Genomic DNA, 72,089 nt, shown 5'->3' with positions numbered 1-72,089 from the left:
TGACATTCAAACAGTTGGTGCATTTTCTTCCCGAACAAGTCAACCAATCACAGAATAGCAACTCCATTTATACAAATGTCAAAATTAGTATGGGGTTGATATCTACGTTCTAGAACCGTTATTGTATTCATTACTAAAAAATTTAAAATCAACCATAATTACATATAAAGTGATAAATCCACAAAAATTGGTGTTTCAAAACATATTTAACCTTGATTTATATTGATTGGAAATAAATGGAAAAATGGCAACCATAAACAGCCAGCACATGAAAAATTATGCAAAAAACCTTCATGGCTAAAACGGAAAGGATAAAAGGAGTAACAAAAGGAAAGGGAAAACAAATTTCCAGACAATTGCAGACATGACAATGATAATAAAGCAAAGTTAATCACCTGAACAACATCCTCTCCCTTGACGACTTGTCCAAACACAATAAGCTTCTCATTTAGATCTGGAATCGGTGCAGTTGTGATGAAAAGATCAAATCCTTTGTTGGTGTGTTTGCCCTTGGATGTTCCAAGCATGAATGCTTCATGTTTCATACTGGCGAATCATCATGATATCTTATATTAGAAAATTATACAACTCACTGGATCATCACCAGGATTGACTGTAAAAAACCAAAAGAATAAGAAAACCTTGCAGGTTGCTTTCCTCTTAAGTTCCAATCAGCTGCTCCTGTTCCTTGACCATCCCCTGCCTGAATCACATAGTGCTTAATAACACGCTGAAAAAGCATCCCTTTGAAGTGTCCTTTTTGACTGCAGACAAATCATAGGTTAGGTTGGAAACATCAGCGACTAGATTAAACAAATTTCATGTACCCATTTATAATGAACAGACTACTAAATAAACTGATGCCAAAAAACGTGGCAGAAACATCAGACCACCCAAAAAGCTGTATTACCAAACACAGAAGTTGTTATTCGTATCAAGCGGTTGTTGGCCCCACAAACAGTTGCGCTTGCGGACACCAGAGGGTGTGTTTATTTCAGGATGCTATAACACTAATATTATACTGAGAAGTATAGCAACTCTAAAAGTTGTAGCACTCAACTCAAATGTTCACACTAACATAGCAATTCTACTGGCATAAGCTGTAAGTGCAGTAAACAAAAGTAACCTCCAGATCAAAAAGTACAAATTTGTGATTTCTTTTTAGCAAGATGTATAAAACATGTTACACGGTTCATGTTGAAATTTTAGCGATTTGATAGAGAAAAGAGAGAACACATTTCTGATTTCGCTTATAGGATTTTGAATGATTGTGATGTTGTGAATGTGTGCTATATATAAGATTGGCCTAGTATTCTTACTTATACTAATAATCTCAATCAAGTATAGATGTGGTACAGCGGTACAAGTCCACACTAATAATCCTAGTACTCTAACCGAATTCGACACCTTATATGACAAAGGAAATTTTCTGTTTTTCTGCTAGTTAATGCAGCAATTTTCAAGGACTAGACATGTTTCAATGAAGATATAATAATCTGCTAGTGTTTGTGTGGAGTAGCCTATATCATGTCCAGTTAACCATGCACTATTCCAGAGAAACTAAAGCATCGAGCTAATATCTATGGGCCAAGCTCTACATATATCTGATAATAATTTCATTGATCATCATTTTATTTAAAGAGAAACTAATGTTGAAAAATAGCACAACATACACCAACCTAACAAAGAAACAAGATATGATGTGAAATGTTGTTATGGATATGGAATATGGAGAGGACTTTCAATTTTATCACCAAAAAAAAAAAAAAAAGAGGACTTTCAATTTCAAATTGCAATCACCAAAATATATTTCAGCTAAGATTATGGAAAAAGGAAGAAAAGTGCTGTAAATATTACTTGGGTATTCTAATCACCTAGCAAATATTGAACTTCTACCTATTGTCTATCACAAAATAACAATATCTTAAGTTAACAATTTCTTCTACTCCAACATCAAGTCTAACCAAACCCAAACCATTAAGCAGCTTCCATATTAAAAACTTTGTTGGAAAATCAAGTACTCACCATAAGTCAATAAATTCGTCAACAGCTTCAGGAGCACTTTCCTTGTACAGTTCTACTATTATAGACCCTTTAGATGTATTTAAGACCTATAATAATGAAGAAATAGGCCAGGTAATAAGATAAAATTCCATATAATAATTTCAATTAACTGGCATTCTAAACTTCATTGAAGAAGAATTTCACTAAAGAATGATTAGAAAATGAATTATAGCAGTGTGGAAAATGAAACTTACAGCATATCCAGGTAGCTCAGATTTCTTCGAGTCCCCAAAACTATTTTCAACCTACAAAAGTAAATTGTCTGAGATAATAACTCAATTCACAAGCGAAAAAACTATTGACCTTGCAGAAAGTCCTCGTCTCAATGGGAAAACTCAAACACACACATAAAAGAAGTCCTTTAGATAAAAGGGAGTATACATTAGGCAGGTATGTCAGATAACATGAAACTACAGAAGGGCTGAGGAGTAAAAAAAAAAAAAGGCTTTACAGTGCATTTAAAGATGTACCTCTTCAGAGACTGACAAGTTATTTTCTGATTGCAATCTTGACCTGAAAACAGTTAAAGTAAGAAATGAATGGTTAGGTAAGGTAATAGATAATGCTCTTCTGATGTTCCTATTTATATGAGAAAAATAGAAATAATCCTGTTACAAACCAATAACAGCCTTCTTTAAAATCATATAACTGATGGTTGTTCTATTCAAACTCATCTTTAAAAAAAATGCTAAAAAATTCAATGGAAAATTAGACAAACTTTATGTGCAACATGTATGCTTTACAAAACAAAACCAAAATCTGCCAGAACTAGAGCATAAACCAAAGTGACATCAGAACAAAGCTAAGGATGCTTTTGTTTTGCTAAAAAACAGAGGACTGTACTGGACAACTTTTTTTGTACCGTGTTTTATTTATAAATTGGCCATGGAACTAGACAAAACAGGTGGCAAGGGATCGGACAAAAACCGAAATTCTTGTCCCTCACTAAACCATGATGAGACAAGTTTTTGTCCAGAATACAGAAAATCGAATATATCAAAATACCCTTTTTATTTTCCAACATAAAAAATATTTTCTCTCTTGTCTGTTTTGCTAATCAAACACACCCTATATTATCTCTCTATCACTCTCTAGTACAGTTATGTCTTGTTCTATATTGTTCTATCTAGTACTTACTGTTTTGTGAATCAAACACTCTCTAATGGTTCTACCACCAAAAAAGACAGGAGTACTTACTGTTTTGTGAATCAAACGCTCCCTAAAGGTTCTACCACCTCAAAAGACTGAGAGAGATCAATTGATATAGGAGTAAAATAAAGCCTTTAGCCAACAAAATACGATTTCAGACATTCCTCTATCCTATAGCAATAGCATCCCAAAAATTATCAAGCATTTCAGAGCAACAAAACTTGATGAAACCAAAGCAATAAAGCTCAATTTAGTATTAGTTCACAAGATATCTTTCAATATTTTTCTGTCTAAATACACCGCATATCATTTCTCACACTAAGAAATCACTTTCACTGCTAAAAGAAAAAAGAAAAAACTGTGACTAACCTGTTAGACCAATGTCTGTATGTAGCCAAAAGGAAAAATCCAACCAAGACAAGAATCAAAGCGTAGAATATAATACTAGCCGCGCTAATCCGAGAAGGTCCCTTCTTCCTTTTGCTTTGTTGTAACAGAGCCTGAGGTTTGATCCTAGCCATTTAACCTAATCCTATCATAAATTCCCAGTTAGTTAATAAACCAAAATCAAGAGTCACAAACCAAAAATTCTACTGAATCAAAACAAAAGCATCATGATGATTATAATGACAATTAATTCAACACCAATATCATCCAAATCTTTATTTTTTTGATCAAATCAAAACCCATTAACATAAAGTTTGAAATTTTCGAATCTAGAAACTCATGGTATGATCTAATAACAGTTAAGTTAAGATCCAACAAATTGGGGACAGTTGTATCCAGTAAGATTAGGGCATAAAGAGAAAGTTAATTAAGAACGAAAAAGGAAAGAAAAATGAAGAATAGACATTAATTAATAGAATCCAAAAATGGAATAAAGGTTTTGCTGAGAGAGAGAGAGAGAGAGAGAACCTGCGAGATGTTGAAAGAGAGGAGTGAAGTAGAAGGTGGTGCAGTGAATGGATCGTACGGCGGAGAAGTACAGAGAAACGAAGTTGAGATTTTTACAAAGAGGAAAATCGAAGCGCGTTTTTGCTTCGTTTCAACGATGATGAAATGAGAAATTTCGTGTAGTTGGAGGCTTTGGACCAGTTTTCCAACATTGTCGTCACACTTTAATATGTTTTAATGTTTTAATAATTGAAATTCATAAAATATTTAGTGTATATTAACAACTAATCATAATCTCTTTCAAAAACAAAACTAATCATAATCTCTCAAAAAAAAAAAACTAATCATAAGAAATTACACTCTTATTATTGAATTTGGTAATTGCTTTTTTTTAAATGTTAACAACCGTCACGCAATCGGAAGCGTAGGCTAACAAACGATAAACCTAGATTGAATGAGAAAACTCTCTAAAATATTATTTAACGAATAAAAGTTGCCTCTTAGGCTACAACTGTCAAGCTTAAATAGGGAAATAACAAAACCTGATGGGCAGAAAATAACAAATTGAAATAAAAAATAGAGAATTACTTTTTTTTTTGTCAGGTAACCTAGTAGCTAGAATTCACCTTATAAGGTGAATCCTTATAAGGTGAATAAGTGGGGTGTCCGGGGTTCGAACCCCGGCCCCTGCATATAGTAATGCATTGTCCTACCAACTGAGTTATGCTCACGGGACAAAAACAGAGAATTACTAAAATGGGCTAAAATAATAAAATATTATGTTACGTTGTAACACTACCAAAATAAAACATTATAAAAATATTATGGATACCCTCCTACATCAATCTCCTCCACCTCTGAAGAATTCGACCTTAAGTTCTTATTTTGATAAAAGAGCTTCCATGCATGTTGACTCTTCTAATGAACAGGAAAACACCCACCCGGATCCATTGAGTGAAATACAAAGAAGAAATTAAGGATACCAACTGTGTGGAGCATTCTATTGCAAGTTTGAAGTCTTTATGCCGGAAAACAACATCCCTTTTTTTCTTACGACTTAGTGAGTCCTACATTTGATTCGTCCACATTTGAAAAGATAGCCCATTTGCCACCCCATCATCATCTTTATAGCCAATATTTTCCAGAACTTCATGTATGGCAGTCAAGTCCTTTCTTGAACATGCATCGCTAAGTGGGGACAAAGAAACAACAATAGTAGCACTATGTTGGATACTCATCAATGAGTGGGAAGGAACCCATGTTTCTTTTTGAAGAGGAGGCAAAGCAGCCACTAAAGACTTTGTATTAGGTTGTTCTCTAGGTTCATACTACAAACAACGAGATGCCAACCGCACCAACTCAGTCCCACCGTCATCAGAAAATTGTCCTTCCACACAAGAATCTGTGAGCATTTAATGATTACTGTCGCGAATCAAATCAAGGGCATCAATCTTCTCCATACTAACAATAGGTTTGGTGACTGAATGTTTTTTGACCGGTTCCACAGACGTTAGAAACGCTTCGGTCATCCAAGCAACGTCGATCTCCTCTTGCAATTGCGTAAGAATTCTGGCACACGACTCATTAATTCGATTGTTTCCAACTACAAATTCATCGTTTATTTCAGTTGTGTCATTATTGATGATGTCAAATGTTTCATCGACTTTAACATTAAGATACCTTTGAATATACGTTATCAAAAGAGAATGTTTTACAATATCCTTAATCATCTTACGCGAGTTACATGCCATTCTAGAAGCATGTCTCAAAAGGTCGGTCAATGAGTAATCTTTGTTGTAACAAAACAGAAAACTATAAATTATAAACTTGTTATGATCATCCTTCAACTTGTTGTAATATCTACGCTCAGAGTATTCCAAATCAGATTCACGGGTATGTTCTAATTTTTTGTACGTAACAATAGTATGGTTGTTATTACCAACCCTAATAACTGGAATTGGTCCTCCTCCCCTGTTCAGATCGTTTATGTTGTTGTTGTTGTTGATGATGTTGTTGTTGTTGTTGGCGTTGTTGTTGTTGTTGTTGATGTCGTCAACCTTAGCTGTCAACGCCGCCATCTGATCTGACAGAGCTTTGATAGCCGCAATTAAAGTCGTGATTTTTGTCACTAGTTGATCTCCCATGGCTGATCACGTTAGAAAAAGAACAGGAGAAACCTGCTTTGATACCAACTGATGCAGTCAGAAGCGTGGGCTAGCAAGCGTTAAACCTAGATTGAAAAGGAACAAGTTTGCAAGCGACAAACTTGTGAAAATAGGGTTTGGAATCCGCCATAAATTGAGAAAACTCTCTAAAATATTTTTTTTTGAAGGACTCTAAAATATTATTTAATGAATAAAAGTTGTCTCGTAGGTTACAACTGTTAAGTTTAAATAGGAAAATAACAAAACCCTGATGAGTCGAAAATAACAAACTGAAACAAAAACAAAAAAAATACTAAAATTGGGCTAAAATATTAAAATATTATAAAAATACTATGGAAACACTCCTACGTACATCGTTAAGGCATTGTTTAAGCATTCAAAAGTAATGATTTTTACATTAGAAATTGTGTAGTTGAGACATTTAAATGTGTTTGACTTATATTTTCAAAACAAAATTTCTTTTTGTGGGTTTCTTAAACAATGTTATTATGATCAAGGATCGTGTGTGGCAAAAAATGAATTCGTGGAGGTAGTAAATGCTTATCTAAAGCGGGACGTGAAGTCATGATTAAATCCGTTTTGTGAGCCATTCTGTCGTACATGATGAGTATTTTTCAACTTCCTGCAACACTTATTAACACGATTGAAAAAATGGTAAATTCTTTTTGGTGGGGTCACAGACGCACAAATCAACGAGGAATAAATTGGTTAAGTTGGGAGAAATTATCTATGCACAAAACCAATGGAGGAATGGGGTTCAAAGACCTTACGGCTTTTAACCTTGCCATGTTAGGAAAACAAGGTTGGAAATTCCTAACGGAACCAGACTCCCTCGTTTCCCGGCTATTCAAGGCACGATATTTTCCAAACAACACCTATCTCACAGCTAATATTGGTCATAATCCTAGCTACATTTGGCGTAGTATTCTGCGTGCTCGTTTCATTGTTCGTGGTGGTGCTCGTTGGAGTATAGGTACTAGCAGATCTATCCCTATCTTGGGAGAACCTTGGGTCTTGAATGGAGAGAGTATTGCTACTGATATTATAGGCTCACATTATGTTCATCATGCTACTGTTGATAATTTGATGTTTCCAAATGAAAAGAGATGGAATGAGGTGGTTGTCAGACAGGTCCTTAGTGCAGATTTAGCAGATAAAATCATGAGTACGCCACTAGTTGCTCATGTATAGGCAGATCGTTTAATTTGGAAGACTGAAAAGAATGGAAGATATTCCGTGAAGAGCGCCTATCGTTTATGTGTCGAGGAGCTAATTGACTCTTCTCATCTTCGCCGTCATGGTAATTGGTCAAGTATTTGGAAGCTTAAAGTTCCTTCAAAGATTCGAAACTTAATTTGGAGGATGTGTCAGGGTTGTTTACCTACGAGGATGAGGCTTCAAGATAAAGGTGTGTAATGTCCTATGCATTGTGTGAGTTGTGACTCCGGTCAAGAAGATATGACACACTTATTTTTTCACTATTCTTGTGCGGTCCAAGTTTGGCGTTTTGCAGGTTTATGGTCTCACATTCAGAACGTAATTGCAACTGTTGTACCGGTAACAGACATGATTTTCAACCTGCTGGAAACTCTCCCAACCGAACAGAAACAGACCCTTGCAGCCATGGTATGGAACATTTGGAAACATCAAAACTTGAAGGTGTAGGAAGACGAGACAGAAATTGCTGCTACTGTTGTCGAACGTGCCCGCGTTATGATTTCTGACTGGCAGCTAGCAAACCTCAGCATCCCAATTGCGACTTCTGCTGTAACAGCAGGTTCAGCTGCTCATTTGTCTCCCAGCGCTGCAACATCCAGCTCACCTGCAACTGCTATGGTTCGGTGGAAGAAGCCAAGTGTGGGGCGATACAAATGCAATGTTGACGCGACATTTTAGTCAAGTTTCAACCGTACGTGGATTGGTATATGTATCCGGGATGAGGAGGGCACTTTTGTTTTAGCAAAAATGGTGAGTTTCCCTTGTCTACATCAGGTTGCGGTTGGTGAAGCAATTGGTTTATTTGAAGCCCTCCAGTGGCTTAGCGACATGTCTTTCGACAATGTTGATTTCGAGCTAGATTCAAAGGTTACATGTGATGCTTTGCTTTCTCGTAGAGATGATATTTCCAAGTTTGGGCATGTTGTCGCATCTTGCAAAGCTCTCTTTTCCGCTTTCTTTACAAATTCCAGGATAGAGTTCACTAGGCGACAAACAAATGCAGCCGCTCATGTTCTAGCAGGAGAGGCTATATTTCTAGTTAGTCCCATTATTTATTATCATATCCCATCTTGTATTAACAATATTATTATTAATGTCTAATGAAATGCACTGAGCATGTTTTTCTTTAAAAAAAAAAGATCAGAACTTGGATTAAGAAATCAAAAGAGGGACTAATATTAGAATACTGAAGATTAAGAGAAAATGAGATAAAAGAGTTTTGATCGCTCAAATGAGAGTAAAACTTATAGGAAGTTATATTGATAAAAGACAGTAATTTGTGTATGATAAACTTTTAGCAAGAGTTTTGTCAAAAAAAAAAACTTTTAGCATGTTTATTAAAATTTATCAGTAATAAAATAAATTTGTCTTCATAAAAGAAATTTCAATCTCAACTCATCAATTTAATAATAATTAGGACATAAAATTGGGGGATGCATTGGACATATAATTTAGTTTCACAATCATTGACTGAAACGTCAAATGTAAATAACTCGGTAAAGATTTCTAAAGGAAAGATGGTCATGTCCACTGAATCCTCTATTTTCGTTGTAAATTGCACTTATTCTCTACAATTATTCTCTCAGTTTCACAATAAATTAACAAAATAGTTATAATAAATCTCTTGACTCGTAACTCTCTTCTTCTATTACAACCCTTTAATCTCTTCTTCATGTAAACTTTGGTGAATTCATTCATCGAGAGTGGACTAACCTCATAGCTAAGATGATTTGGGGTGAACCACTATAAATCATGGTGTCATATCTTATCTCCTTTGTATCTTTTACATTGGTTTGTATAATTTGAATCCTATTGAAACTGTTATGTTTAGAATTGTGTTAGATTGATTGATCATTGCTTTATTCAATATTTGTTTCGAATAAGTTGTTTAACTAAACTTCCATGGATGAACCATTTTAGAAATTAGAATTACCTTAGTTGCAATTTTAATATCTTGATTCATATTTTTGCTTCTCATTAGCAGAGATTTCTTGTGTAAACTATAGGTTTCATTTGAGATTGTTAAGTGTTTGAATTTAAAAATATTAATTTTGATGGTATTGATTAAAGTGTTGTTTGATAGTGAGTTTCTAGTTCAAGATTAAACTATTCGTTTAATCATCCTTGCCTTGTTTAATTGGATTCATCTTTCATTCATTGTAATTGGCAAATAATTATATTTATTATTATGATCATTTTGGCAAATAATATAGAATCTTTTGTTTTGGTCTTTAGTATTTAGTCCCTATAAATCTATTCATATTGAAATTGATTTCTAAAATATTTAGTTTTGTCCTTATTTTGAGGGACTAAAATAGAATATTTTATATATTATAAGGACCAAATTCAATATAAATCAATTTTACAAAACAAGGACCAAAAGTAAAAAAAAATTATTTAATTTGCAAGGACTAAAAAAAAAAAATTTACATGAAGTAAAACCAAAACGTTCAATATTTTTCGGGATCATTTGTATATTTAAGCCTACAATATAATGTCATTAGATTTGGGATGTAGGTATGAAGCGCCAGACCATATTAAATTTGTGAGATTATCGACGTGTGCATGAAGTTATGACTACATTAAACATGAGAGTTGTCTTTCATTTCTTTTTGCTTTTTGTGTGGGTGTACTTTCTCGCCTCACTTGTGTGAAGATTTCTTTTTATTGCTTCCCAACATATCTATGGAAAAATAATTCTGTCAATAGAGAACCTTTTGACTTATATGAAGATGAACATTAAATTATTATTCCATAAAGATAAACATTTCATTCTTTCATCACTAGAAGCATAAGTTGGAATCCACAAGTCCTAGCTCGACTGATAAAAATGCCGAAATTGTTAGGTCAGATGCTATGATCGGGGTTCGAATCCCGGTACCTCCACTTGTGTGTGTGAGTTTATAATGTCTTTACCATTTCGTCTATCTACCAAAAAAACAAAAAAGAAGCCTAAGTTGGACAATCTAGATCAACTTAGTAATATTTAGCGGTCTTTATGAGTACATATTAACGCGGGAACCTGAACACTCAAATAAACCTAACCCACATTTTTAAATTTAATCAAATTGAATCAAGTTTAGATCCAAATGAATTAACCCATTCAAATTTAATGGTGTTTTGTTCGGTAGCAGGTTTGATGTTTTGAACCCTCAAACTCCAACTGGCTGACATGTAATATTATTTTTATTTTATTTTTTGACTAATTAACGATGTTTGCATGTTATATATAAACCATTATTAATTGAAATACGTATTTGCTTTTGTGGGATAATTTTAAACATTCGATGATGTGTTTTATTCAAATTAAATATTGAAATTTTACAATTTTTTAAATGTTCCAGCACAATGTATTAATTGAATTACATTTTTTATTTAAAATTTAAAAAATATTGCATGAGGCTAAACCTAACCCAACTCATTAATAATTCGGTTTTAGTGTTTAAACCACAATTAAGCACCCCTACTAATATTAACATGAATCATCATTATATGCATTTTACTTTGTAAACTATGAAAATGTCAACATTGTTAATGTTACGAAACTTAAAAGACCTATTGAAAAAAGAAAAGAAACTATTTTCTTACAATAAAATTATAAGAATTTTGTTACAAGAAAATAAGATAAAGAACCATATGAGAGTTGGTTGCTTGTAGAGTTTTTCTTTTTTTAATGCATTTTGCTTGTAGAGCTTCTTGTTTTTATTTTTGAGTGGATCTTGCTTGTATAGTTCATAGTTGCTTTTCTCTCTTCTTCCACCAAAAATATGGATTCCAAACATATGGTGGGTTCAACTAAATTTGAAATGAGATATAATCGATTGATAGCTACAAAAATTAAAGAAATATAATTTTTAACCGGATAGAATCAAAGAGTGTGGATCTTCTTCTCTTCTTTTATACGTGTGAAAGAAATTAGTTAGAGTGTTAGGTTTTAGATACCTGTTTCTGTTTGGTAACCTCCTTCTGATCTTTGACTTCTCAAGATGTACTATTGTATACGTAAATAAACAATGTACTAATATTTTACATCCAAGACTTTGTTTAACTAATTGCGTTGGTTTGAAAGGGTAGATGAAAAATGCTCCAATAGATCATATATCCAATCTATCTATTTCTAATAACTAGAACGCCGACCCGTGCGCCGCACGGGTCTTATGAGCCGGAATAATTTGATACACAATAAAACGAAATATATTGGACTGGAATTTAAAAATCAGGATACATAAATAAAATTTATCAGAGTCCATTGTTTCTTTTAATTAAAGATTATCACATAACTAATGGATATAAAGTGATTTATTTGTTTGTGCAATCAAAGTGATTGATACTGTTATACTCAAACTTCAGAACATCAAAACTGTACTTAGAACACCAGAATCTCTGATATTACGTTGCTTTAGCTTGTTGTCCAACTTAAAGCTCTTTTATAGGCTTTTACTTGATCAAAACTCTCCTTTTCATCTCCAACATTAAGTTATCATCTTCATTGCTATCATTTTGCTCCAAGGTATTGAACATTGGTGGAAATTATTTCACAGTAACGTTGTTCTCCAAGCTATTGAACAAAAGAAGCCACCAAAAAGAAAACAAACCAAAACCAAATATCTATCAGGCCAAACCACACACCACCTAAACTGCAAATCCAGCATGACACAAAAATGCAAACAGCCCACTAAAACATAAATTAAAAACTTGTATTCTATAATTTAACTCCAAAACAGGACAACATGATAACACCAGAAAACAACAAAATCAAATCCAACATAATTTAACTCCAAAACCAAAACATGCTAACACCTAAAAACAACACCAGACTGTCGGCTAAAAAACTAATGCCAAAGAAATATGAAGTTGGACCAGAAAACAGCCTCATCAATGATTGATGAAGCAACCTGAACTAATAACCATGCAAAACAAAACGACAGCTGCAGAGACAACCGGAAAACCAACTCAAGCAGAGAAAATTCACAACAGACCTGCAGTGCACAAATGAAACAACACGAATGACAGACAACACCCAAAAAACTCGAAGAGACCTGCAACCAATACAGAATGCAAGGTTATCTTCAAATTGGGGCTGAACATAGACCTCTTTAACGGATGGGGTTGAAACATGTTGTCATTGACTTATGCAACCTGAAATAAAGCAAAATGAGACTATTGGTTTTCTACTTCCTCTCAAATATAAAAAGCAAAAATGAACAAAAACAAATATTAGCAAAATAATAAGAGAAGCTCCAATAAAGAAAAACAAATTATTAATTAAAACTTTTTAGACAGTTGCCAAATATTAGCAAAATAATATAACTCAAATAACATCATAAAAAATGAATAACATCTATAGTAATGATCACATGATTGCAAGAAATTACACTCATATGTACTACCGTCAACAATTTTCAGAGTGCTTTTTTTTTGTCAGCTGGTTTGAGCTATTTCTACTACTCAAAAATTGAAATGAATTTCTGAATAAATTTAAAAAAAAGTGGCACATCAAGAGCAATAATCATGCACAGAGAGTTGTCATAAGAAGTTTCACAAATCATATTTATTTCCCACTAACTTCAATCTTCCTTTAAGTGAAATATGACTTATGAAATGAAGTCTTAGCTTCTAGTTAAAATATGTAACTCAATAGTAGTAGTCATAGCCTCTTTTATCTCATTTTTTAATCGTAAACATATTATAACTCATACCTTTCAAGGTTCTACCCTTATCACTTTTTATTGGCTCCATATTTGAAACTTGTTGAAGATGATAAACAAAGATTAAACTAATGCAACTTAATGTTTACAATAGCATTGTTTAAAAACAATCACAACATGTATAGGTACTTTAATAAAAAAAATTAAGGATCAAAGAACACATTACTATGAGCTGTGACATATCCCAAATCCAATTTGACCAGATGAATTTCACCATTCTTCTCCACACCTGTATGCCTCAATAAATCTACACCAAAGCATGCTCAAGATGCTCAAGTTCCTAAATAAAGAAGTAAACCTGTATATGAACAACAAAAAACAAACAAATCAAGAATGGTTGGAACCCCCAAATTTCCTAAATAAAGAAGTTAACCATTCTTCTCCACACCTGTATGCCTCTGCTTGAACCTCCTTATTAACTTAAGCAGTATGCTATGTTGCAGCAACTCTCTTGCAAAAAAGAAAAAGAAGATTATAAATAAGGAATAAAAATGAAAGAGAATGAGGGATGATGAAACAAAAAGGCACAAATTAGAACTAAATAAACTCACACTAAAGTCTAATTCCTAACTATTGCAGAAATGTACAAATTGCATAAGTTTGCAAAAGTTTCTTTCTTCAAATGATGGTGAATTTTCTTCAATATCCTTAATCGAAAGCACCCCTCTCTAAAATATTGCAATTATTTCTCTCTTTGCTCATTCAAAATTTTTCACAAACACATAGTACCCACAACCATTTCAAATCCACCAAACTCAAATATTTAAAAAATCAAAATTCGACAACCACAACCATGAAAACCGTTACTTTAGTAATAATCACCCACAGCCATAATCCTCAAAATATAAAAAATAAATTTAAAAAAATTCAAAAAAAAAAATATACACTAATAAACTAAAGCATACATTGATTGGATAGTAAAACCTCATCAATCCACCGTGTGGCTCCCTCTCCGTCATCGTATCGACGGCACCGCTTACATATCAAACTCTCTACTCCTAACCTCTGTTGATTTGTCCAATTTTTTGAATCTGACTGAAAGACAAAATAATCACCACTTTAATAACAAAAAATAACCCAAAAAAAATACTCAGATGCAGAACAAAATTGAAACATGTACAGTAATAAATTAATAATTTAATCTGAAAAATAGAAAATAAAAGTAATTATTAAAAAATCAATGATAAATAACAAATAAATTAGATTCAAAAGATTCCCCAGCAAAAAATAAGATTTTTCAATTAGATGAGAAGTGATAACCCAGTTATATATAAATGACATCATTCTTTGCAATAATATTTTAATTAACTACAAAATAGAAAATTTCTGAATAGTTAGATAATAAAAAGAACACTGCTCACTATAGATAGCACCAAATGATCTACAACAGATTGCATCTACTTAAATTACATAATAATAAAGAAAACAGTTCATTTCAACACTATAAACAAAATTAAATTGAGTTTGAAATTGATTTAATGAATGAATAGAAAATGAAGAAATTAGAAGGTACCGATTCAATCAGCTTTGGCCTTCTTTTACCGATTCATCTGAACATTTTCGGTCGGTCAAACCTACTCAATCAGCTACACATTTCACCGATCCTAAAACTTGAGATTTGACGGTGGATTACGGTGACTGAAAAGGAGTGTCCCGGCGATCCCGTGTTGAACGCAAAGGTTGAGTAGACTGTGGAAGAACGGACTGAAAAGAAACCTCCAAATTTAAGAAGAAAAATAAGGGCAAATGTTGAATAGTTTGCTATGGGGAAGAGAAGAGACTAATGACCGATGGAACAATAGAAAAGATAAATTGGCGAAGAGAAGGTTGGAGAATAATGAAAGATACATGGAAAAATGGATAAGAAGGCAAATGTTGAATAGTTTGCTTGGAAAATGAACACAAATCAATTTTGTGGCAGACAAACAGATATTGAGCCATGTGCCTCCATTTATTTATTATTAACCATCTTTTGAAAATTGAAAAACGAAGTAGGTAACCGCTGTAGTGAAACATGTGCATATAGGAGGGAAATTCAAATTTGAAAATTTGAAAAACTCATTGAATGAGGTACCAAAAGCTTGCAACACACACCTAAGTTTAGTGGTTGGGAGGGAAATTAACAAAGCAATTAGGGTTTAGTTATAGCTAAACCTTACAAGCTTTTAAAGTAAGAAGATAATCTTTGTTTTAGCTATTCGATATGCTTCTAAAAAAAGTTTTTCCTAGATTGTTTGAAAAATTGTGGTTATTTATCCAACTATTAGCCACAAAAATAAATTGCTACATACTTCTCGTAGTCTTTAAAGACTATATGCTTATAATAAGTTAGTCTTTTTAAGTTTTTTATATTAATTAATTTTTAAGTTTTTTTTTATTTTTTTATAAATTCATCATTTAAGTCACAAAATATTTATACCGTCATCTATTTTTTCAGTCAACTTCATTAAAAAGTGTTTATAGACATTGGGGTGGTAGGTCTAAGGGTGTGTTTGGTTCGGAAGAGAAGTTGTGAAGAGAGAAATAGGTGAGAGAGAGTATGAGAAGAGAGAAAGATGTGAGAAATAGAGTGGATTTGATGTATTGTTTGGTAGAAGAGAAATAGAAGAGAAAGAGAGATGTAATTATTGTTTAAGGACAAAAATACCCTTGCCTAAAAAAAATAAGTATCCAATTTCTTTTATTTCAAAGTTATTTTTTTTAATTAAGCAAGTTGCTTACTTAGTAAAATTATTTAAATTAATTCAAATAATAATATTATTTAAATTAATATATTCCATTAAGTAAATTAAATTACTTCAAGTAACAAAGTTATATAAATAAAAAATTTCTATAATTATTAAATAAATCTGTATGTTAAAAAAAAATGAAAACATGTTTAAATATCAAATTATTATGAGGCTTGAACTCCCTTTCACCACCAATGAATGTATTTTTCATAACCCATCACCCACACATGTATCCTTGTTGTCTTGATATAGATAACTTATTGAAATTTATCCCTGTATCTAAATTTCACCTGTATCTATATTCCCCTCAACACATGTTCTCGTGCGGTGCTGAACAATTTAATTGGGATAAATAACTTATGGAAATTTTCAGCGATTAATAGGAACAGGACTCTCTTAATTGCGTCTTGTTTCCAATTGTACAGCCAACAAAGAAGACATGGGCAAGACAGTAAAATCCATAAAGATGGACACTTTCTCTCCTCTTTCTTCGCTCCCTTGTGGAGAAACCAAAAACGTATGGGTCCCATCTTTTAAACTTCTCTCTTTCATATTTCTCTTCAATCCAAACAGGAGAAATTGAATCTTTCTCTTCAACTTCTCTCTCCCCAACTTCTCTCTTCTTTATTTCACCTCAACCAAACACAGTGTAAAAGTGCTTATGACATCAAACTTGACTACTTACGCACATTTTCTTCTTCTTCTTGTTTTTAAATTCAAGCATAATTTTACAAAAATGTTTCATCAACAATTAATATTATAAATCAAGTAATCGATCAATTTTATTCTAAATCAAGACCAAATAACACACCTACGAATCATAGTTTTAAGCGTCGTGAATTTGGATATATCAATTTAATATTTAACTTCCACATAAATACTTTTTACCTAAGTTTGATACAAAATAAAATAATGATGAAGATATTTTATAGCTTAAAAAACCAATTATAACAAAAAAAAACTTAAATAATTAACTTGTTATAATCATATAAACCACATATATTAACTTGATTTGTGAGTATCACTTAGAACTTTTTTTTAAGTATTATAACTTTATTTATGTAGCAAATTTTTATTATTGTTGAATAAATTACCCACCACAAAGGTAGTCTAGATCCCCTCAAAAAAAAAAAAAGAATATACTACCTCAACTGATTAATCTAATCTAATTCAAAAGGTTATGGGGTAAGAAAAAAGTAAAAATCCTTTCTATTTGTTTAAAATAAATGAAGATTGTCATTTATATATATATATATATATATATATATATATATATATATATATATATATATATATATATATATATATATATATATATTAGATAGTGAATTCCTCTGATCAGTGGGATCCACTGCCATTAATTATTTGTTTTTTTCAAACTTATTTGTGTCTTTAAATGGTAGAAATGGAGAGAGTAATAAATGGAGATGATTTTAGCTTAAAAAAAGCTATAATCAAGCAAGCAACACAACTACACAACCATTAGTTATTAATGGAACTAAAAACGGCGAGGTTTGTGATTAGGACAATATCAAACGATAAGTGGTGTCTCGTTCACAGTAGGATGTTTGTGGTGCGTTTTTTTTATCGCCCCTAAAGCAAAATGTCATTTGATAAAAAAAAAAAATAAATGCTTGTAGTTCAGTCGAGTTTGGAAGATTTCTAAAAAAAAAATCTATCTGATCCAGCTGTATGCGGTTTAGTTTATATCCGTTTTTGGATATTTAATTTACAATTTTGTGAAAAAAAAATCTATTAAAATTAAGAGATATCATAAAAACATGGTAAAGTCATAGGTCTGATGCAAAATGTAACCTATAATATGCTTAACAAATCAATATTTTTGAAAGAAAATAATCAATTATATTTGAAGCATATGAATCAGTAAAAAAAAATTGGTTAAATTTAACTAATAAGTATTATTAAAAAAAATAAAAATCAACAATTAACATATCAATGTAATATCTACATGACTTAACTTAACTGACAAAAATGCTGATACCTATCTAAAAAAAATAAAAAACAATACAATATTTTATACCAATAGAAAAATGTATTAATATTTGCGTATGCTATTGAGTTTTGTTAAGTTAGATTTTAAAGAAGGAATCTAAAATTTGATCTGATTCGAGCAATTGTTACATGATCAATTTTGATTTTATGCGATTTATAATTTTTAATGGAAAAAGAAGTTTAAAATAGATTTTTGGCTTAAGTGCAGTTTTGTCCCCCCTATTTTGACTCAAACTGGATTTTACCCCCCTATTTTAAAACTCGGAATTTCAACCCCCCCTATTTTACATTTTTCAAGATTTTACCCCCTTAATCAAATATGAACTCATTTATGCTTATGTGGCGGTGCTGATGTGGATTTTAAAATATTATCTTATTATCCACCTAATTAATTATTTAAATTAAATATATATTTTTTAAATTACAAAATTTTCAATAATTTGTTTTAAAAAAAATTAAAATTTTAAAAAATACCATAAAATGCAGATTTTTTTTTTGAAGAAAAGCATGAATTCTAAAACCAAAACACAATAAACAACCCACAGCAGCAAACAGAAGTGCAGCCACAACAACACACCTAACAGCTACCTAACAACAACACCAGAAGACAGTCAGGGAGAGAACAGAACCGGGAAACATACATCAGAACACCCAAAGCACCAACCCAACAAATAGGCCACAACCAAGCCTGCTGCACACCTCCAAATTTTCATGTTAAATCCTCAATAGAATAACTGACCCAAAAGCAACAAAAACATGAACCCAGATAACCAAGGCACAACCCCAAAAATCATGAACATGAAAGAAACAACATGATAACAACAAATAAGAGAAAGTCATGCCTACAATTCGTCATTGAATTTGAACTAAGAATCGCGACCTTGCTATTCTCCATTTTCAGTTTTGGATGCCGGCGAATAGTGAGGACAACGTTGAAGGGATGAGTGAGAACATCGAAGATTGAGGACGATGTCGAAGAGTGAGAACAAAGACGACGATGAAGAAGAGGAAAGGGTATGGAACGGCTACCAAAAGTGAGGAAGGGAAGCTGCATATAGCTTCTGCGTTTGGCTTATTGTTACATAACAAAATAATCAATTCACAAAAAAAAACATAACAAAATAATCAATTGTATTTTTTAAATTATTTTGGGTTACGTTTTTAATTTACTTGATTTATTTTTCTCGTTTTTTTTTTTTTTTAATTCAGAGCAATTAATATAAATAATTAATTAGGTGGATATTCATATAATATAATTTAATCCACATCACCATTGCCGCTAAGCTCAAATGTGATGGAGGGGCAAAATCCAAAAATATATAAAATAGGGGGGTAAAAATCCGAGTTTTAAAATAAAGGGGGTAAAATTCAGTTTTAGTCAAAATAGGGGGGGTAAAACTGCATTTAAACCTATATTTTTTTATGTTAGTTGTACATTCGACGTCAAAAAACAATCATTTTTACATATAGATACTACCAACCAATTATTTATATTTTTGAATCTGACCTTTCTTAAATTAGTTTTGATGCAAGCACCCTAAATTCATAAGGAGGAATTGGCAAGGGGATTGCGTCGGTGATAAAGTAAGTAGCTAGGAAGGATTGGTGAGTTAAATATGCCTGGAAAGGTCGTCTGTAGACTGTACTGTACTAGCCAGGAAGAGAGAGAGATGGGACGATGAACTAGGGACATTTTGGGAAGTGCAAAGCATCATTGAGGAGAGTCTATCATTGTTTTGGCGTATTATATGAAGAGAGAAGGTAGTAGAAGTGAATAGGGAAAAAGTGGTGGGGTACATTGTCCTATGTGGTCTGTGGTCAAAAGAAATAATATTGACTCAGACAGACCCTTTGACTGTCCCTTAGTGAAGTGAGTGAGAATGGAGGAGGAGGTGCAGCACTCTCTGCCTCTGTCTCATTTGTCAGTAACACCTTTCCCCCTTCACTCCGTGGTACTCCACTAGACCATTCCCAAAATTGCCCATGCATCAAATGCCCTTCTTTATCTACCCAAAATTCCCCCATTAACTAAACACTATTACTTCATCAATCTTTTCCCAATTATATGCCTTCTTCAACAATCTCCACCACATACCCTTTACCCATCTTCCCACCACATACCCTTTACCCATCTTCCTTCCTATTCATATTAGTATTACAAATAATTAACTAGTAGTGTAATACTCTCTCCGTCCTAAAATGTAAGTAAAAATAAGTTAATATAAATTGATGTATCTGATACAAACTTTAAACAAAATATATTAACTTTTGTTGATCAATTTTTACTTATATTTTAGGATGGATGGAGTAGTTTCTTTAAATTTGGGTTTATTGTTAGAATTTAATGATTTGACTGGGTGAATATTTTATGTGGAATTTTGAGTTTAATCTTAGTTAGAGTTTGATCTTAGGTCAGCACATTTTTCCCTTCTTATGTGTGTCTCTTTTGAGTATGTGTTGACTATCAAACTAATAAAAAAAAATAAATTGAGGTTGACTAGCACAATATTATAAGGAAAGAGTAATGATATTTTGACATCCATTTGATGACAACTTTGTTGACAACCTTGTTTTTCTCACTTTTTATTGGTCAAAAACAATAGAGAGAGAAAAAGGAAGAGAGGGGATAACAACATCATGTGAGTATGAGAGAGAAAGTTGTCCAAAAGTTGTCAAAAAGTGGTTGTCAAAATATCATTTCTCTAAGCAAAATGCTCAAAGTTTGCTTATGTATAAAGTACAAAACTAATTTGCAAACTTATACAACTAACTTAGTACAACTGAGTTAGTCTCAAACCAACTATCGCCAATACCCTTTTCAAAACAAGGAAGACAAAAGGGTAAAAACAAACAAATAAAAACAATTTTATGTCCAAGACTTGTACACACACACATATCTCATGAAGATTCATCTGTTTAGAGAAACAAACAAAGTAATACATTAATTAAATTAAATTATGTACACAATAATCACCTGATCAATACCGTGTCTGTCTCAATGATCAATTAAACATAGGGACACTAGGATTGGTTTCACCATCAAAGAATGGAACATATATATACCATGCATCAAGTGAAATCAATTGGTGAAAGTGACTTAAAAATACTAGACTCCAATTGAATTATAAGTGGGTGAAAGAATGCATGACCAATAAATATTATACGATTTTCTAAATCACACAATAATAAACTATAAGATCGATAAGCTAGCATATTATTACTTAATATTTATCTTTGGCCATGGTGTTCAGAATTATTAATGAATGAGTGAATGGCACCGGAAAGGTTGCTAACAGCGGCGACAAGGGTGGCGATACCTTGCCGGTGAACTTCGTTCCGAGATTCCTCCATTTGAATCCGTCTTTGTTCAAGCTCAATCAATTCACGGTGCCGTTTCTCCTTCTTCTCTTCACATCTTCTTAGAGCTCTTGCCAACACTGATGCACTTCTCATTATGCTTGAACCAAGATTCTTAACTTTTCTACGTTTTGATTCTGAGCCACCTCCATCTTCATCATCATCCTCACTCTTCTCTGAATCAGACGATTCTGTTCTTTCTACAATTAAACAAAAAAAATTCCACACACAATCACAAAATTCATCACATCATTAATTACAAGGTTCATGTTAGAGCTACAATTTACATTGCATGAAATGATAAATAAAATAGAAGGATATGTAACAAATACCAATGATCTTGAATTAAGATATACTACTAGTAAGCATGAAATAAAAAAAAATGTCCCATTCATAAAATAAAAAACGATCCCCAAAAAAATGCCAAGATGGAATTAATGAGTATTTAATTTGCATGAGTTTGGTTACATGAGTCATGACACATGAAATAGTATTGGTTAATGCATTGGCTACGTGGAAAACTGACAACCTTTTTTTTAATAAAATAATTTAGAGTAAGATTAAGGATTTTGTTAGGATTAAGGATTATGTTGATGATTACACCCAGAGGGATTAAGCAACTGAGAATCTATATTCTTGGATAGCCCACAAAATCCATGACAATCATGAGGTGGTACCCTTTCACACGCTGGTCTGCATGATTGTACTGTATACCCTTTACTATTTCTTTTATTTTTTTCTCATTAATGTTTTCAAACAAAAAAAATAATAAAAACAAAATTTCCTAGTTTGTTTAATGGGAACAAGAATCTTTGTGCAGTGAAGCAACGTGGTCTAAGATACCACCAATAACACCACATAATCTCTTCATGAACCGTCTGATGCAAATTAATCACTGTTTGATCAAACGGTCAGAAAACTATAACAGATAGCAACCGTATTTTAAATAACATGGAACTGACTGTACCATATTATTTGAACAGAGAAAAAATTAAAAAAAGATGAAAATGGGTCCCATTAAGTGTGACAGAAGTTGCAGACCCTGCAAGTTTGACCGATAATAACCCACACACAACACAGCATCCAAAAACTGTTAATAGCAAAATATTATTAATAAAATAAAGAAAAATGCGAACATACACACGAGAACATTGTTGAATTAAGTAAAATTATTTTGAAATTTGTATAGTTAAATTTTTAGGAATTTTTTTTACTTATCAAGTGCCTAATATTACTAGGGCATTGATTAATATTGACCCTAAAATGAAATATAAAAATAAGGCTTAATTAATGATTTGGTCCCTTAAGTTATTTGTTGGTTACATTTTGGTCCCATAAGTTATTAACGTTACAATTTGGTCTCTTAAGTTACTTTTTGGTTTCGTTTTGGTCCCTTAACTATTAAAAGTTTCGTTTTGGTCCCTTAACTTATTTTTTGGTTTCGTTTTGGTCCCTTAACTTATTTTTTGGTTTCCTTTTGGTCCCTCCAAAAAATAAGTTAAGGGACCAAAACGAAACCAAAAAATAAGTTAAGGGACCAAAAGGAAACCAAAAAATAAGTTAAGGGACCAAAACGAAACCAAAAAATAAGTTAAGGGACCAAAACGAAACTTTTAATAGTTAAGGGACCAAAACGAAACCAAAAAGTAACTTAAGAGACCAAATTGTAACGTTAATAACTTATGGGACCAAAATGTAACCAACAAATAACTTAAGGGACCAAAAGAGTAATTAAGCCTAAAAATAAAGAAAGTGTTTGAGCTGTGAGCAGTATCACATTGATGATAACTCTGCATTACCTGAAACCGCCGGAGTAGTGGAGCTGGCCGGAGCATGTGGCGGTGGAGGAGGTTGTTGTAGTGGAAGTGGAGGAGGAACAGGTGGAGGTGGTGGTGGAGGAAGAAACTGTGTTTGAAGTGGTAGTGCTGGTAATGGTGAAGAAGCTAATGTAACCAAACCTTGTTGCTGATATTGTTGTTGTTGTTGTGGAGTGGGGTTGTTTCTTTGTGATTGTTTCCTTTGAAGAACTTCACTTATAGCTTGATAAACTTCAAAAACCATATTAGAAGGAAGATTCTGTTCTTTACGTTGTTGTTTGTTGAGAATCCAATAAGAAGGAAAATGATCTTTGTTGTTATTGTTGTTGGGTGGTGATGATTCTGATTTGGATTCATAATCACGAACTTTTTTGTAATCACGAAGTAAGTTATCCCATTTATCATTACATTGATTCTGGCTTCTCAAGCAACCATGACTCCAACAATAGTTTTCCACCCATTTCCATCTCAGTTCACCACTGCTCCTGCTGGTGCTGGTGCTAGGGCTTGCAATGGAGGTGACATGTGTAGTATTTGGTGTCCTATTTGGGTCTTGTGATGATGATGATGGGGTTGAGGTTGATGTTGAAGTGTTTCTTAGTCTACGCTCATCGTCTAGTTTCTTGGCTGTGATGAGGATAAGTGTTTCTTGGATTGTCCAATTACCTTTGCGATATTCTCTAGAGGAGGAGGGTGGTTGTGGTTGTGCGGTGGTGATGCTGTGGATGAGTGGTAGATTGTGTTGGTCGGTTAGGATTGATGGATGTGGTAATGGGGTGGTGGAAGTGGAAGGATCAGACATTGTTTAGATTTGGCATGAGATTTGATGAGTGAGATAGTGAATGAATGAAGGAATTAATGAGTTTGATTTTTGGTTGGGTTGGGTTGCGTTTGTTTGTACTATTGTTATGCTTGTGTTGTGTGTGGGAATGTGCTTATTGTGTGGTGGTGTTGTGATTGTTGTTGAAGTTGTTTTGAGAAGTGAAAAGGGAGAGTGAGTGAGACTTGTTTTGTTTTGAGGAATGGAAATTGGAATGGAGTGGGTACTGTGGTAGTAACTTTGTTGTGTTGTGACTTGTGAGAGTGGAAATTGAAGAATGGAGTTTTCTTTTTTCTTCTATGGTAAAAAGTAGTAGTAGGTGAATGATTTACAGCATTTGGTTATGAAAAGGTGCCACGTGAGTAGTATGGTGAAGCAAAGACTCATTGCACGTGGCTATACTGTGTAACTGGATGAGTGGGACTCTTTCTTTGTGTGCCCTAAAGACTATAACTGAAGATGCATCAATTATGATCCGTTTATGTGAGTAGTTTTTTTTAGCTTTTGGATGGAGGGGAAATGAAAATCATGATAGGGAAGTATACATAGACCAAGGGAAACAAAGTTGATAATTTACAAAATTCATTTGTAAACTTAAAGTCTTTCTAAGTTGTGCATCTTGAAAGAAAGGACCCGGGTCAATATATAGGCATGACAAGTGACAACCCCCTCATTTTACTATCCTTATAGTATAGTGATGTGAGACCTGTTCTAAGATGTTTCATTTCAATTATACCTCTAAAAATACCCGCCTTGTTTGTAATGAATGAATATGTCTTTCACTTTCATTGTCTACACTAACAATCTGTGAAGCCCGGATACGATATACGATATAGATATGATACTGCACCGATACGCCGATACGGAAAAATTTCAAAAATCAAGATACGATACGGCTGGGATACGTTAATAAAAAAAATTATATAATTAAATGTACAATATAATTATAACCATTTTTTTAATATGCAAATATATTAACAAACACAAGAAACCAGGCTCGTAGCACATTAACATAAATATAAATAATATTGACGATTAAGAGAGTGGTCATTAGTCAATTACATACGCAATATATACCAAAGTCGTCCGATACTAAGACTTCGACGGTGGCCAAAGTGGACGGCGACCACTTTGGAAGAAAAAGTTGAAACCCTAATTTCTTAGAAAGGGAAAGATGCAATTGTTTGTGTGGTGTGGTGTGGTGTGGGTCGTACTGGCACCAAAGAAAGATAAAGGAAATGTATATATATTATAGTAATATAATGTTTTTATTCTTATTTTTTTTTAAAAAAATAGAAATCAAAATAATATAAAAAACACAAGTATCCGTGTGTATCGGGACGTATCGGAAAGTATTGGATAATTAATTTTTAAAAAAATAAAATTTAATATTTGGATACTCTCCGGATACGTATCGGGAAGTATCGGACAGGTATCGGTGCAGGATACGCAGGGGATACTACGTCATCCATTTTGAAGTATCGGGGCTTCACAGCTAACAATCATCAATCAAAATATTCTCATGTTTGGTTGGAACTTGAGAGAACCGATAAATTCCTTTTAAAATACTTTGGAATTTTTGACACAAATTACATCCTCACGTTAAGTGTATCAATCAATAATAATTTACACAATAAAACTTCCTCAATTATTTTCGTATATTAGAGAACAAAAGAAATGACTTTGAAATATTTTTGATGGGTTCGAGTCCCAAAAGACACAACTTTTTGTTTTCAACCATGGTGGCATTTAGGGTGGGTAGGAAGAATCCTTTTCCACCATGGGAAAATAAATTTTGACCATTAGATTTAAGATCTTATCACAGTCTCTCCACACTATATTTTTTTCCACTTTGTCTTCAACCTCCCAACCTGCAAACAACCCATAAAAAATTCTCGATACTTTACGGACTAAATACTTTCACGCTGCTTAAGGGTAGCTCCCATTTTCGTATCCAGTTTCCAAACATCAAACCAAAAAATATAAGTTTTAAAATACATATTTTATGCAGTCTCTCAATACTAGATCTCACCTCCTTCTCATTCCTTTTCCTTGCCTACACCCTACAAATTTTACTCACCATCTCATCATGTTGCTTCATCATTTTAAATCTCGTTTTCCACTTTACCTTCGGCAACAACAACTATTTGTTAATTTACCATAGTTTCTCTCACCAATTGAAAGTGAAATTGAATTAAATTAAAACTCATATATTGCAAAACTCGAATTGCAACTCTGCTAGTATATCCATTAATGATTTCTACAATCCAATTTGACTGAGATAACAAAGGAAAGGGATGAAAGTGAAAAAACCATAATTAATATTTTCCTAAAAAAACCATAATTAAATAGCGATGCCAGAACCCATGAAGATGTAAAATTCTTTTGGTCAAGTGGAAAAATAGATTGTTGTTGTGTAGAGTTTATAGTTTGTTGGAATCATGGTTTCTGGAAAAGGCAGGCACAAAGATGGGATGATGGTCTGGTAAAAGGAAGTGGAAAAAATATACTACCTCCGTCCCTAATTATAAGACCCTTTTGAGAATTTTTTTTGTCCCTTATTATAAGACCCTTTTGTTATTTCCAACTACATTAATTATTTCTTTACATACATGCCCCTATTTATTATACATCTTTTTCTTCAATCAACAATAAATAACATGTTGAAAACATAAACCAACTATCTCTCTTAAAGGATAAAATTGTAAAACCAATAGTAATTACAAACATATTTAATACAAATATCCACTATCTTAATTTCCGTTATTTTTTCAAAAGGGTCCTATAATTAGGGACGGAGGTAGTAATATGGAGAGGCTATCATAAGATCAATATTCCCTTTAAATCTAATGGTCAAAATTTATTTTCCCATGATGGGAAAGGATTCTTCCTACCCACCCTAAATGCCACCTTCAACCATTTAATTAAGAGTGACATTTAACATGGGAAAGGTGAATCCTTTCCCATGATGCACAACTTGCCTTTTTCCTGACAGTGGCTGTTGCAACTTGTTGGCAAAAAAATGGGTTTTTTTTGTTATCAAATGACATATCAATATTTTAATAGTCATCAATTATTTCTAATACACCTTTTTGCCAAAAATTATTTCTAATACACCTCCTCGTTAGCTTAGCAGTGAGGAAAAAATCTGCACCGCTATTATCATATCAAACTAGTCCGCCACCGGCCACCTTCCTTTGCCTCGCCAGCGCAGTCACATCAATTTCAAACATTAAGTGGGTTCAATTTTTTTTGTTAAAAAATAAAAAGATAGGTTAAATTTTCTCTTCAAAACCGAATTTAGCATTTATTTGTTATTAACTAACTAAAAACCAGTGTTCCCGGCGCATTAAGCTAAAGATGATTAAGTTTATGGAATTTTTGTTCCAGGTGAGGTGAGGTAGGGAGAGAGTATACGGGTCGGGTTGCGACCCGGTTCCGAGGACGTGGGAGTAGACCTGGGTTCCACGAGAGATAGAGAGAGAAGGCGCATGATTTGTGAGCAGGGGTGTGCATAAAAACTGGATTAGCTGAACCAAACTGTAAATCTGGTGAACCAAACTAGAAAAGCCCAATTCACTTTCACCTGACCTAATCCAATCCATTTTGAAAAAAAAACAAACCGGGTTGGATACCAATTAAAACGGGTCGGATACCCATTTATCTTTTCAACCCTGCAAAACACGTTAAACCCTAGCCACAATCTGAAAACTGAAAACACGATTCTTACGATTCTCCAAAACGCGATTCTCATGATTCTCCAAAATATGAAAACGCGATTCTCCAACTCCACAATCTCAGCTTCTTCTCAGCTTCTTCCACTCCAAACGTGATTCTTCAACTTCTTCACAAATCTCAGCTGCTTTCTTCACACTTTCAGGTACAACTATTATCTTTCCTTTTTGTTCTTGTGTTTATGCATTGTGGGTTTTCGTTTTTGAATCATTTAGGCCAATAGTTTTCAATTTTGAATCAAATGGGTTTTTTAGAATGTTTGTTTTAGATGTTTTATTTGTGTAAATTGGTTTAGATGATGTTAAACTTGATCTTATTAGCTCTCGTAAGCTATTTTTCCCCTAACAAGCTTAATTTCCTAATCTCTTAAGATCAAGTTTCCTGAATCATCAAGTGTAGCTTCTGAATCATTGCTATTTGATGAAATTAAAATATTTGTTGACCAAATGATGATACCATTTTGTTTGTTCAAAATCACAAGATTTCCATCTTTGTGAATTGTGAGTATTCCATTTGAATCTTTGAGTGGTTCGTCTCTGTTTTGCAATCCATATAATGTTTGTATCGTTGATATACCAAATTCCTAGGTAACGGTTGATTGAATTTGATGGACTGAAAAATCCTAGCGTGAAGTTTATGTTGTTTGAGGTTATTGTTTCATTGTTTTTGAGTGATTTTGATGATGTTTTTTGAGGAATACTAGAACTTAGTTTGGTTTGATGAGTTTGTAATTTGTAACATGTTTATAGTCAATATTTGGGAATTAACTCAAATAGAGTAGTAACGCTGTGGAGCCCCTTTTTTCTTTTGAAGCATGCTTATCTTAAATTATTGCAATTTGTAATTTGTAACATGAAACTGAAATATGATAAATATTGGGGAAATTACAAGAGCCTTAACATGATGCTATTGGTTGCTTTAGTATTCGACCCCAGACGTAAGGTGAGATCACTACTGCATTTGAAGATGATTGAATGGTAATTATTTATATTTCTAAATTATTTCTTTAAAAAATTGGCAGCTACCATTGATATACATGTTCCTGCAAGTTACCATTGATATACATGTTCCTGCAAGTTACCATTGATACATATGGTAATTTCATAATGAAGTAATTTTGGATAATCGGTTACCATTGATACATATTCCTGCATGGGCAAGAAGGGCATTCCTGTTCCTGTTTGACTTGAATTATTGCCAAGTTTTGCATATGATATCCATTATTATATTTTTAATAGTTATGATGATTTGACATTATGTTTAATAACTCAATCATTGTAATAATTGTTCCTATTTGACTTGGATTATTGCCAAGTTTTGCATATGATATCCATTATTATATTTTTAATAGTTATGATGATTTCACATTATGTTTAATATCTCATGGAGAAGGGCATTCATCATTTGCTATGTTTAGATTTATATGCTCCGACTTCTAAATTGTAATTATGTTTACATGGTGTGTGGACCAAAGATTTCAACGGGAAAAAAATCAAGTAAAAAAACCGGTTCAGGCAAAAAAAACCGGTTCGGGCAAAAAAAAAACGGTTCGGGCAAAAAAAAAAACTGTTCATATGGAAAACAGGTTCAGTCAAAAACCGGTTCGTAACAAAATCCGGTTCAGGTACCATGAACCAGTACTGAACCAGACTGAATTGTATCAAACCAGTTTTAAAAAAATCCAAATTGTTTGTGAAAGTAGATTTTTGATCCAAACTGTATCCATAAATCTAGTATGGATCAGTTTGGATAACCCATTTGCACACCCCTATTTGTGAGGATGTGAGTGTGTTCGGAAGAATGATGAACGGGGCATGTGACAGTACAAGGTTGTTAGATCTTGGTATTTTCCTTATGTTTTGTTTGGATAGTTATCTTAGGTAACATTTCCATGCCTGTTGTTGGGTTATGTTTTGACTCATCGGAATTAGGAGGTGGCGGCACTGTGAAGGGATGACGGTGCTCAATGGCATCATTATATGCGGTAGCAATTTGGTTGCTGCAAATGAACAACATTCATAATTTCCTTTTGGGTTTGAAATATGCTTGGTCAACAGCCCATACACTGTATAAACAAAAGCATTTATATGTATAAAGAATTAAGTGTGGGGTTTCTTTTTTTATTTTGTGAGCAATGCCAAAAAGTTGTTAGCAGGTAACCAATCCTAGATCTAGACCATTGAATAAATAAAATAATATATCAATGGTGTAATATAAACTGCACCATCATGGGAAAGGATTCACCTTTCCCATGTTAAATGCCACCTTTAATTAAATACAAAAATATGCAAGAAAAATCTATCTAACTCAAGGTTAGATCATGGGACCATTGACCAATGAACCATTCAAAACCATCATATATGAAATGTTTTTTGTTTTGTTTTACAACGACTAAAGTACTCATGGCGAATTTCACATGGACTAAAAATGTTGACGAAAAGTTTTATGGACCAAAAAGTGCAATTTGTTTTGTGGGGACTAAAGAATTTTTTGAATATTTATAGGGACTATTTACTTAATTAATCCTATTTTTTTCAATAAAATGATTATGAGTAAATAAATTTAAACCGTGGTTGCCCAAAAGTTAATAAAATATGAATTTGAGAAAAATACTCACACAATCCATTTGCTAAATCAAATTAGAACATGTCTTCTTTGGGTGGATTCTAGGGTGAACCATCAAACAAGTGGTTCACCGGTGGTCCACTATGAACAATAGTTGAGAGCCATTAGATTCATCAAACTCATAGATCCTACCATACATTGCCTGCACTAAATCATTTTTTCCCTCTTCCTCCCTCTCGCTCTTGCATCTTCCTTCCACTTTTCCATTAATGGTATCTCACCAACTCTCTCACATTCTTGTTTCCCAACAATAACAAACGCACACAAAAATGTTCCTTTACATCCGATAATTCAGACAATGGAATTCATACTCACCCTTATATATGTTATACCCTAATTTTGGACCTAAAAATACTAATCCAATTCTTCTTTTCTTGTATTACAAGCTATCTGAACTGTCTATAATCACTCACATCTTTCTCTGCATTTTATTTCAATGTTATTTGCAAAATTCACATGCAAGGGTATTTTAGTCATTTCCTAGGACAAAACCTCTTTCAATCTTTAAAAATTTGTTTGAGTCCTTTCAAGGAGTTTGAATAAGTCTCTATTTCATTCTATGTCAAAATCCATTTTAAAAATTGCATTCGAAGTCATTTTGAGTCAGTTTTGCCCCTAGGGGCATTTTAGTCTTTTCATGTGTTAAAGCACTGTTTAAATTCTAAAGGTTGTCTCTGAGTCTTTTAATTTTGTCTGTAAGCTCTTGCTTTAATTCCCTGTTAAAAATCCATTTTAAAATTTGCATCTGAGTCATTTTCAGTCGTTTTAGCCCCAGGGGCGTTTTGGTCATTTCACACGAAATTTCGGCAGAGAGAGGTTACTTTAAAGTACCTCATTTAGGCCATTGGTTCATTTTAGTCCGTTTTGCCAGTTTTAATTGTTTCACTTTACGTTTAGTCAATTTTACCAATTTTAAATTCAATTTTTTTTTTTTTGCACTTTAGTCCTCTAATTCCTAAAATTTGCACATTGGTCCTTCTCACTTTTATTTTTTTTAAAAAAGTCCTTTAATTTTTGATAATTGCATTACAGTCCTTGGAGTCTTTTTGTTTGTAATTTTGGTCTTTTTTTTTTCTTTCCTTCGGTCCTTTTAAACATTTTCAAAATTACAATTAGGTCTTTTGTCCAAATTTGCAGTCTGGTCCTTTTCTTAAATTACAGGGCAGTCCTTCAAAGTTTCAAAATTGCACAAAAGGCCCAAGTCCAAAATACAGCAAGGAACGAGTTAGTTACAGGTTCAGGACACATGGCACTTTCTCAATGGACTTCAAGCACACATGGCAGGATATAAATAGCACACAGTGTCAGAGAGAGCCACAGAATTAACGCCACATCACAAACACAATTCCACATTCTCTTTCCAAAATCATAGATCAAAATCCAGAATTCTCCAGAAAGTTCAAGAACACATAAACCCTAAACCGTTTCAATTGAACGAAAATTCAACAGATCAGTGTGATTCTCAGTGATTTCTTGCGAAATTCATCATCATCGAATCGAATGCTCTGCAATTCAAGCTTGAATTCATCACGAAGGTGACAAATTCAAACGATCACAGAACTGTAATAGCAAGAAGAAGAGGGATCGAAAATTCGAATTAGAGAAGACGAAGAAGAATTTCACCAGTTCAACAACAACGAAGCACTTACCAGAAAATTCAGAGAGGATCTACGAAGATTCCTTTCGTCTTCTCACTCGAACGTTCAGGTATGACCAAAAACCTTCTCGTTTTTCATTAAAGATCATCATCGAAGGCTCAGAACACAAATTAAACGGTGAATTGAAGTGGAATCTTCAAAAAAATGCAATAAGAGTTCGAAACGAAACCCTAAACGAAGAAATCATGAAGATTCACCGTTTAATTTCTTAATCAGAGTTTAGATTCATCATCAGTGTAGAAAACGAAGCAAGTTAGGGTTTCGTATCAAAAGTTTTGAAGAAGTTCCAAAAAGCCAAAACCGTAAAGTTTAAACGTAGATCTAGGTCGATCCATTAAGATCTGAAGAAAACGAATGCCATTTCTGGACTTAGGACGAAAAGGACGACCTAATAGCATAAAAATTTTTAAGAAACCATGAAGTTTCAGCTCCGACGTGGCGGCGCTAACGCCAGCCACCGCGTCGGAGAGAACTCCGGTCGTCTTCTCCGGCCTGCAAGTTGCAGAGCTCAGGAGCCTTAGAGAGAGAAGGAGTGGAGGTAGAGAGAGAAAGGGAGGAAGGAAATGAATTGGACTGGTGTCCTTGGCCTTTTATAGGCGCTTGGACCGGTCCGGTTCAGGACTGGTTCGTCCTTTTCCTCTCTCCACCGTCAGATCCTGCCTTGATCCATATGGATCAATCTGACGGCTCCTGAACCTTTCCTGCGATCCAGATCCTTTGGACTTTGGGTTTGGGCTTTTTGTAACGTTTTCTTGATTCTTCTTGCTATTTCCCACGCAGTCTCTGATACTTGTACCCCTGGCATGTCTAAAAATGTTTTAGAAAATCCTAGCAAAATTTATGAAGCTTTCTTAATATTTTTGTGATGATTTTGTGATGATTTTTACACTGAAAAAACTTGTTAAAAATAATAGGATGGTTTCTTGTGTTTATTTCTTGAATTTCATGTCAAAATTGGTGGAAATTGGTTTAATTTTGCTTCTAATTCTTGATGTGCATTTATGATTCATGATGTGTGTTTTTTGTGAAGAATTTACCATACCTTGAATGTATTTTGTACTGGTCATGAGCATCTATGGTTTACTTGCTTGTTTTGCAAGTAATGTTGGTGAATAAGTAATATAAAATAGGTCTAAGTTCACATTAAAATGTGAGGCTTACTATGACTCTTAGATTCTCATTTCTTTTAGACTTGGATTTCATGTTAAACCATGGGAGTTATAGGTCATAGTTAAGCCTTGCCTTGATGAGGAATTCTAGGTCTATTTTACACTACTTTTGCTTATTTCATATCCATTCTTTTCCTCCTTTTGGTTATGGTAGCTTTACTTACTTATATCCTCTTTCTATGCCTTATATTACTAACAATTTCCTCTATTGTGTTTCATACATCATGAGCATTTCACTTCCCATCTCACATCTTCTTTCTTTTATTTTTCTATCCTTTAGAATTCATGTCAAGTTTAGAATGTAAATACTTAGGAGTTTTTGTATTTTACCTTTATGCCACTTTTAATTTCTTGGCAAAGAGGCCATAGAATGTATTTAGGGTATGATGTAAAGGACAATGGACTCTAATGATGTACACCGACACAAGCACCGACACATACACACACATCACTTTGGATATAGTTAGGATATGCATGTTTAGATGTATGTTTAGGATTGTATGTTTAGATGAATGTTTAGGCTTTATACTTAGAAAAACCATTTTCCAAAAAATGTGAACAACATCACTCAAACCATTTTCCAAATAAACCTTGGGGTCCAAACCCCATTGAATTTTCCTTTTATTTTCTTAATCAAAATTTCAATGAACTTTAATCAAACTTTGACTTCCTTTCTCAAAATAACTAATCAAACCCCACTTTTTCTTAATTCTCATGCCTTTAAGGCCTCTCAATCTCCTTTCTTCAAAATCCCATTTTTTTAAACTTAAAATCAACCAACAAAAACAAAAACATTTTTGAGAGAGAACTACGGTGGATTTGATCCCTTAAACGGGTACGTAGGCAAGGAACAAAAGTCCTTCAATTCAACTAAAATAAAAATTCAATCACATTCTTCTCCCTCCAATTCTTCACTTAGAATACCTTTAGGCCTAATATCATCTTTCAAAATAGCATTTAAAAATAAAGCGCGCGCGTAGAAATTAAAGACGGTTCCTATAGGATACTATAGTCGTTATGGGTGCCTAACACCTTCCCGTAGCGAAAACAACTCCCGGATCTCGATTCTCAAAGGGTTTTGCTTACTTTTTCCCTTCCCAAGAAAAAATAAGATATCACCGGTTTAAAAGGTTCAAACGTAATCAATGTTTGACACCCGAAAACCAAGATAAAACAATATCTAATATTTTTTGTCTTCGTAATATATATTGTATACAAAAGGGTTACAGAGTGAGTTATGGCATCAATCTAATTCCTTCTTTTGCCATTTCAAATATGGATTTAGTTTTCTCTTTGAATCAAAACCAAATCCAAGAAAGGGTGTTCATAGATTTTGAATTGGAGTGGTAAAGTAAAAGGAGTTTATTTTAAGGAAAATAAGTAGTTTTTAATTATATATTTTGAATTAATCTTTTAGGAAAGGGGGGTTGTGGTGGTGGTTGAGCGGCAATAGAATGGGGGTTTCAACAGTGTTGTAGAACTCATGAGAGTCATAGCCGAAGGGGGAGAACGAGGATAGTGTGCGGAAATATACTTGTGCTCTTAATTTTATCTCTAACATATCTAAGCCTTTAATTTAAATCGGATGGTGTACGAAAGTGGTCCACCGGTGAACCGCTTGTTTGATGGTTCACCTTAGAATCCACCGTCTTCTTTGTCAATAAATAACATTGACGGACATAGAGAATTGAAGTAGCAACTTTAGTTTCAGAAATAACTTTGAGTTTGATAAGATACCTTGAAAATTAACAAAATAATTAAACTGAAATTTAAATTAAAAATCAAACAAACTAAATAGGAGAAAAGGGATACACACCTTGGCACAATTATTAAAGAGAAATGATATTTGTACAACCAATTTTTGACAACTGTTGTGACAACCCTCTCTCTCATACTCACATGTGTTTTTATTCTCTCTCTTCTTCATTCTCTCTCTATTCTTTTTATCCAATAAAAAGAGAGAAAAAGGGTTGTCACATAAGTTGTACAACAATTGGTTGTACAAATATCACTCCTCATTATTAAAACATGTTAGGATAAAAGAACCTTGTGGAATTTGCAGCGATTGCTTTGATGGAGACACAACCGGCATACCACCAATCATTGCCACGAAGAAAATGTTTGATTGTGCATAATGTAATTAAAAGCATGTCATACAAATAAATTTAACATCATTAAATAAACTAAATAATATGCAAAAAAAAAATGATCAAGGAAAAATAAACATTATACTCCAGAAGAAGCAACAATTCCACAAACATAATAAACTCCTCTTCTAAACTCATCTAAAAATTATCTTTCACGTAACTAAATGGTTGAGTAGGTGAGCCAATTTTATCACCGTGAGCAAAAATAAATCATGTACTCCCTCCTTTTTAAAATACATGTCCAATTTTTGCAATGTGCACTATTCACTTGACTTACTTTGACCATACTTTTTTACTAATGTATAAATACAAATATTAGCATGTAAGATGTTTGATTTGTCTCGACAAATATTTTCAAAATATTAAATTTTTATAATTTTTTACTTTAGATAATTAAAGATATTAACGGTCAAAATTGTGCATTGGCATATGTGAAGTGGTTGACTTTGACATGTATTTTAAAACGGAGGAAGTATATAATAGTCAAACTAAATGATCATAAAACAGAATTGAACAAACACACACATATATATTACTTCAGTTTGAAATTAATGGTATCAAGTATTTAGGATTAAAAAAAAGTTTGGTACAACTCACAACATTTTGTAACCAAACTTTCCCATTAAACATTTTGACTCTGAAATATTGAGCAGACATGACGATATTTTTTGTGTAGCTAGATTAGAGGTATGCATCAAGTTAATTTACATATTGTCCAAAGAGTTTGCATTCATGCTTCATACTAGATAAAAAATAAAACTTTTAATATAACAATATCATATAAATTTTAAATATGATAGACCCTTTAAACTTAGTAGTTACAATTCATTGGATCCCAACTCAATTACTTTAAACTTTTTTTTTTTTTTGAAGGAACAATTACTTTAAACTTAGTAGTTACAATTCACGATTCCTCTCATATGTGATGTAAATTAAAAATATAACAATTAAAAAATCAAATCCTTTGTTTCGAGACCCATATTTGCTAGCTCAATATTTTAAACAATACTACCTCCGTCCCTAATTATAAGGCCCTTTTGAAAAAATAACGGGAATTAAGATAGTGGATATTTGTATTAAATATGTTTGTAATTACTATTGTTTTTACAATTTTATCCTTTAAGAGAGAGGGTTGGTTTATGTTTTCAACATGTTATTTATTGCTTTTGGAAGAAAAATATGTATAATAAATAGGGACATGTATGTAAAGAAATAATTAATGTAGTTGGAAATAGCAAAGGGGTCTTATAAAAAGGGACAAATTTTTTTTTCAAAAGGGTCTTATAATTAGGGACGGAGGTAGTATTACACAAAGGTTTTGTGGTGACGCATGACTTAAACCAAATGTTACTACACCCGTCACCGATCTTAAACATGGAACCCTCCTCGAGCACATTCAGAGTTTTTTTTAGAGTAAATAGACAATTATCCTCCTGAAATTGTAAGTTTCGTCAATTACTCCCCTGAAATTAACAAAACTTCAATTACCCCCTGAAATTGCACAACGTTAATCAATTTACCTCCTCTGTCAAATTATTCTGTTAGTCAACATGACATTTTGCAAATACCCCCTGAAGTTTTGCACTTATGTGCAAAATGCCCCCCGAACTTGAAAATTTATATATTTTTTTCTTATACTTGATTCAAGATATTAAAGGTAAACAATTAACCGTTAGCTTTAAGAAAGATTGCAAATTGGAGACACTTATTGCTTTGAGTTGATTGATGAGAAAAAAAAATTGTTGCTAAAGTATCATTAAAAGAAAGAACTCATGAGCTTTTTGAAATGTTATGTTTAGTTGTGCTATGTTATTTTGATACTTTGTAATTTTGTTAATGTCAGCATCTATGTCATATGAATTCTCAATACTATCATGTCAAACTTTGGACACTTGTAATGTTTAGTTTGATATTATATGTGATTCTCTTTTCAATGCATATGCATTCTTTCAATTATACATGATGAGAGATAATTTGCATATGGATGAGAACATTGACCATTGTGTTTAGCTCTCTTTTCAAGCAATTTTGAGTGAAAAAAATTATTGGAAGTGCTTTTTCCCTGATAATGTTTGGCTCTGTTTTCAAATATGGAGGTTTCATTCACTTCCATAACTTTCAATCGAAGGATTTTGTATATATGGATCCATCCCAAGGTTTCTTGTTGATAAGTGTAGGAAGTCTTGTGCTTTATAGTGTGCTGCTTAATGTAGGAATTCTTTAAACTTGACTTTGGGACCAAATATTTGAATTCTGTAAAATTAAAATGACATGTTGATTGTTGATGAAGGATCACATGAAAAAAATTAAAAGGTAAACAACATCAAGTTATAAATGAATAGCCAAGTACAACAAAAAAATATATAAATTTTTAAGTTCAAGGGGTATTTTGCACATAAGTGCAAAACTTCAAGGGGGTAATTGCAAAACGTCGTATTGACTAACATAAAAATTTGACGGAGAGGGTAAATTGATTAACGTTGCGCAATTTCAGGGGGGTAATTGAAGTTTTGTTAATTTCAGGGGGGTAATTGACGAAACTTACAATTTCAGGGGGGTAATTGCCTATTTACTCGAGTTTTTTAAGATTGCTTTCCTAGTAGATGAACTAACATTTGCTTTATCTTAAAACAAATGTCTTTCTTTCAAATACTTGTGTTTTATCTTGGTTTTCGGGTGTCAAACATTGATTACGTTTGAACCTTTTAACCGGTGATATCTTATTTTTTCTTGGGAAGGGAAAAAATAAGCAAAACCCTTGAGAATCGAGGTCCGGGAGTTGTTTTCGCTACGGGAAGGTATTAGGCACCCATAACGACTATAGTATCCTATAGGAACCGTCTTTAATTTCTACGCGCGCGCTTTATTTTTAAATGCTATTTGAAAAAAGTGATGTTAAGCCTAAGAGTTTTCTAAGTGAAGAATTGGAGGGAGAAGAATGTGTTTGGATTTTTATTTTATTTGAATTGAAGGAATTTTGATTCCTTGCCCACGTACCCGTTTAAGGGATCAAATCCACCGTAGTTCTCTTCCAAAAATGTTTTTGTTTTTGTTGGTTGATTTTAAGTTTGAAAATGATATTTTGAAGAATGGAGATTGAGAGGCCTTAAAGGCATGAGATTGAAGAAAAAAAGTGAGGTTTGATTAGTTATTTTTTGGAAAGAAGTCAAGTATGATTAAATTTCATTAAAATTTGATTAAGAAAATAAACGAGAAAATCAATGGGGTTTGGACCCCAAGGTTTATTAAGAAAAATATTTGAGTGATGTTGTTCATATTTTTGGGAAATTGATTTTTCTAAGCGTGAATCCTAAGCATTCATCTAAACATACAATCCTAAACATACATCTAAACATGCATATTCTACCTAAAGTGATGTGTGTGCATGTGTCGGTGCTTGTGTCGGTGTACATCATTAGAGTCCATTGTCCTTATTACATCATTGGCCTAGATACATTCTATGGTCTTGCAAGAATTTAGAAGGCATAAAGGTAAAGTACAAAAAGAATCCTAAGTTTTTACATTCTAAGTCTTTGCATGAAATTTAAATGGCAAGGAAATAAAACTAGAATATGAGGTGAGATGAGTTGTGTTTATGGATGAATGAAACATGAAACAAAATGGTTAGTGGCACAAGGAATAATAAGGAATGAAATAGATGCAAGCAAAATAGCATAGGAAAGTAATGAAACTCGACAAAAAGTAACAAAATCTTAGCACACAAAAGTGGTGAAATGTGCCTAAACTTTGTCATAAAACTCACACAAGCATAAGACCTATAATTTTCATGCCATGACAATCTTCAAAGAGTTTTATTTCAGCTATGACATGAAAATTATAAGACAATATTAAACCAAGAATTATGACACATTTTAAGCACATTTCACACTTTATTTCCACAAACAATTATTTACATGGCTTGTAAAACAAGTAACTATCCACAACACATTAACATTCAGTAGAAACACATTAAATGCAGATATAAGCTCATCACAAATTCACATATCGCAAATCAATAGCATATGCCAAGAATTAGAATCAAGATCATGCAAAAATCTCACAAAAAATTAGCAAAGAGTAACACAAAATCACAAGAAAATTGCACATATATTTTTACAAGTTTTTTAGTACAAGATTATCATAAAAACACCACAAAATTATCAAGAAAGAACTATGAATTTTTATGGAATTTTTAAAGAACTTTTTGAGTGCACAGGGGTGGAAATAGCAACACTGGGGGGTTCAAACAGTAATAGAAATAACAAGAAACAAACAGAATACACACACAGTTGGGCCTAAGAGCAAATTCAGTTATGGAATGGGTTCATGGGTAGTAAAAACGGGTCAAACCATGGGTCATGGGTCAAAGAATTACATACCTTCTTCTTCTCTTCTTTCCCGTCAACAACACCACACAGTCCTCTTTGTTACAACTCTCTGAATCACGAACGGACCAAAAACCCTTCCTTCGGAACTGTTTAGCGTGAGAATTAGACGAATCCAAATCCGGCGAATCCAAATCAGAAGCTTGGAGAAGGCATATCAACAGTGCTTATGGTTTGTGATTAAATCGAACCGAAGCAGAAGAATAACAAGATTTGGTTGATTGTTCCCTCGGCGTAACTAAAACGTAAACGACGAGCCTGTGAACGGTGGTTCTAATTCGGTGTGAACCTTCCTGATCAGCATCGACGGAGCCTTCAAACGAGAGTCGCAAACGAAACCTTCGTCTTCGTCGTCTTCTTCTTCGTTCTGGATTTGCTCGCAATTCCAGTCACCTGCTCCGATTTGAACGTTGAAGAGAAGGGTGCGAAACTTCAATTCGCTTCTGTTTGGTTCGCAGATTCGGTGAACGAAGGTTTGATGCGTGAAAAGACGTTCCGTTTCAGAATTCGGATCAGTGACTTTGAGCGCTAACAGTTCTGGAATTTTGAATTTTGGTGGATTCGTCGTTGCTTGATTCGGTTCTGGAAACGGTTGCTTGTGACGTTTCAAATCCGTTCTGGCATTGTTTTTGAGGCTTGTTTGTGGTGGAGGTCGATTCGGCCGTGTAGGCTTAGGTGTTGTTGATTTGAAGTTTCAACCGATTTATGGGTGATAGTTTGAATCGATTAGGTTGAAGGTGATGAACTTGTGAAAGTGTTGTTATGAGATGATTGTGAATTTTCTTGAGGTTGAAGATGATGATGAAGGTTTGGTTATGGAGGATTCAAGGTTTTGGTTATGGAGGATTCAAGGTTGTTAGAAGTGGAGGAGAGTGGTTAGAGTTTGTTAAAATGGTGATGGAGTTAGTTAGGGTGGTGGAAAGTTGGTTATGGTGGTTAGAGTGGTGGAGAAAGTTTGTTAGAAGAGAGGGAAAAATAGAGAGAAAATAATTATGAAGTTTATGATTTTTTTGTGTGTTTGTGAAAATGATTAGTTGTGAACCTTGACCATGACTTTGACCCATTTATAGGTGATGTCGGAATGCTTGGACCAATAATGTGATGCCATGTGGCACTTGACTTGTAACAAACCTTGACTTTGACTCTAACAAACTTGGAAAAGGACTAAAATGCAAATAATAAAAGTACAATGACCAAAATAAAAATTAAAACTAAAATTGAATTGAAAAAGTAAATTGAAAATTAACGTAAAGCGAGACGATTAAAAACAACAAAGCAGATTAAAATGAATCAGAAATTTTATGTGAAATGACCAAAATGCCCCCTAGGGACTAAAATGACTAAAAATGACTCAGATGCAATTTTAAAATGGATCTTTAACAGGAAATCAAAGCAAGAACTTATACAAGCAAAACTAAAAGACTCAGAGACAATTTTAAGAGATTTAACAGGACTTTAACACATGAAAAGACTAAAATGCCCCCAGGGGCTAAACTGACTCAAAAATGACTCAACTGATATTTTTGGAATGGATTTTGACATGAGATTGGAACAAGGACTTATTCAAACCAATTGAAAAGACTCAAACAATTTTTCAAAGACTGAAAGAAATTTTAACATAGGAAATGACTAAAATACCCTTCTATGTGAATTTTGCAAATAATATTGAAATAAAATGCAAAGAAAGATGTAATTGATCAGAAACATATCAAATGACTTGAAATACAAGAAAAGAAGAATTGAGTTAGTATTTTTAGGTCCAAAATTAGGGTATAACAACTTGTTTGCTAGCACATTAGACCAAAGCTTATTTTCCCCTTGCAGAAGGCTCCACATTAATTTTCCAAGAAGGGAAACATTTTGAAATCACGTCGTATGAATCCCCAATCTTCACTTTCTTGGTCTACGAAATCTTCTTCTAACTTACCATGTGCATGACTTTCTCATTACATCCATGCCAAATGAAATTTCTAAAGGTCTTGTCCAACACTTTACTATTGAAGGAACCATTTAATTTTTATGTTGTAAGATGAAATTTCAGTTTCTCAATATAGTTATTTACAGTCATATCAGTCTTCACAAGTATTAACTTAATGTCATATCAGTTCCCATAAAAAAATTATTGTCATTGCTAAAAGACTATTTAAACGTCAAAGACTATTTTTATTAATTGAGTACACCATCAAAGATTATTTCAAAATTTTGATACCTTGAAAGATTATTTTTCCTAAATTAAACTTCTGAAGATTTTTTGAGAAATCCTCCTTTTTCTCTAGAGTCCCCTAAAAATTCAACATATCTTTTTGATTTTCATATTTTAAAATCCAAACAATGTATAAGAATAGGATGAGGGAGTAAAATTTATGAAATTACATTTTTTTAAGAGAAATTTGGAACATGTCTCATGCGTGAAAATGATTTGTTTTTTATGGGGGGTGGAATGGGTGGGGTTATGTATGAAATTCACACAAATTCTTGTGTCCCACCATTTCCAGGCCTATGCTCAAAGGAATTCTATTTTGACCTCTATATTTATTCAAAAAAACCTATAAAACAATGTTTAGTATATTTCTATCCAATAAACACAAAATGTCACACAAAAATTACGAATCAAACGACTTTAGGAAACCAAAAGAGCAAAATTCAGGCCAAAAGGCCTTAAGCCAATTTTGGAAATACAAACCAAAGCCTCCATCATGATGTAGCAATTTGAAAATTACTCTTCTCAAATTTATCATTTTTACAATTGTCATTCGCTTCTCCAACAGTTGTTACGTGTCGTTCAATACATTTTAGATCAGATGAATTACTTTTTAAATTGGTTTAATTAATTTAAGAAGTATTTTAGATGGATTAGAGAAATTTTAGTCTTGCAATTTGGCTCCCAATAACATGAACCCAAATACCAAAGATGCACGACAAGAATTTAAAATCTCTAGGAAGACTGTTTTTTAGCTACAAGTACAAGTAGACTTTAATCTCAATAAAACTCAATCCAAACAAAAAAGAAAGACTTATATTGGATCAAAATATTCATGTCAATCCCATGCCTGATGTAGGCTGACTTTCTTTTGATTAAAAAATGGAGGCTGACTTTAAATATACAGTCATTTGATAAAATAAAAAAAAAGTTCAAACGACAATATCAAAAGGGTTCTATTTTGTCATATATAGTTTTTTTTTTTTTGGGTATCTTAGTTATGAGGTGTTTTCTTCAAAAACGGATCTACTTCCTGCTTGTTGCGGATTCGATGAAAAACTCACACCAATAACAACTTGATGTGTGGAGCAAGGGATAATAAAGCAACCAATAATCAAAGTGAATAGAACAGTTATAATCACAAGCCAAAAGTAGAAAACAACACAGCAAGAGAAAAGAAGAAGAGAGAACACAAAGAATCTGTTTACCCAGTTCGGTCCAAATTGACCTAGTCTGGGGGAGAGAGCAGCCCTCCGTTCCACTATATGATGAGTAATGTTGCAAAAGAGATGTCGATGGGTTACAAGAATAAGTCTCCCGCCTAATTCTACCCAAATCCCAGCCTCTTCCCGTAACCAAGAGACTCAATCCTAATAGTGTTTCCCAAGGTGAATCAACCCACAAACCCTAGTTTTGTTCCAAAGAGACAAAACTCTAAACAAACCCTTTGCCTTTCTAAACCCTTGTTTCAACCCCCTCTATCTCCAGTTTTACACTGATACAATGCCTATATTTATAGTAAAAGAAACTCCCATAAAATTGTACCAAATCTGGCCCAAAAAATACGTTTCTGAAAAATAACAGCACGCAAAATCGGGCCCCGATTTTTACCATTCGGGCGCCGATTTTTCCAGTACCAAACTGCTCCCAAAGACAGCCAAAATCGGCCCCCGATTTTTGCCATTCGGGCCCCGATTTGTACTTTCAGCAAACATCAATTTTTGGCCTCCAAACTCCAATTTTGAGTCACTTTCACAACAATCTCCACCTTGACTCCAAATTAGTGATGATGCCCATTTAACAACAACACCTTGCGGCTCTTTCCCTTGTTCCCACTACACCAAATAGCTCCACAAGTTTACACCCTAACCTCTTCAGCCATCGAAATGTCTTCCGCCTTCTCGAAGGTACTTGCAGTCCAACTACGCCAGGAATTTTAGGTAGTTCCACAAGCCTTTACCATACTTCTTCAATACGAGACATCTCCCGCTTCCTTGAAGATCTACTTGTTCCCAATCACCCTTGGCTTTTAGAGTAATCCACAAGTATACACCTCCCATCCCTTCAGCCCTCGGAATGTCTCCCGCCTTCTCGAAGGTCCTTGCAGTCTAACTACGCTACGTATTTTAGGTAGTCCCACAAGCATTCACCATGACATCTTCAACACAGGACATCTCCCGCTTCCTTGAAGGTCTCCTTGCATCCAATCACCCTTGGCCTTTTTTTAGAGTAATCCCGCAAGTCGTGCTATACATTCTTCAAGCTTATGAAGAAATCCCTTGCTTACCATAGAGCATAGCACCCAAGGTCCTCCATAGTCGTACCATTACCGGTGTGTTCAACTCCACCTCAAGCTGAGCGTACTTTACCTCAACTAGCAAATGCGTACATCCTACTATGTCTTCAACCTTGAAACTCCACCTCAACAGGTAGATCATGAGTATTGTTGCCTCCGCCTCTCCAGACTGATCATGAGTATTCTTACCACCGCCTCTCCAGGCTGATGTTGAGTGTTTAACGTCTCTCCAGACGAACACCGCTCCACTAGGCATCAATCCCAAGGTGACCAACATCACCTTCATCCTCCAAACAACACCACACCATCAGAGCACCCGCATCCTCAAGACGCACCTTAATGTTCTCCAAATCACCAATGATTTTGTTGAACTCCGTAAGTTGCTCCATGATGGCCTTTGACTCCACCATCTTGAATGAGTAGAGTTGTTGCTTTAGGAATTTCCGATGAGCCAAAGACTTTGTCATATACAAATATTCGAACTTTGACCACATCGATGCCGCGGTTGTATCCTTTGCTACTTCTCTCAAGACTTTATCTCCGAGGCACAAGACAATGGCACTCCTGGCCTTGTCCACTATCTCGGTCTTCTCCGCACATGACATGGTGACCGGTAACAAACCTTCACCCTTCAAAGCTTTCTCACACTTTTGCTGTATTAACACCGCTTCCATCTTTACCTTCCATAACCCAAAATCGTTATCTCCGGTAAACTTCTCAATATCCCACTTCGAACCCATGATACTAGATTATCCTTTGACCTTTGCCCCACGGTGGGCGCCAATTGTTGCGGATTCGATGAAAAACTCGCACCAATAACAACTTGATGTGTGGAGCAAGGGATAATAAAGCAACCAATAATCAAAGTGAATAGAACAGTTATAATCACAAGCCAAAAGTAGAAAACAACACAGCAAGAGAAAAGAAGAAGAGAGAACATAAAGAATCTGTTTACCCAGTTCGGTCCAAATTGACCTAGTCTGGGGGAGAGAGCAGCCCTCCGTTCCACTATATGATGAGTAATGTTACAAAAGAGATGTCGATGGGTTACAAGAATAAGTCTCCCGCCTAATTCTACCCAAATCCCAGCCTCTTCCCGTAACCAAGAGACTCAATCCTAATAGTGTTTCCCAAGGTGAATCAACCCACAAACCCTAGTTTTGTTCCAAAGAGACAAAACTCTAAACAAACCCTAGTTTTGTTGTTGCCTTTCTAAACCCTTGTTTCAGCCCCCTCTATCTCCAGGTTTACACTGATACAATGCCTATATTTATAGTAAAAGAAACTCCCATAAAATTGTACCAAATCTGGCCCAAAAAATACGTTTCTGAAAAATAACAGCACGCAAAATCAGGCCCCGATTTTTACCATTCGGGCGCCTATTTTTCCAGTACCAAACTGCTCCCAAAGACAGCCAAAATCGGCCCCCGATTTTTGCCATTCGGGCCCCGATTTGTACTTTCAGCAAACATCAATTTTTGGCCTCCAAACTCCAATTTTGAGTCACTTTCACAACACTGCTGTTTTGATATTATATTGCCAACCTCTCCTCTGCACTTTGCGTTGGATGACGAAAGAGGGAAAAGATTGGTAAGACATAATCACCCAACAGGAAGAAGATCAAGATCCGTTTTCTTCATTAGCCAACCACACATATTGAAAGGAGAGGGATCAAATAGGGGGCACTTATGGGTCAACCTTGTATTAGTATAGCTATAGATAGAAGCACAAAATTTAATAATGGCCCTCATTCCACCACCTTTAAATAGCCGATGTTAATATTGGTTGTGAGAATCAAATCTAAAACCACTCTTTTAACTCATTTCTTTGTGTTTGGATTAGGTAATTGAAATTTTTTAAAGACTTTTATTTCTCACAAATTTTATAAATTTTCATTTTTTTAGGTCAAATTTAAAAATTGAAATTAAGGATCAATTTGTAAATTTCAAAAAATTTGAAGGGTCAAATTATAATTTTTGGAAAATTTGAGGGGTCAATTTACAATTTTTTTTTGAAAATTTATTGTGGTCAAGTTGAAAAATTTGAAAAATTTAAGGACCAAAATAAAATGAAGAATTTGAAATTCTCTAAATTTAACTTAAACAAAATACTTTATAAATTTTCGTTTTGAAAATTCTTCAAATTATTATCCAAACAATGAAATTCACCTCAAAATATTTAAATTTTCTCAAAAACATTTCCTCCAAACATTCCCACATCCAAATACACCAAGTCTTTTCCCTCAACCACCAAACCAATCTTATGTCTCACATTCCTGTTTTATGTGCTCATCTTTCCTTTATTATTATGATTATAGTCTAGACTTGTAACATGATGGGTCTCTTCTAACAAATTATGCACTTCCACTCAAGTTTTATAATCTATGATTTAATCATTTACTGCATTATTTTTAATTACTCAATAAAAAGAGGGCAGAAAGAGAAGAACAGAAATAAGCAAATTGCAAATACATGATTAATTGCAGCCATTGATATGCACAATATGATGCTACAAAGTGACACTCTTCATACAACAAACCCAAAAGAAAAAGGAACATCGTCCCATGTCCAAACTAGGAAACTACAATATTATTAAAAACAAGAAACAAAGTGTACGTAGTTATATGGATAATGATGATTATTTAAACACGAGTGCCACCTACAGGACCACCCTTGTGCATTGGATCTCCAGTAGCTCCTCCACCAACACCATAGTCAGTGTCACGATAACCTGGACCATATCTGCTATTGTACAGTCCTGCATGTGTCAGCAATATGTACAACAATTGTGTGAATGTGAGTATGATTATGAATGCCTCAACCATCTTCAGCCTCCATCCTCTATGTCCTCCTATGTGTATCTGCTTGCAAGCCAACCTACTCATAATGCATAGCAAATATATAATAGTTAGTATTAGTATTTGACCGTGTCTGGTGTTCGTGTCAGTGTTAGTGTCTGGTGTTATTATGAATAACGAATGATTAGAGGTTTAATGTACCCCATGGCTAGAGCAGTAACAGCCCAAGCAACGATTGATGTGGCTCCAGCAGATGCTAAACTGTCATTCCTCCAAAACCTGAGATGATTTGCACCCAAAAATTTCGACACTATACCAAGAACAGCAGCCAACATGGAAAAGGTCAAGAAGAACATGGTAGCACCATTTCCTCCAAAACCTGAAGAAAAAAAACAATACACAATAAAGGGTCATTTCATTAGTAATGTGATGACTAAAAATTGAAGTGAAAGGTACATAGAAAAAGAGAGTGTATATGAACTTACTAGGGTGGTAAGTTTGGCCATTGATGAACCTATTGAGGCACCAACTAGCAAAACCAAGTACAATAAAATACATAACCAAGTTCAGAAACAACAATGGACCTAGAACGTTTCTTCCCACAGAAGCCATACTTCAGAAGCTTGTAGAAATTTTGTCTTAAAAAACACACAGACAGAAATGCAGATAGAATTGCTTGCTTTTGCACCGGATGATTTAAACACTTTCGTTTTGTGAGGTTAAGGTGGCAATGTGAAGCTATAAATAGAGAGTTTAAAAGGTATGTTGAAGACACGTGTCAACTAAGTGGTCTAGCATGTGTGATTTCATGTACAGGTGGTAGGACACTTGTCATTTTCTGTCAGAGTGTTCTTCACAAATCTATATACCTCTCTTTCTATTCTATTTTTTATATTTAAATTTGATTGATTTGAATCTCAAAGCCTAATAAAACGGTGCCTTATCCATGGAAAGAAATCAAATCTATTTATTTATGCTTAGTTACAAGTACTTTGTATGAATATGTAAATTCGTATTACAAAAATGAAACTTAAAAAAAGAAAAAATTAAATTGTTATGTGAAATTCAAAAAGATTAGTTTTTATGTGAAAATTAATTGTGGAGGTAAAATTAATTATGCTCGAAAACAATTAAAGTAAATTAGTTTTTATTTTAATGTGTAATGTTTAATTAAATTGTTGTTCACATTTAACTCCAAAGGCTTGGTCTAGTGGTAAAAAGACAGGTCTTGAATCCGAGAGAACTCGGGTTCGAGCCCCCGTTAGTGTCTTTGGAGGGATGTAAATGTAAATATCTTTGTAAGTGCTCTTTGAACCCGAAGGTTTTCCTTGCCTTGGACTGTGGCACCATCCCCTCACCCTAAAATTTTTGTAAAAAAAAAAAAAAATTGTTGTTCACATTTAATTAAGAGTTATTCAAATGAAATTATCAAAGTCTTCTTACAAAAAATGGCAGAATCAATTCTACATTTACATCTTTAGAAGGGAAGCATAGATACACTTAGACTTATTACTTATAAGATTGATTATCGGTTAGTACCTTAATTTTCTTCATCACAAAGTATTCCAAATCAATTTAAATTCCATTGTATATTTCATCTTTTTTTATTGCACCCATTATTACTCACATTAAATGTTGTATATAATATTCTTATTAATGTGGTCATGGTTTTGGTATGTCGACATTGTTACAGAATGGGATACCTATTGGTTGAACACTTGTGCAGATGTTCTGTTCCAGAGAGATATTATTCTTATCCAATATTGGACAACTATTATAATGAGAATTCGGACTCTTATGTTTTGAGATGCAGCTGCCACTCACCGTTTAGAGTTGAGATTGAGACCCCAAGCATTTCCTTTTTTCTTTTAAGTTTTCAATTTCAATTTACAACTTTATGTAATTAAAAATATTCAATGAGATTTTGATAATTCTTTTATAAAATGTTTTTATAAAGTGCTTAAATTGATTATAGTAAGATTTAAAAAAAATTAAAACATAATTTTTTTTATCACATAAGGGTCGGAACAAAACCTCAAATTTTGCAGGATATATATTCATAAATTTAGACTGATATTTTCATTAAAAAAAATTTAAAAAAATGATTTTTTCCCTACATTTTTTATTAACAAATTCACTTTACGAAGAAAAATAACCACAAAAAGAAAATGGCTCCATTGACTGAAGAAAATAAACATAATTTTTTTTTTTTTGAGGGATAAACATAAATTTTTTGTACTATGCATGTGAGTGAGAAATTAAAAAAGATTTTGTTTTGCAAGATCGCAACGTATGGACACTCAATTCAATTCATTGATTTGGTGAGTCATAGCAAATGTTTTATTTCATATTTTTCGGGTCAAGATTATATGAGTTGATATTTCCTTTGTCCAATTTATACTTTGCAAATGTTGGTTTCTTAACACGTGAGCTCACGTTGCCATGGTAACATGTGGTTTTAGCACGGTCATTCCTATGAAATAGGAGTTTCAGCTCTCTTTTTAAAATAGGTCCCTTAAAATAAAACATAATTTTTTTTAGCTAAACTTCATTAAAAAATCAGAATTAGAAAAACTTCTAAACATGAAACGAAATAAAAAAAAAAATTAAGTGAAAGAGAGGTGAAATTTTCCTAACGGTATCGTTTGGATTTGTCATTCCTCCGTTGTGGGAAAAGGGAAACAAATGGTTTATGCGAAAAAGAAATGATTGTTGTGATTCTTTTTATTGAAATAACTTTCCAAATTGACTGATTGAGTGATTATATAAATTGTGGGTGGTTTGGTAGCATCAAATTTATGTCCAAACGAGAATTAGAGTCTACAAAAAACTCAAACGTGTACCGAAGAAAGAAAAAGAAGTAACATTTTTTTTTAAGTGGGGTGTGGTATTAGACTTAATTTATTTTTTTGACGCCCATAGTTTTTGGAGGCTCGGCTTGGTTGAGCTGCTTGCGCACCCCCAAGGTCGGGCCTGGGTTTGACCATGTTGCAAAGTGTATATTTGATTTTAATTTCGGATGGAACAAAATTAATTTTAATTGTGTTGAAGCTATGAATTTGAACTTCTGACTTCAAACTCAATTTTACACTTAAATGTTGTTCAACTCACTTTTACATGAAAGAGTCTAAACATAAACCAATTCATATTCAACTAAAAATAACTTTACAATATCAATTCATTATAATCCATCTTGACTAGAGGTCTGCAACCTTGGGTGTGGGTGGATGGTATATCTACAAACACTAAATGAAATAATAAGTATGCGTCCGCCGAATATGTGACGTGTTTAAGATAGAAAAGTGTGTACCGAGATGGAAGCTACAAGTTAACCTTTACAGTGGTGAACTAAGGTTTTGAGGAAAAATTTGGACATTTGTTTTAGAGGACACATGTGAGCAGATTAGAGCAAGTTGACATATGATCCAGATTTAACGGTTCAGATCGCTCTAAGATGCCTTGGTTCAATGCATCTAGGGCAAGTCCACGTGATGGTTGATGTGTGAGCTAATGACTTGAGATTATGAGGTTCGTAGAAAAAGTGTGTCTTAGCCTAGTTCGAAACGATTGCCCCTTAAGCCTTTAGCTGATAAAGTTATATGATGGCTTGAACTCGGCCCTAAGAGGGACATGTAGTGGTTGAGGCAAACAAGCACTCGTATCCAACCTTGAAGGAGACTATTTGTATGACATGATTGATTTTTCTTATTGATATGGAATGACTATTTTTCCTCATTGATATGTGACTTGATTGGCATTTTTATTTGCATGGACTGATTGATTTTCCTCATTGATATGGAAGGATTGGTTTTTCATTGATATGAGATGACAACTTTTTCTCATTAGTATGAGATACTTAGTTTCCCCATTGATATCACATGATTGGTTTTGTCATTGCTATGAGATGATTTGCCTCCCCATCGGTATCAGATGATTTGGTAGGAGTCTTGCATAAAACATAAAACATGGATACTAACTATATATATGTCATTAACGTTTTTGGTGTATCAATATACATTTTTTTTTATGTTAATTTTCTTAGTGTTATATATGTATGATCATTCTTGATATAACTTCTTAACTAGTTTAAATGTGAAATTATATGTTAATCGTAATTGAGCAATTCTAAAAAAAAAAAAAAACTTATTTATTAAGGGGCAATTGAAGGACTCCGTATTTTCATACAAATTATTTAGAAGATCATTAGGAATTGGGTGTTGGATAATTTTCGGGGGTATTATGAGTTTAGACAACTCTTTTATACCTTCAAATTTTATAACATTTTTTTTAGAGAGGTTGAGGTGAAATTAAATTAATTTTCATAATTTTTATCGCGGACATGATATTTTTGACTCAATAGATTGTATGGTATGTTGTAAAAAATATATTTATTTTTGAATAATTGTAAAAAAGAAATTGTACGGTATGATTTATTTATTTATTTCTACGTTTTAAATTCAAGTTTCTAATTTTATTTTATTCGTATTTTAGTAGTTAAATGCGTTCTTAATTTACAACTAAATAATATGTCATTGATTTTATTGTAGGTGTTAATGTTATTAAATTAAATTTAAATATATACTTGATTCAATTATGAGAAAACTATTGTTGTGTGAGAAATTAAACAAAACTCAATTAACATAACATATTAGAAGGTTTCACTCTGGTACGAATATTGTCTACATTTGTAAATGTTTGTAGACAATTGATATGAAAATCTAGCATAATACAATATAAGTAGTTGTTTGAAGAGTGAGGAATAAACCTAGCATGGACACTTGTAAAAATGGTTATGGTTGTGTATCATGGATAATTTTGAGATGAGATTTTATGTTAGAAAACATATTTAGAAGAGATTAAATTTATAAAAAATTCTAAATATGGAAAATTTTTGTTAGTTTAAAACATGAGACAATAACAAGAGAAAGTTCAAACATTTTGGTAGGTAGGAAATCAAAAGTATTTCGCATAAGAGACTTGCTATACGGCATGACAACTCTTGGCACACGAATTTGCACGATACATTCAACTACAAGTGGCTTTCTCTTTTAATGGTCGCTACCTTATAATATTTTATAATAAAACATAACCCTAGTTATTATAAAACATCCAAATGAAACATATATATCTATGCTTGTGAGCTGCAACACTTGTTTCACCGTTTGACAATCAACGAAGATCTATATCTTACAAAGCTACTGTGATGTGGAGAAAAGTGTGTGTTTTCTCATAAACAAACATATGCTAGACTATACAGATCATTTGGACTAAAATCATAATTGAAAGAGAACTCAAACAACAACATAGAACTCATTCGTGCAATAGTGACGAATTTTTTGTCGTGCACTTTAGCTTTTCTCTTCATAGAAACAAAAAAATGAAAGAGAATGAATTATTAAAAGGAAATCAATACAAGTTCATGAGACACAATGGAATGGTCTCATTTAAATGTGCCAATCTTTAGATGTATACTTTTGTTTCTCTCTTGTCTAGATCCTAGAAGTAGTGAATGACTGATCATGCCATCTGTTAAAGGCTTATATAGCCTTATACTATAAAGTTTGAAACATATCTCAGAAAGTCACATTATTACAAACAATATCTAATGTATACCCGATACATTGCATTCAAAAATAAACCCGTAGAGGTAATATCTATTAACATGCACACTATAACACCTATGAAACATCAGCGATCTCTCCTAGCAGATGCACAATGAAACCAACAACAGCAGAAAAAGTCATTGCAAGAAGTGTTGACTGTATAGCTACCCCATGGCCACTCACACCGCCTTCATTTGGAACACGGTCGCCTGCAATCTGAAACCTCACTTTCCCAATGTTGAATACCAACTGGACATTGGGGTTGATAACTTCATTTTGCGGTGGTCTCTCATAACAATTTGTCGCGAGATGGATCCGGTACAGAAAATCACGATTCGAGAAGAGAGTTGTCATGGCATAGAGTGACAAAGAATGCATAGGTTGTGGCTGTCGCAGCTGTTCTGCCTGTTGTGTGTTGTGCAGGTTGTTGTTCTGTCTACAGCCCATGCTGTTGTTCCAAAGTCAAATCAGGCTGCTGTTCTGTTTGTGTACTTGCCGCCACAAAAAAGAGATGATTTTCCATAATCACTACAAAAAAAATCATAATTTTTTTGATGCGTTGTAATAGAAGCTAAAAATAGAATTGCATGACATAATATATTCATAATATACCTTGTAATATATGATTGAATAGTTGATTTATTAATAAACTACAATGTATTTTAACCTTTATTCATTTTTATTAGTAAACTAATGTCTTTAACCTTAATATTTATTCATTAGTTACATTTTTATTAATTACTAATGTCTTTATTATGTTTTTATAATGACTTTGTCACACCAACCTTTAAACTACTATTTTTTTTTATATTCCCCAACTATGATAATTTACTCACTCATTGTATTAATGAAATTTTTTAATGAATAAATTGGTTAATCACTTACAATTATTTAGTAAGTTTCTATTTTCATATTATAACTCTTAAATTGACCAAATATTCTATCCTTACTTTTTTTTTATTGATATAGTGTTTGTTAGTTTAGTTTTTTAATTTTCTTATTTCTTTTTGTTACTTGATTTGGATATGATAATATTTAATTATGAGTTTGGGGAAGAGGATAAATGAGACTTCTATTTATGAATTAAGTATAATATATTAAAAAAATGAAAACTAAAATATATTTAAATAGTCTAAATTTAGAGTTTTTATGTAAATATTAATAATATAGAACATGAAGTAAAAGTTCAATTCATTTTTATTCAAATATTTTCAATTGAATATGGAAGATTGTATCTCACATAAAAACTGTATTTTAGTTTATAAAGGTGAAGACAAGTGTCTACAAATTTTTCGTATAAAAACAATCGTTCGAATACTTTAACATTAAATTGTTTCATACGATCAATATTAGTTTATTTTTAATAGAAATTTAAGATTTGATCTTATCCCTCATAATTTCAAGGAAAAAAGACCAGTAATCTAATTGAATTCAATGGCAAGTAAGTAAAATATATCAAACATTGTTGGAATTAGATATCTAACTTGAATCCTGTTTATCAAATTTTAATTTTAAACTTAATCTAAAATTGTAAATTTTCTTTTAACTTTGAAATCTAGCTATTACAAACTCTAATTAAAGAAATGATGAAAACAAAAGTAATATATAATTAAGTTTAAATTAAAAAAATGAATATTAGATCAATCATATACAATTGATTTTTCTTTATTATCATGTATTGAATATGACTTTTGAAGTCATGTATATCAACCAGCAATAGAAACAACCAACCAACTACATGAATGACAAAAATCATTCTTCTTAATTCTTCATGTATTAAATATTCTCCTAAGCATACATGTCATGGTATAAATATTATATATGTTATAAATACAAAATGATTATAAATTATGATCTCTATTACATTTATGTATCTACAATCTATCAAATATTTAAACTTTTTCATAATATTTATACCATAAAGATTACAAAATTTAAGCGATATTATGAAAAAGGTAAACAAAAAGAGGAGATATAAACTTAACTAAGAAAATATATTAAAAGAAGTTTTTTTTTTATTTTTTTTTTTGAGAGGAGAAGAAGTTTTTTATTAATTTCTATTGATTTATAATAGAGATGAATGACACACTATTTATGTCAAAAGTAATTTTTTATCTACTCTATACTCTATATTCTCTTGACGAGAGAATAATAAGTTTAAAAATATTTTAATAGACATTTTATTTTTAATTAAAAAACAATTCAATAGAGATCCACCAAATTTATTATTTTTAATAAATTTAAAAAATAAACATTAAATCAAACTCGTGCAACGCACGAGTTGTATATCTAGTAGTAAAGTAAACCAATCTACTTTTGCAATTGCACACTGCCCTTTTTTTAACAAGTTTTCGATGGTTCATCTGTAGTTTTCTTCTAATGAAATGAATTTTTAAGCTAGATGAATTAAATGCTATAAATGATGAATCCAAACTATTGGCACAAGTGAATAGTATGTTCAGAAATAAACCTAGCATAACATAACAAATTGGGATAAATCTAGCATAACATATGTTCATAAAACCTAACTAATTCATTGCTGAAATTGAATCAAAAATTAAGAAGCTATCTGATGAGTGAGAATAAACCGCGCAAAACAGAGTTTGAGTGTGTAGTTGTTGCTTACTTCCGATCATTCAACAAAAGTTCAATAATAATTCAACAAAAATTCACATAACAAACACATGGATTGAATCAGTATTCAAAATTCAAGTGCAAACTTACGAGAAATCTCCAAAAACGAAGAAGAGCGGAAAAACGACAACTGTAACACCCCGTTTTCCCAACATAAAAATTTCATATTAAATCAGAGTATTTAAAACATAAACGGAATGTCACATACTACTTGAAAGTCATAAAATAGATATTAATAAATATCCTTCCAGGTTTAACATCATAAAAGTTTGAAAATACGCAGCGGAAATAGTTCAACATGAATAAAGTCTTGGCACGCAGGCCTTATCAGAAAATCTCATAATTTGGTTCAATACTTATTCATAAAAAGTTCATAAAAGACACGTAAGGAATATATAAGAAAGCAAATCACATCCCGTTACGTATCAGAGCACCTAGATACAAGTGAGGAGTCCTCTCACGAACACTTCTAGTCTTTATTACCTGCAAGTTACCCATACGAAGGGCAACATTTTCAAGCAGAAGGGGAGAGATTTCACAGTCAATAAATTAAGCATATAATTCATCAAAATGCATTTAACAACATAAAACATCAATTTTATCATTTTAGCGTCGTATCAATCACAATCAATATCATCATCAAATATTATCATTAAATCATGTTCAACTCATCATCTTTTAAATCATCAACATATATCATGTTCAACTTAACACTTGACTCGACAACACGACTCAACTTGACAATGCAACTCTTAACAACTTAACAACTTAAATCATCGTGAAACTTCTTGATATGCAAATGCATGTGGTACCATTCAACAACATATATGAGCGTAATTAGGCTCTTCAACAAGTGAGCATAAAGCTGCCGGGCTTAAAGTCCCCAACGTATTTGAGCATAAAGCTGCCGGGCCTAAAGCCCCCAACATAGTTTGAGCATAAAGCTGCCGGGCCTAAAGCCCCCATTCTTTAATGAGTCTGCAATGGACTCAATCTTCCTACAACTTAGACAACAACGTGGACATCTTATACAATTCCATAATCATGGACAACTTCTTAAATTCTTGCAACTTAGACCGACTCATGCAACTTCAAGACTTTAAAGGTCAGCAGCAATGAACAACAACAGATTTACAACATATAACGGTGCTTGGATGTCTCCACATCATTTAAGGAATGAATTACATCAACATAAATATCATAAAACATCATAACATTATTCATGCAACATTACTAATAATCTCAGTCATATAAACATGCTTCTGGAACATCTGGAAACGTATTAAACAACCCTCATTCTTACTCCTAAGATCAACTCATGACTACACGTGCGAAGGGATCGCAAACCAAAACTGTTCTGGACAACTACAGGTCAACTCGCAATGGTGAGTGGTTCTACTCGCAGTGGCGAGCTCAATGGCCTAGCTCACAGTGGCGAGCGATGGGTTGCAGCTCGCAGTTGCGAGTGTTTCTGCTCGCAGTTGCGAGCGATGAATGTCAGTACGGCCAGAAACCTAAAAATCACAACTTTTCATCTAACCTCATGGTTCTTTCATCCAATTAGCATCTAATTAACACCCTAGGTAATATCTAAGGTCTGTACACTAATTTTGCATCAATCTAACATCTTTTCATGGTTCAATCCTCAAATTGGTCAATAACCCTAATTCTCAATTCTCACCAAAACTCAACCTAATCATGCTAAATTCATTTTTCAGAATCATACCCTTAATAATATTGAAAGTTAGTCTCACCCTTACCTGGTATTGGCAGAATCGCAACTCTCCCTCCCTTGTTCTCCTCTTTCTGACTTTTCTCCCTTCTCTCCAAAAGCGTTACGTAAAAACGTTTTCTAACTTATGTTGTTATATTTATTTCTCCTTATTACTCTACTCACCTCTAAACTTACTCTTCTCACCAAACAGCCCCATTTTTAATATTTTTATTTTACTTTTCATATCTTATTTTATTTAATAATAAAATAAGTCACACCAACATAACAACTTCACAAAATCATATACCTCACATAATTTATTTATGGAAAATGATATTTCGTACGGCAATATTGAATACGGAAAAATACGGACGCGTGAAAACTTGTAATTGCTACGCGCTGCAGTTTCTTACTTTCTTTGTCCAAAAAAACAAGATTAAATTAAATAAATAATAAAAACCCTTAATAGAAACAGAAGTGCCCACCGTTCACCAAAACAAAAACAGAGAAAAGAACCCATATGTTCACCACTCCCGCCGCAATTATCTCCTCTTTCCCGCTAATAGAAGAATCTGATTGAACTTCAATCTCAATTGTTGTGATATAGGGTCGTCGTTCTCTTTTTCACGCTTTTGTCTCTTTGAATCAGGTCTCATATTCATTCTCATGTAACTCTGTTATTGCTTACCATCATAGCTTCCATTGATTCATAGCACAAAAACAGAGTATTTCAGTTTTAATTTACCTACAAGTAAGTATTTTGTGTATTTGTTGTTTTTATAGATCATTAGAAGGAATTTTGTGCCGATTGATTGATTGTTCATTTACTTAACTATGTTAGTTAATTAATATAGGTTTTTTTTTTAATTTCTTGTATTAGTGCAAGAAGGGTTTGAGTCTTGTGATGAATTGGAAACTAATGATTGTTTAGAAGCAAATGGTACTTGTGAAGAAGAAACACCTTGTGATGGGATGTCATTCGGATCTGAGAAGGAAATTACTGAGTATTACAACAATTATGCTGAACGGGTGGGTTTTGGAGTTAAAAAAATAAGTTCAAAAAAAGGAGATGAGGGGAAAATGTATTTTACTTTAGCATGTAGTCGAGCTAGAAAGTATGTGAGTCGCTCAAAGAATCAGTTAGAGCCAAATCCTATAACTCAAACGCAGTGTAAGGCTAGATTGAATGCGTGTATTTATTTAGACGGAACAACTAAAATAAAAAGTGTTTTTTTTGAGCATAATCATGATCTAAGTCCAGGGAAAGCAAGGTATTTTAGATCGAACAAGAATATAGGGGCACGAATGAAGAGGAGGTTAGAACTCAATGATCAAGCTGGGATTAATGTAAGTAGAAATTTCCGATCCTTTGTCGTTGAAGCAGATGGGTATGAAAATCTCACATTTGGCGAAAAAGACTGCAGAAACTACATAGACAAAGCAAGACGACTACGACTTGGGACAGGAGATGCTGAAGCAATACAAAAATATTTTGTGAGGATGCAAAAGCAAAACAGTCAATTTTATTATGTGATGGATGTGGATGATGAAAGTCGGTTACGAAATGTGTTTTGGGCAGATGCAAGATGTAGGGTTGCATATGAATATTTTGGCGAAGTCATAACTTTCGACACCACTTACTTAACAAATAAATATGACATGCCTTTTGCTCCTTTTGTTGGAGTAAATCATCACGGTCAGTCTATGTTGTTGGGTTGTGCTCTGTTGTCAAATGAGGATACTGAAACTTTTACTTGGTTATTTAAGACATGGTTGGAATGTATGCATGGACGTTCTCCAAATGCCATAATCACTGATCAAGACAGAGCAATGAAGAATGCAATTGAGGCTGTCTTTCCGAAAGCTCGTCATCGGTGGTGCTTATGGCATTTAATGAAAAAGATTCCAGAAAAGTTTGGTAGCCACTCTGACTACGAGTCTATCAAAACACTTTTGCATGATATTGTATATGATTCTTTTACCAAAAGTGATTTTATGATGAGGTGGGAAAATATGATTGAGTGTTACAAACTACAGGATAACGAATGGCTGAAAGGGTTATTTGTTGAGCGACATCGTTGGGTCCCTGCATATGTAAGGGACACATTTTGGGCTGGAATGTCAACTACACAACGAAGTGAAAGTATGAACTCGTTTTTTGATGGATATGTAAGCTCAAAGACAACATTGAAGCAATTTGTTGAGCAATATGATAATGCATTGAAAGATAAAATTGAAAAGGAAAACATTGCTGACTTTCGTTCTTTTAATACAATCATTTCTTGTATTAGTCACTTTGGATTTGAGTTCCAATTCCAAAAAGCATTTACCAATGCAAAGTTTAAGGAATTCCAATTGGAAATAGCTTCTATGATGTACTGTCATGCATGTTTCAACAGATTGGAGGGTTTGGATTCCATATTTTCTGTTACAGAAAGTAAGAAAGTATATGACAAGATGAAAGATATCGTGTTCATGGTGTTCTTCAATGAAAAAGACTTTGTGTTGAAATGCACCTGCTGCTTGTTTGAATTTAAAGGCATTTTATGTAGGCACATCCTTTGTGTGCTTAAGCTCATAGGGAAAACAGATTTTGTGCCATCTAATTATATTTTGGCACGGTGGAGGAAGGATATAAAGCGGAGGTATACACTTATTAAATGTGGTTTTGATAATTTGGCTGGAAAAACTGAATTGCAACGTGTAGGTAAAGCTTGTGATGCCTTTTATGAATTTGCTTCAACGAGGATAAATAGTGAAGATGATTTAGTGAAAGTGATGAACTTGATTGAAAACATGAAAATTGAGTTACCATGTAATGAAACATCTCCTAGAATTGTAGAAGAAGATTGTTCAGCTCAAAACCAAGCTACCATTCTTGATCCTAAAGTAGCTCGAAGTAAAGGGCGTCCTCCTTCAAAAAGGAAGACTTCTATAGTTGATCAGATTGTGAAGAAGAAGCTTGCACAAAACAAAACTAAAAAAAGCAACCAAAAGAGTAAAAATATTCAAGTTCAAGAAGAGGTGAGTGTGAAATTTATAGTATTTATTGATATTATAGGTATAATAATTGAGATGTCTAATTTAAGAATTTTTATGGCAGGGCCAATGTACATCTAGAAGTCGAGAAATTGAACACGAAGTGTTTTACAGATCTCAACTTGGTGATAGAATTGGCACACAAGAGAGCATTCAAGTAAACAAATCATATACTAGTCATGCAAATCAGGTGCAAATATAAGCTTCATTGGTCTGTCTATTTCTATGTAAATATTTTAGTGTGAACATAGTCCTAAATGGTTGAATGGTTATATACTACTATTTATGTAGTTGAACATGGTAGTGTGTGTGTGTATATACGTCTGTGTGTGTCTAATTATAGTTTTTTCTATGACAGGGACTAAGATTGCATGTAGTTCAAAATACTACAAATGAAGAGTTTCTTAGGTATCAAATTATTGATGGGACTGGGACACAAGATAGTATTCAAGTAAACCTGATTTCTTACTTTCATTTAATTAAAAATGATTGGCTTTTTGTTATTTGAAATATTCAATATGATATTGCATACTAGTTATCTATGTTTTTGCATGTTAATATCTATAACAGGAGCAGAACTATGTTTGTAGCAGTGAGAATTGTAGTGTGAATACTTTAGCTCCCTTCAATCCAAATCAAGAACATTTTGGTCAAGTAAACAAGGTGCAAATATAGATTTTGGTATTGTTTTGTTTTTATTTGAACATTTTTATAATGAACATAAGTGGTTAATTATATATTCTTTGCAGGCTCCTTATTACTCTCAGGTCACAAACCATTATGCTACTTGTTCTGATTTGTTACAGGTATTGGTTTGAAGTCTTCTTATTGTATGAAAATACAATCTGTTGGTTTTTTATTGTGTGGGAATACAAGCAAAATTTAATACAAAAAACACTAATCCCTTTGTCTCTTTTTCTAGGAACAACACCACATGAAAGATCAGCACAATAATCATAGAGACGCAAGTTGAATGATCCAGCCATCAAAAGACATGAATAAGACACAACTTTTGGATTTTTTTAGCTTTATTTTGTGTTAGAACTTGGATCTTTTGATTTGTAAGGATTATCATGTTATTGATGCTGAAAGTAATATTACTTAAAAAAAATTCTGTCGCATTTTTTTACTTGGTTGGACTTGTTTTGTTTTGTTTTGCTGTTATGACAGTTGGGGTTCTGCTATATCAGTCCCTGTTGTAATGGTTTTCTGCTGTCCGCGAGTTTTAGTTATGCTTCGCACGCGCTCGTTATTAATAAATTTGCAGATTCTAAAAAAAAAAACTTAAAGAATTTAAAGCTTGAAATACATAAAATGATGTGTCTGCAATTTTCATTCGATGAAATGTATAACATTGATTTGAGTAATATTACATTACATGGATAGTCTTAATAGAGACTTCTTTCATTGTCACATAGACTTTCTAAAGATCAAAAGGTTCCCTAACTAGAAGAATGATTTAGACAATACAATTGTTTTTGAACCAATTCATCATAATCTCATAACTAAAGTGCAAGTAGCATGTCCACCAAAAGTTGTGTAGATATCAGCCACATACATCAAAGATTGCAAAATCTAGCTCCAAAACTTCAGTAGCAGCATTTTATCTGATATGGAGCTTTTCCATTTGCATATCCTTTCTTTGTGCATCAGCTCAAAACCAGTTGGCAGCATAGGCCAGCAGTGCTTGCACTCATTCCTTACCACACTTGCTGTTTTAGCATATCCCATCAGTACCATAAGCTGACCATAATCAATATCCTGTAATAAAAAACATATTTAGAGCAAAACAGAAGCAGATTTGTTAAAATTCAGAACAGCAAGGCACACTAATTCAGAACAATTGTAGTGTGAATACCATTTGTAATACATACAAGCCAGTTGGAGAATATCCAATCATGCACCTGTTTAATGAACTCGACGACAATGGTGCGTTTGGTGACAAGGGTATTAGAGATATGAATCCAAGCTTGAACAAACACCAATAACAAGTAACCATTGCACCAATATGTGACAGAAGCAATAAGCACTACTCAATACACAATCCGCAATAAGCAATAAGCAATAAGCAGTCACTACTCAATTCACTAAACCTTACGAATAGCCTTGTAACAACCTCAACTAACTAACTAACTAACTAACTAAGTAACAAACTAACTACTAACAAATCTTAACTACTTTAACAACTCTAGTTAGCCATTATTCTATATCCTAACAAACTATGTTGCAATAGCACTTAGAATACATGGATGAAACAAATTGCTTTCCCAGGCTTTTGATCTTCATAGTTTTATGTCTTTCAGAATTCTACAATTAAGAAAGATGATGCACTGTGTAACCATTGCTGGAAAAACTGAACAAAAAAGCTGTATGTTTTCTGTGAGGACTTTCCACAAACACCTGGCACAATAGCCACAATCTGCAATTTCAACACAGTTCGTTTCTGAAACAGAATACTCAGTACAATACAGCAGTAAAACTAGGTAGAAGATCGTATATCAACGATGCAGAGATTGGGGGTATATATATGTGCACAATTTCTTAACATACCTGATTCACAAAGGCGAGAGCACGGAAAGAGAAGACGAAGACGATGATTCACAAAGGCAAGAGCACGAAAATGAGAAGACGACAACACCGCTAGTTCACAACAAATGAGAGTGAATTCCAATCAGAGTTTTGATTCGCGGGAAAGGAGAAACAATTGCGGCGGAAGTGAGTGGCGAACGTGGGTTTCGTTTGAATCAGAGTTTTTTTTTTCTTATTTAAAAAAAAAATCAGAAACTGAAGCGCGTGCAAAATAGATGCAAACACGCGTCCGTGAAATTCCGTGATTAATTTTCCGTACTGAATAGCACATCTGTATTAATAAATCATATAAACCACTCAACTTCATAAATCATATAATTCACACATATAAATCATGTAAATCACTTAGATCATAAATCATATAAGCATATATTTATAAATATATTCTAAACTTCATTGAATTAATTAAATAATTAAGACGAGCATTACAACAACGACGAACACGACAACAATGAAGAAGAGCGAAGAATGCGGTTCTTGTAAATAACAATGGCTTAGAGGAGGAGGAGGAGGAGGAGGAGGAGGAGAAGAAGAAGTGAGAGATACCTGAGAGAAAAGGACCTTGGGAGAAAATTTGAGAGAAAAATGTGGTTGTTGTTTGAGAAAAATGTGTATATGTTATAGATGTTAGTGGTGTCCGATCAAATTCCAACTTCAAGCATGCAAACGCTAACACTGTAACTAACAACTTTTTAAAATGTAACTAACTCATTTTTACTATCTGACAAATTAGCATCGTTTGGCTGTTTTTTTTTCCTCTTTCGAGGAGAGTGGATATTTTAAATTAGATTTGTCTAGTTCAATTTTTTTTAGAAGGGATGAAATATAAAACAATTTTCGGTTTTTTAAATTTGAGTTTTTTTTAGGGAAGGGAAGTTAAAAACTAATTTATTAATGACGAAATTGCCCTTAGTTTTTTTGTTTGTTTGTTAAAATCCTATATTATCCTTGTTTAAGTTTTGAACTATTAGTCATTTTCTTCTTTGAACGTGTAATAATTAGTCACAATAGTCCTTTACTGAATCGAAATTTCATAATAGTATTTAATTGTGCATTCCGTTAGTCAAAATAGTCCTTAATGTTAAAATGTTCCGGTAGTACTATCAACCCTCAAAATACTTAATTATTGCTATCAGTCCATATAAGTATTATTTACTGTTATATCGGTCCTTATTTAGTGTCATATAAGAAAAAGAGTTACTGTCAATATTGAGGGACAATTTTAACGCCAGTTACTGTTTTGACTAACAAAGTGCACAATGAGCAACTAATTTAGAATTTTGATACATTGAAACACTATTGTGACTATTCGTTACATATTAAGTGATGAATATGACTATTACCTTTTAAGTTTTCGATCCAATTTTTTCTAATTGCTTGCTCGGGTGTTCAGTGCTCTTTTGTTGGTCACCCATTCCTTTCCCTATAATGGGTATTTTATCAAGGGATTTTAGAGCAAAATCAGTTCTAGCAATGCTATATTTATCGATATGTGGACTCTTTTTTAGTGGAATTGATCTAGCTACTTGAATACGTTAATTTTTTTTTTTTGAAGGATTGAATACGTTAATCTAATGACACACATTTGAAGGATTGAATACGTTAATCTAATGACACACATAGTTCTGTAAAATATTTTCGAAAAATCCACTTCCAAATTATGATCATTAGCGATATCTATTCACCCCCTCTAGACACAAAATTCACTTCCAAGAGGAGAATATTTTTTTTCTTAATGTAATAATATATATTTTTAGACGGAATCTAATATAACATGGATTATTATTTTTGAAAGGAATAACGTGGATTATTTTTTACTAGAATATACCAGTAAAACCTAACTCATCACTATAATTTTTTTTTTTTGTGGTGTCGGGATTCAAACTCCAACCTTACATATATATTATGTATTGTTCTTAACAACTGAGTTAAGTTCACGGAATCTCATCACTATAAATTAAATAGGGTTTAGAAGAAAAAAAAAAGGTTTAGAGAATTGACAAAGAGAAGAAAAGGTACGTGTACGTCGCTTTCTCTGAAAAATTCCGTCAAGTTAAACTCTTGTGTACTATTTACTCGTCAAGTAGTATTATCTGCTTTGTTAGTGTTTTTAATTTCATCACTCTCTGATTTGCAAAGTTATTGAAGATTGAATACCTTAAGATGAGTTCTGATTTGTCGTCCGCTGTTATCCCTTACACCGATGAACTCACCGAGAAGTTTTCATGTCCGGTAATGAAATCCTTGTGATGTTTTTTCTAGTCTAGCTTTATACATTGTTGATATGTAAGTTACAATGCTGATTTTTTTTTATTCATTCTGGCAGATTTGTTTGGAGATATACTTTGAACCATGTACTACTCGTTGCGGCCACAGGTGCGTATCACACACACACACACACACACACACACTGACCATCCACTCCATCGACACTTTGATAGACATGATATGTTAATCATGTGATAGGAAAAGAGAGATAGAAAAATAATGATCATTGTTGAATGAGTGTATGAAAACGATTAATGTTCAAGTATCATATTGTTGATTTTATATCTATGTTAGACATTTGTCATGACTCATACTCAATTTAGTTTATTATGCATACTTCTAACTTTCCTAATCAAGAATATACACTTTTGTAGTTTTTGCAAAAAGTGTTTGCAATCTTCCTTATATATGGCTGGACAAAGGTGCCCTTTATGCAAGGGATGGATAAGGTATTCATGAAGTAATTAATTTTTCAAAATCAAATATTCAATGATTGTCGTATTGTTGTCTTTTGACTTTGTTATGTTTTTTCCTTTTGCAGTAATAGATTACTCTGTGAACATAGCTCTTTGGGACGCAGTGCAATTCTTGTTTCCTAATGAAGTTAAATCGCGGAAAGCAGTTGATGCCTCAAATATATCAACAAAAAAAAGTAGACAGCCATCTGAGATGCCTCCGTTACATGCCTTTCTACAGATATTCAATCGTGTGATGTTAGGCGGTATTGCTCTTACACCGCCTTGCCTCACATATCTTGTATATTCAAGAAATTTTAGTTTTTACCACTTCTTTAGCATGCTAAAAGGATATCAAATTACAATTTATATTGGTGTTCTAGTCCGTTGAGTTGTATCAGTTGTGTTTCTTAAACTCTTTTAGTATTCACAGACATCAGAAATAATTATATTCTCCATTTTCTATTCATTTTCAATGAAACAATTCTTTTCTTTTGGACTATCATAGTAGTTTTCAATCCCTTTATTTTCGGTTCCTAACATTTTAACTGCTACACAAATGGATGGAAGTGAAAATAATATGGGAGCATTTTTAGCTAGGCAATAAACAATGAGAGTGGCAGACCGGCATATCTTCTGCGTTAATTCTGAGTGAACGAAGACATCTCCAATATGAACATTTAGAATGCCATGATCTTCTGTTCCCACTTTAGACTGATCACATATCCCCATTAGTATCATCAATGTTAGACTTAAAAACTGGACGAATATAAGCATGAAGAACGTAACCTTTTTAAGTTCAAGTTCAATTATCGTTATTGTTTGAAGAAAAAAAATAAAACCCCCACAAAAAAAAGACAGAGCATATCTGCCTAAGAAAGAGTGGTCTTCTCAACAAAAATAGCCATGGAAATGTAAAAAGATACATTCAAAATCAAAACATTTTCTTCATAAAGTTGAAGCAATGCATTGACCGATTGATGTCCTGCCTTTATGATGGCTTGCAAGGATTATCATTATAGCTAATGCTTTGTCAACCATCCCACATCCCGCATCGTTCATAAATCGTATCAATGGAGCAACTATCCCGGCTTTTACAGCTCTAGCTTTGTCTCCATGATAAATACATAGATTAAATATAGCGGTAGCAACACCTTTTTTGCCTCTTGGAGTACCTTCACAAAGTAACATTATAAGATATGGGATAGCTCCTGCCGCACCTATTGTAACTTTGTTCTCGTCTAAACCCGATAAACTAAAGAGAGTTATAGCTGCATTTTCTCTAGCCTCCATCCTTTGTTACTCTCGTTGATGGAATGATTGAGAAGTACTGTAACAACGTGCTCCTGAGTTCGATGATCTGTGGAAGACAACAAGTCTACGAGAAGCGGTATTGCTCCTGCCTCGACAATACATACTCGATCTGCATTCCTCTTAGCCAGCTAGCAACCGGAGCTCATCATCAGCCACCCTTTGCTGCTCAATATCATTACGTGTTAGCTTATCCAATAAAGCTTTGATAGCAGTCCTGTCACAATCTGAAAGACTGGATCCAGATTTCTTTGTTTTGCAACTCCCTTGCTTCTTTGGTATCACATTCACACCATAAACCAATCAGACTCTTCAAAACGTAGTTAGGAGTAAGAGATGTATGCAAAAGTGTCTGCTGTGTTTTGGGGCAGGTTCTGTGACCAACATCATGACATTTTTTGACTGCAGGATCTTTACATCAGTAAATTGATGCTTCCTTCTTATCCTTGCAAAAATCAATGCTTTGCAGAAATAAAAAATCATAGCAAGGGAATATCGTTGTACAAATGACAGGAAAAGAATGAAATGCCATGGAATTGCATATAGTTTACCAATGTAAGATAAATTCACTTGTTCTTGAACTTCCTCGGATATCTCAAGTTTGTTGTATGAAATATCATTCGAGACCTTGATGCATGCAATTGGAGGGGAGAAAGAGAGGGAATGGGTCTATGTTCTGAGCAATGTCCCACATCGATTAATGCATAATAGAAACTATACTGCTTGCATATAAAATGAAGTGATCTCCACTAGAATTAAGCATGGAGTCGTGTGATGATGACATAGCGAACTATTCTTTCGCCTTTTACTAAAGAATACCGTGTCAGCGTCACATTTAGCGGCATACGCTAGTTTTTGGAAGAGTTCTCTTTGTGGAGGGCTCTGCAATATAGTTCAATTTTTTTTTTCTTCTTATAAATTGAGGGGCTTATTAATGCTATTCATAATGTTTAATGGCAATACATTAAATACTTTATAGCTAGTAATTAATTAGTTTGCTTCTTCATAAGATATTAATTAATTGTATGTTTTGTATCAATAATATGTAAATTGGATTTATTGTTAGATTAGTTCCAATGAAAATAAATAGATTGATGAGTTTTTGGGTTAAATATGTTTTTGGTCCCTATAAATATGTTACCTTTTCGATTTAGTCCCTTTAAAATTTTCCTTCAACTTTTAGTTCTTATAAAATTTTCAATCTTTACTTTTGGTTCATCTTTTAAAGTAAACTTATATGTAAAATTCATATTATTTAATAAAATTTTTCAGAAAAATTCAAAATATTATAAGAATCATTCCAAATAAAATTCAGAATTTTTTAACAAAACATGAATTTAATATGAATTTTTTAACAAATTAATATGAATTTTTAACCGTAAATAATATAAAAATTCATATTAAATTCATGTTTTGTTAAAAAATTCTCATTTTTTTTAGAATATTTTACACATTTCTGCACAATTTCATTAAAAAATACAAAAGTTAAATTAAAAATAGAGACCAAAAGTAGTGATTGGAAATTTTATAGGGACTAAATGTTGAAGGAAAATTTTAAAGGGACTAAAACGAAAAGTTGACATATTTATAGGGACCAAAAACATATTTAACCCTAGTTTCTTTTGGTCAATATATTAAAAAAAAACTGATTTTGATTTTTTTCTAAGGAAAATAAAATGCTTAGTATCCTCTTTCAAAAAGTTGATTAGTATCCTAATTATTTATTTGATTGAGAATTGTTATGAAACTGATTCAATATTATTTTTTAGTAGAGTTGATTCAATGACTGTACTCATGGGCACTATTCATAACGGTCCCCTCCCCATTACTATATAACGGTTTCCTCGACCCTATATAAAGAGCTATTGGCAAGTTCACAAGGTATCTCTATATACTGATTTGAGTGTCTGCACGTACAAAACCACCTTCTCAGCGGGGTGCGATCATCACATCCTGGAGCACTGCCATCAGCTATCGGTGAACCGACTTCCATAAATCCACTACCATTGTGAGTATCTTTATTCTGAGTCTAGGTATGCTCAATTTAGCACTTGCTCCATTTAGTCCATTTAGGGGTTTGGATGCAAGACATGTAACAAAATAATAATTAAGGGTTCAGATTTAAACTTTTTAAAAAGTATTTATTTATTTAATAAATCAAAAAATATATGCAACTTCTCCTCTCTCAGTTACGTTCCCTATCCCCCTGCTATGTCAATCTTCTTCTCCCCTCTCCTCTTGATTGAGGAAAATTCTGTATACAGCATGAAAACAACCACCAAAAAGGCTCGAATCTGTATCTTTAATAGTAACAAACAAATCGCAAGATCGGTGTTAAAATTAACAAACAACTTTTATGATCATAGTGCTTTCTCTGATAGGATGGCGGTGGCACAAACAGACGGCTATGAAGGTGACAGTGAGCGGCGGTGGAGATGACAGTGGCGGCTATGAGAGGAAACGGGGGAAGATTGAGATCGCAGAGAAGGGGAAGGTGAACAGTGGAGAGATTCAATTTATATTTTATTAAACAAACTCTTTTTTAAACTTTAAATCTCAGCCCTTAATTTGTTTTTTTTCCACATGTCTTACATCCAAACCCCTAAATGGACTAAATGGAGCAAGTGTTAAATGGAGCATATCTAAACTCCTTTATTCTCCTCAGGTAAATTATCTGTTTGTTCTGAACAACTACTTAATATATTATGTAGAGTTAAAGATGAAAGGACGGCGGCCAAAATATTTCATTGAAGAAGAGATACCTAAGGAGTTTATGATGGAAACTTGAAGACATATTCGTTTTATACCGCAGAAATGTTTGACTTAAGAGGTATGCTTTTACCGTGGCATATAACAAAGCAAACTTAGATTGCGCGCAAAATGTGATCCTAATGCTAAGCTTGACATTCCGTTTGATTTTGAGAGAGCAAATGCAATCAGAACTATGCTTGGTGCTTCTTCAATACTCCCTCCGGTCTTATTTATAAGAAAAATTCGACCTTTTAGATTCATTGAGTAATTGATGTATCTTGTATAGAATATAGACCAAATACATCATTTATGGAATGAATAAAAACGTCAAATATTTCTTATAAATAAGACCGGACATGGCAACAATACCCGTCCCCATGGGTACCCGCCCAAACCCACCCCGATTTGACGGGTTTTCCCCGCTTTGACTGGGTTTGGGTTTTCCCCGATTTCAAAACACGGGTATGGGACGGGTAATGGGGTTATATGTACCCACCCCGAACGCATACCCATACCCGTCCCAAATGTAAAAAATTATTTTTTTTACCCCTTTTTATATAAATAGAAACACAATCCTAGATCATGTTATGTTATTTGGTTTAATAATTCCCATGTTATAAAAATTGCCTTTGATTTTTAAAGGAGCAACCAAATCATTATGTCAGGGTGTGTTTGGATTGAGGGTTTAGGAGGGGAAGGGATGTGAGGGTTTGTTTTTCTTTTTTAAATTACGGACTATATAACATGTTTTTCTAAAATAAATTAAGTGTGATTGAAGTATTATATGATTGTTTATCATGTTAATATGTTAACTTTTTAAAAAACATTTCATAGTGTCCGTAATTTGAAAATGAAATGTAAACCCTCCCCTCCCTTCCCCTCCTAAACCCTCCATCCAAACACACCCTTAAAGAAATGTTAAAGGGAACATAATGCATTACAAAATTGCCATTGGGGTTAAAAAAAAACTTTTTTTTAGGTCAAATGCATCTAAAGGTCCTTTAAGTTTTTCGTTTTTCCCAAAGTGGTCCTTTAAGTTTCAAAAGTCCCAAACAAGTCCTTTTAGTTTTTGAATCGTTTCAAACAAGTCCTATTGTAGATAGCATAGTTGGTAATTGCGTCCTTGAACTCATCTTTGGTACTAAATCTGGCTCCTAACACCCACTTAAAATTAGTCATCTTTTTAGGTATGGCAAATGGTGGATAATGCTCTTTGTTGCTATCATCTGAATCATCACCATCATCCTCTAAAATGACTTGTTTGAAATGATTCAAAAACTAAAAGGACTTGTTTGGGACTTTTGAAACTTAAAGGACTTGTTTGGGACTTTTGAAACTTAAAGGACCACTTTGGGAAAAACGAAAAACTTAAAGGACCTTTAGATGCATTTGACATTTTTTTTATTAAAAAATAATTCATTGCGGGTACGGGGATGGGGATGGGATCCCCGAACCCGTCGGGGACGGGGATGAGGTTCGATTTCTCATCCCCGTTGGGTATGGGTAGGGTAACAGGTAAGTATATGAGAATAGGGTATGGGGATGGGGAAGGTAAAACCCGTCCCCACCCCGCCCCATTGTCATGCCTACCGGAGGGAGTACTTCGCAAGGATGCACTTTGTTTTCTTTTGAAGCACATTGATTGCAGAACTTCAATAATTGGTTGTGTGTGTGTCAATATTTAAGGACTGTGTTATGTTGGTTTGATATGTGTCATTTAGTCCTCATGAATGATTTTTTCGTTAAGCCTAAATCTCTTGTATTACATGACCTTGTAGTTTCAAGAGAGGTGCAAAATTTAATGGAGGCTATTGCAATTGTTGGTTCTCATACTTACCCTAAATTTTTCATGTGTATGGCTTCTAATTTGGAACGGTTCAAAACAACCATTTTGCAATTTTTTTTTTTTTGAAGGAAACCATTTTGCAAATTTTGAGTCCAACTTTTATTTTAGGGCAAACACAACAACAGCACAATCTTTAGAATAGTCATTTTATTATCTTGAGTTAGTAGATCATGAATAAGTAGACCTAATTACGACATTATATTTTTATTTTTGAAATTAGCTAACTAAATAGTAATTTGTCCATATATTCTTCACCATCAGGGGCGGATCTTCCTTGGGATAGGCAGGTGCCATGGTACCCCCCAAGTTTTCTATATATATTAGATTAGGCATAATCAAAACACTAGTTCTCAGTTGGTGCAGCGGAGCGGATATGTAGTTTGTTTTTTGTTTTACTTACAGGGGTCGCGTGTGTTCGACCCTTCCATCCCCTCTTTCTTTATTTTTCTTTTTCCATCCCCTCTTTCTTTATTTTTCTGTTATATTTTTTCTATTTTGTTCAAAAAATAGCTCTTACGCGGATTCAATAGCTCTTACGCGGATTCGAACCCGCACCCCTTTCTCTGCAATCAAGCAAAATAAACCACTGGACTAGTTAACCATTATAATGTTTCTTTCAAACAGTTTAATATATATTTCATACAATTCTGGCACCCCTAAGAAATTATTTCAAGATCCGCCACTGTTCACCATAATTTGCTACATTTACCAAACTGATGGATCTCATTTTTTTAATGAACTTCTTGCACCCCTCTTGAAGACATATACTAGTGTCTGTTAAGTTAGGAAGACAATATTAGAAACTACAACTTAATATGAGAATTGGGTTTCAAGAATGTAAATACAATATATGAAATTATTATCATTTAAAATAAACTAAAAAATTTGTTTCTCGAAAAGGTTTTACTAATTGATGTATATTTGTATCACAAT

General features: G+C 33.3%; 5 protein-coding genes, 2 long non-coding RNA genes and 1 other non-coding gene across 9 annotated transcripts in view; 3 read left to right on the top strand and 5 right to left on the bottom strand.

Annotated features, from left to right (window-relative positions):
• LOC146957970 (peptidyl-prolyl cis-trans isomerase CYP21-4-like) overlaps window positions 1–4,306 on the bottom strand; it is a 4,968-nt gene extending 662 nt beyond the window's left edge. Inside the window, exons 1-7 of one of the 2 annotated variants that reach the window (XM_085739627.1) lie at window positions 4,129–4,306; window positions 3,583–3,745; window positions 2,535–2,577; window positions 2,259–2,309; window positions 2,026–2,111; window positions 642–764; window positions 396–546 (exon numbers count right to left, since the gene is read on the bottom strand). In XM_085739627.1, the coding sequence (XP_085595753.1) occupies window positions 396–546; window positions 642–764; window positions 2,026–2,111; window positions 2,259–2,309; window positions 2,535–2,577; window positions 3,583–3,734 (606 nt within the window). In that variant the 5' untranslated portion in view covers window positions 3,735–3,745; window positions 4,129–4,306. The remainder of the gene's footprint in view (window positions 1–395; window positions 547–641; window positions 765–2,025; window positions 2,112–2,258; window positions 2,310–2,534; window positions 2,578–3,582; window positions 3,746–4,128) is intronic. The other variant, XM_085739628.1, reaches the window with a different exon arrangement.
• A 2,716-nt stretch (window positions 4,307–7,022) lies between these two features.
• On the top strand, window positions 7,023–8,591 carry LOC146957969 (uncharacterized). The gene is made up of 5 exons (XM_085751382.1): window positions 7,023–7,403; window positions 7,464–7,680; window positions 7,786–7,898; window positions 8,004–8,108; window positions 8,265–8,591. Exons 1-5 carry the CDS (start codon window positions 7,023–7,025, stop codon window positions 8,589–8,591), a joined length of 1,143 nt encoding a protein of 380 aa, XP_085607508.1.
• Window positions 8,592–11,661: 3,070 nt separating this feature from the next.
• LOC146957968 (uncharacterized) lies at window positions 11,662–15,317 on the bottom strand. Its single transcript, XR_015024497.1, has 5 exons — window positions 14,712–15,317; window positions 14,104–14,233; window positions 13,587–13,648; window positions 13,365–13,496; window positions 11,662–12,629 (listed from the first exon to the last, which is right to left on the bottom strand). It is a non-coding gene; the product is annotated as an uncharacterized LOC146957968 (long non-coding RNA).
• A 5,538-nt stretch (window positions 15,318–20,855) lies between these two features.
• LOC146957967 (uncharacterized) lies at window positions 20,856–24,550 on the bottom strand. Its single transcript, XM_085739625.1, has 2 exons — window positions 23,097–24,550; window positions 20,856–21,497 (listed from the first exon to the last, which is right to left on the bottom strand). The coding sequence occupies exons 1-2, from the start codon at window positions 23,914–23,916 to the stop codon at window positions 21,169–21,171; spliced, it is 1,149 nt and encodes a 382-aa protein (XP_085595751.1). The 5' UTR covers window positions 23,917–24,550; the 3' UTR covers window positions 20,856–21,168.
• Window positions 24,551–46,602: 22,052 nt separating this feature from the next.
• LOC146957966 (AWPM-19-like family protein) lies at window positions 46,603–47,661 on the bottom strand. The gene is made up of 3 exons (XM_085739624.1): window positions 47,432–47,661; window positions 47,148–47,325; window positions 46,603–47,025 (listed from the first exon to the last, which is right to left on the bottom strand). Exons 1-3 carry the CDS (start codon window positions 47,556–47,558, stop codon window positions 46,791–46,793), a joined length of 540 nt encoding a protein of 179 aa, XP_085595750.1. The 5' UTR covers window positions 47,559–47,661; the 3' UTR covers window positions 46,603–46,790.
• A 10,121-nt stretch (window positions 47,662–57,782) lies between these two features.
• Window positions 57,783–60,980, top strand: LOC146957965 (protein FAR1-RELATED SEQUENCE 6-like). Its single transcript, XM_085729116.1, has 6 exons — window positions 57,783–59,921; window positions 60,001–60,126; window positions 60,295–60,387; window positions 60,507–60,599; window positions 60,686–60,742; window positions 60,859–60,980. Exons 1-6 carry the CDS (start codon window positions 57,870–57,872, stop codon window positions 60,907–60,909), a joined length of 2,472 nt encoding a protein of 823 aa, XP_085585242.1. The 5' UTR covers window positions 57,783–57,869; the 3' UTR covers window positions 60,910–60,980.
• A 5,058-nt stretch (window positions 60,981–66,038) lies between these two features.
• LOC146957963 (uncharacterized) lies at window positions 66,039–67,685 on the bottom strand. Its single transcript, XR_015024496.1, has 2 exons — window positions 67,111–67,685; window positions 66,039–67,020 (listed from the first exon to the last, which is right to left on the bottom strand). It is a non-coding gene; the product is annotated as an uncharacterized LOC146957963 (long non-coding RNA).
• On the top strand, window positions 67,325–67,441 carry LOC146957964 (U5 spliceosomal RNA). The gene has a single exon (XR_015025075.1). It is a non-coding gene; the product is annotated as a U5 spliceosomal RNA (small nuclear RNA).
• Window positions 67,686–72,089: the final 4,404 nt, after the last annotated feature.

The sequence above is a fragment of the Medicago sativa genome, chromosome 1 (assembly GCF_051527215.1).
Source record: "Medicago sativa cultivar Bolivia chromosome 1, Bolivia_mono, whole genome shotgun sequence".
NCBI lineage: Eukaryota > Viridiplantae > Streptophyta > Magnoliopsida > Fabales > Fabaceae > Medicago > Medicago sativa.
Note: the sequence above shows the minus strand (reverse complement) of the source record. Positions and strands in the feature narration are given on the sequence as shown.

What these genes read in the sequence shown, in the direction of transcription:
- LOC146957966 (XM_085739624.1), bottom strand. Translation starts at nt 47,558, where the DNA reads ATGGCTTCTGTGGGAAGAAACGTTCTAGGTCCATTGTTGTTTCTGAAC. An exon ending in TGGCCAAACTTACCACCCTA is followed by an intron (nt 47,326 to 47,431) that starts GTAAGTTCATAT and finishes TTTTTTCTTCAG; the next exon opens with GTTTTGGAGGAAATGGTGCT. An exon ending in GTTACTGCTCTAGCCATGGG is followed by an intron (nt 47,026 to 47,147) that starts GTACATTAAACC and finishes CATTATGAGTAG; the next exon opens with GTTGGCTTGCAAGCAGATAC.
- LOC146957969 (XM_085751382.1), top strand. Translation starts at nt 7,023, where the DNA reads ATGGGGTTCAAAGACCTTACGGCTTTTAACCTTGCCATGTTAGGAAAA. An exon ending in GATGAGGCTTCAAGATAAAG is followed by an intron (nt 7,681 to 7,785) that starts GTGTGTAATGTC and finishes GGCGTTTTGCAG; the next exon opens with GTTTATGGTCTCACATTCAG. An exon ending in GCTCACCTGCAACTGCTATG is followed by an intron (nt 8,109 to 8,264) that starts GTTCGGTGGAAG and finishes TGTCTACATCAG; the next exon opens with GTTGCGGTTGGTGAAGCAAT.
- LOC146957965 (XM_085729116.1), top strand. Translation starts at nt 57,870, where the DNA reads ATGTCATTCGGATCTGAGAAGGAAATTACTGAGTATTACAACAATTAT. An exon ending in ATACTAGTCATGCAAATCAG is followed by an intron (nt 60,127 to 60,294) that starts GTGCAAATATAA and finishes TTTCTATGACAG; the next exon opens with GGACTAAGATTGCATGTAGT. An exon ending in GGACACAAGATAGTATTCAA is followed by an intron (nt 60,388 to 60,506) that starts GTAAACCTGATT and finishes TATCTATAACAG; the next exon opens with GAGCAGAACTATGTTTGTAG.
- LOC146957967 (XM_085739625.1), bottom strand. Translation starts at nt 23,916, where the DNA reads ATGTCTGATCCTTCCACTTCCACCACCCCATTACCACATCCATCAATC. An exon ending in CACTACTCCGGCGGTTTCAG is followed by an intron (nt 21,498 to 23,096) that starts GTAATGCAGAGT and finishes GTTTAATTGTAG; the next exon opens with AAAGAACAGAATCGTCTGAT.